The sequence below is a fragment of the Gobio gobio genome, assembly GCF_949357685.1.
Source record: "Gobio gobio genome assembly, chromosome: 25".
NCBI classification, from domain to species: Eukaryota; Metazoa; Chordata; class Actinopteri; order Cypriniformes; family Gobionidae; genus Gobio; species Gobio gobio.
This window is the reverse complement of record NC_137121.1, coordinates 16,276,063-16,348,151: the sequence shown is the minus strand read 5'-3', so window position 1 is coordinate 16,348,151 and position 72,089 is coordinate 16,276,063. Positions and strand designations below refer to the sequence as shown.

General features: G+C 37.9%; 1 protein-coding gene across 29 annotated transcripts; it reads left to right on the top strand.

Annotated features, from left to right (window-relative positions):
- Positions 1–24,751: 24,751 nt before the first annotated feature.
- Positions 24,752–42,847, top strand: pax6a (paired box 6a). 29 transcript variants are annotated; one of them, XM_079810126.1, is made up of 15 exons: positions 24,793–25,176; positions 29,070–29,213; positions 31,275–31,346; positions 31,555–31,608; positions 32,405–32,428; positions 34,570–34,700; positions 35,055–35,096; positions 35,187–35,402; positions 35,688–35,853; positions 39,420–39,578; positions 39,705–39,787; positions 40,849–40,999; positions 41,114–41,226; positions 41,423–41,564; positions 41,986–42,847. In XM_079810126.1, exons 4-15 carry the CDS (start codon positions 31,596–31,598, stop codon positions 42,069–42,071), a joined length of 1,326 nt encoding a protein of 441 aa, XP_079666252.1. In that variant the 5' UTR covers positions 24,793–25,176; positions 29,070–29,213; positions 31,275–31,346; positions 31,555–31,595; the 3' UTR covers positions 42,072–42,847. The 29 variants fall into 29 exon arrangements, with proteins under 29 accessions (XP_079666257.1, XP_079666264.1, XP_079666245.1 ...); XM_079810122.1 differs by lacking the exon at positions 32,405–32,428 and adding an exon at positions 32,296–32,350 and having other exon boundaries at positions 24,795–25,176; XM_079810127.1 differs by lacking the exon at positions 24,793–25,176 and adding an exon at positions 28,855–28,931.
- The last annotated feature ends 29,242 nt before the right edge of the window (positions 42,848–72,089 follow it).

Below are 72,089 nucleotides of genomic sequence, written 5' to 3'. Positions count from 1 at the left end.
ATAAGAGACACACAAACCACATACAATCCATTCACTGATCTTATACATACTTCACACAAAAATAAACAAATACATGTTAAACAATTCTGGAAACTCTGGAAAATCAGAAGTATATACCAATTTTACTTAGTTTTATTTTTTCCTGAGATTGATATGGCTTAACTTGAGTGCTTTTCCCCCCATTTTCCAATCTATTAGTTTGGCATAATCTATTTCAGATAACCCTGCCCAATGCCCATAAACAGCACACATAACCAAAACAAACTGTGGTTGGTTGCTTTAGTCACGTGGTCTCCTCCTGTCTAGATGGGCAGTTTTGGACTAGACCAGGGGTCTTCAACTAAAATTTCTTGAGGTCCAGTAAATTAACCCTCCTCACCGCCCGAGGTCCGGACAATTATATACCTAAAATCAATCATTTATGTTTATTGCCAGACTAAAGAAATTAGTGTAGATAGCATTTGTTCTTAATTGAACAAAATATAATATGTTCTCAAATGGACAAAACATGTCTGTTCATATTGTTAAAGCAAACATAGGTAATCCTTCACAAAATTGATCTCATTTTGTTGTTGTTCTGTTATGTCCTTTAAGTTGCTTTGGTACAAAATATCTAAATTCAACCAGTAACCATGTCTGACAAAAGTATGATGAACTAAAAATGCCTTCATCTCTAAATCTGAACCGAAAATACATTCATTTCAACATTACTAGCAACTAAAGTGCTTTTTCCCTGCTGAACTAAGATAAATAATAACAATCAATAAACGCAAACCCCCCTGGTAAAAAATAAAATAAAATAAATTCAGAAATCTCATAACACATTTTATGTTCATTCACATGTATAGTCTTAGCTTAATGTGTCTAATATAACACTGCTCTCTTCTGTGCTTCACATTGCACTGGTAAAATATCATTAGCAATATTAGAAAGATTAGATTAGATTCAACTTTATTGTCATTACACAAGTACAAGTACAAGGCAACGAAATGCAGTTTAGGTCTAACCAGAAGTGCAATAGCAGCAAGTGCAGGATATACAATGGATGCGTAAGTGCAGGACATGGATATGTACTGAATATGTATAAATATGTATAAATAGAGAGACGTTATTACTATAAACAGAACTGAATTTACAGGTGAATATGTACAGTGAATAAATATACAGATGGCTATTACTATAAACAGAATTTACAGGTGAATATGTACTATGAATACAATATACAGATGGCTATTACTTTAAACAGAATTTTACAGATAGAGGTATACAATAATATGCTAGGCTAATATGAGGAATAGCAGTGGATTAGGGTAGTGCAATAAATTATGGACAGAGCTATCCGGAAAAAAAAAAGTGTAAAGTGCAGTGGAAAGTGGTTGCATATTACAGTTAGAAGTACAGTGCAAAATGCAAATGTAAACATTGGTACTATAAATACAGTCGGCAGTGCAAATGAGCATAATCCAGTTAAGATATGGCAGTGCAAGATGCATATGTAAACAGTTGTTACTGTGATAAACAGTCGGTAGTGAAAATAACAAAGTGAAGGAAGATGTGAGGTAGGAGAGTTATCAGTTTATGAGGGAAGTGGATCAACGGGGGTTTGAGTTCAATAAAGAGACAGCTCTGGGGAAAAAACTGTTCTTTAGTCTGCTGGTCCTGGTCCGGTGGATCCTGAAACGCCTGCCGGAGGGCAGGAGAGAAAACAGTCTGTGGGCTGGGTGAGAGGAGTCCTTGAGGATGCTGCGAGCTCGATGCAGACAGCGTTTCCTCTGGATGTGTTCGATGGCAGGCAGTGGAGTCCCTGTGATGCGCTGGGCAGTTTTCACCACCCGCTGCAGTGCCTTGCGCTCCGCAACAGAGCAGCTCCCATACCATACTGCCACACAGTTGGTCAGGATGCTTTCTATTGCGCAGCGATAGAAGTTCACCAGGATAGCCGAGGAGAGCTGATTCTTCCTCAGTGTCCTCAGGAAGAAGAGGCGCTGGTGAGCCTTCTTGACCAGGCTGGAGGTGTTGGTCGTCCACGACATGTCCGCCGAGATGTGGATCCCCAGGAACTTGAAACTGGAGACACGTTCAACAGCCATTCCATTGATGTGGATGGTGTCGTGTGTGCCTCTTGACTCCTTCCTGAAGTCCACGATGAGCTCCTTCGTTTTGGTGGTGTTGAGGAGCAGGTTATTATCAGCGCACCATGTGGCCAGGTGCTGGATCTCCTCCCTATAGGCAGTCTCATCATTGTTGCTGATGAGCCCAATCACCGTAGTGTCGTCCGCAAACTTGACGATGGAATTAGATCCATACACAGGCTTGCAGTCGGCGGTGAAGAGGGAGTAGAGAAACGGACTTAGCACACAGCCCTGTGGTACACCAGTGTTGAGTGTGATGGATGTGGAGCAGGTGAATCCTGAACGAACATTCTGGGGTCTGTCAGTTAGGAAGTCCAAAATCCAGTTACACATTGAAGTGTTGATGCCCAGGTCTCCAAGTTTGGCTATTAACTTGGATGGGATGACAGTGTTGAATGCTGAGCTGAAGTCAACAAACAGCATGCGTGCATACGTGTTCTTATGGTCCAGATGGGTGAGCACAGAGTGCAGTGCCATGGAAACGGCATCCTCTGTGCTCCTATTGCTGCGGTAGGCAAACTGGTGTGAGTCCAATGTGGATGGTATAGAGTCTTTTAGGTGTTCCAGGACCAGCCGCTCAAAGCACTTCATGACAATGGGTGTGAGTGCTACAGGGCGGTAGTCATTAGGGCACCTCGGGTTAGAGTGTTTCGGCACTGGCACAATGGAAGTGCGTTTAAAGCATGTCGGTACAGCTGCTTGGGCAAGAGACAGGTTGAAAATGTCTGTAAAAACCCCAGCGAGCTGCTCCGCACATGCCCTGAGCACACGTCCAGGGATGTTGTCTGGTCCAGCAGCCTTGTGTGCGCTGATCCGGCTCAGTGCCTTGCAGACATCTGTGGAGGAGAGTGTGATTGGTGGGTGGTCAGCTGAGGGTTTGAGCTTGGTGGCAGTTTCTCTGTTGTCTCTTTCAAAACGAGCATAAAAGTAATTTAGCTCGTTCAGGAAGTTGACATCAGTGGCTGCGGGGGTGGAGTGGGTGGGTTTGTAGTCACTGATGGCCTGGATGCCCTGCCACATGCGTCGAGGGTCAGAGTTGGAAAAGTGACCCTCTATCTTTAGCTTGTAGCAGTGCTTGGCCTTTTTGATGCCCCTCTTCAGGTTAGCTCTGGATGTACTGTAGGCTTGTGCATCACCTGATCTGAAGGCAGTATTGCGTGACTTTAGCAGGAGTCGAACTTCCCTGTTCATCCAAGGCTTCTGATTAGGGTATGTGGTGATCTGTTTCTGGGTTGTAACACTGTCGATGGTGGTATTGATATGATCCAATACAGAGGAAGTGAATGAGTCAATGTCCGTGTGAGCGCCACTGGTGGCTTGAGAAGCAAACATACTCCAGTCTGTGTTTAGAAACCTTTCCTGGAGTGTGGAGTCTGCCCCCGCAGGCCACACCTTGATGGTCTTTACTGATGGCTTCACACGGTTGATGAGGGGTGAATATTTGGGTGATAGAAACAAAGAGAGGTGGTCTGACTGTCCCAGGTGGGGGAGGGGTGTCGCAACGTAAGCGCCAGCCATGTTTGTGTAAACATGGTCTAAGGTTTTGTTTCCTCTGGTGTGGCAGGAAACATGCTGGTGAAACTTGGGTAGCACTGACTTTAGGTTTGAATGATTAAAGTCACCTGCAACAATAAACGCAGCTTCCGGGTGATCAGTCTGTTGTTTGCTGATGGCTGCGTGAAGTTCTTTCATAGCAAGCTTGGCATCAGCATCCGGGGGAATATAGGCTGCAGTGATAATAGTGGAGGTGAACTCCCGCGGTAGATAAAACGGTCTACATTTAACCATGAGAATCTCCAGGTTAGCTGAACAATGACTCCCAACAATAGCAGAGTTTGTGCACCAAGCTTTGTTAATATAAATGCACAATCCACCCCCTCTGCTCTTCCCGGAGCCATCTAGTGTTCTATCCGCCCGGAGTGTGTGGCGTCCCGCTAGCTCAATAGCGGTGTCCAGTATTCCGCTGTTTAACCAGGTTTCAGTGAAGATTAGGACGTTACAGTTCAAAAGTTTCTTACTGTGTGTAATGCTGAGTCGAATCTCCTCCATTTTGTTCACTAGCGATCGTACATTGGCAAGGAAAATGCTGGGTAAAGAGAGCCGGTAAGGAGTTAGCCTTAGCTTAGCTCTTAGACCTCCACGCTTACCCCGCCTTTGTTTACGATCACAGCGCCGCCTTCTAGCACTTCCGCCCGGCCGGGCAGAGCGCATCGCCTCGCGATCTCAGGAAGGAGTTGAAGATTGTCCATAAAACTGTCGGAAATTCGCAAACCAATATCCAAAAGCTCACAACGGGTGTACGATGTAAAAGCACAACTGTTGTCTGTACGAACAGACCCGAGATGAACAAGAAAAATACCGCAAAATTGCAGAATCTGGAGAGACGCTGAGCCTCGCGATCTACTCGCGCCGCCATCTTGGTCGATGTCATTCAGAAACACAAACAGGCAAAAAAAAAAGTGCCACCAGTGTTGGACAAATTAAAAAGTGTGCAAGAAACATTTTATTTAATGTTTCCACTTTTGACAACTGCAACAGAATCAGAGCAAATGAGACACACAGGCCTCGTACAGGATGCAGGAAGAATAAATGTGATTTTTTTTCCCCCACCCATTCATCACGGAAAACTCGGTTTTCAGCGTCAACTTTCCTCATTTTTGAAAATGCCATTGTTTTTGCACGCCGCTTTCTGCTCTCAGTCTCTTCTTCACTGCATGCGTGACAACGCGTCTGAACGTAGCAACAGTGAGCATGGAACTGTCATCGCAACCCGTGGCGACATAGGACCCAAATGGTTCTACTGAGCTGCCTGATATTAATGTGATTTTTTTTTTTTTTTAAATGTATGGCATTTGGCATTTATTTATTTATTTTATTACGTCAAAAGGCTTCACGGTCCGGATGGACGCATCTCGCGGTCCGGATTCGGACCGGAGTCCGCTAGTTGGCGACCCTGGGACTAGACCTTAGTCAAGTTAGAGGCCATATTGAATTTACCACAAATGAAAACAAGACTGTGAGGGATAGACGTACAGTCTTTACAATTTCACACACTGTATAAGGGTCCTAGATCACGTGATTTTCATCATTCACAACTTTTATAACGGTTTACGGAGTTGTCGTCTACTACAAAGTGTTGTGAAACCATTGAACGCACGGTATTCTATCCCTCACAGCCTTGTTTTCATTCCTGTCAAAAATTAAATATGGCGCTATACCCTGACTAGTGACTAATGTCTATGAGCAGCAAACTTTATGGCATAAAGTTGACTATATAAGACTACCAATGATAACGTAGAAGCAACCTATTGCCAATTATTAATTGATTCTGCTCCAGTAAATACTATTTGGCTGGGCCCCAGATTAGTGACTCATTCCATGTAAAATCCTTTTTCTTCGGGTAAAACTTTTTAATGAGGAAAAATCACTTTTCCTATAACAAGAGCCTCTCTTCATCCGTTTCCTCCCCCCTATCTTTCCACATTGCTCATTTGAGAAATGTTAATGAAGTTCTCTTCAAAACTCCACTTCTGGTTTAATCGCTATAGTAAAAACTGCATAATCAAGGGCCGTCCTCCTCGTGACATTTTCAAGCTTCCCCCTGCTATCGGCTCCACTTGTGGGAAACAAATGGCAGCCGCGTGTGCGCTATCGAGATTGAGTTTTTCCCCCTCCGACTCATTACTTCTGTCAGCGGCGGCCATTTCTAAATTGAAAAATCTGAAACAATAAATGATAGCGACGCCGTTAATAACTGTTAAGAAATCGCATTTGGAAAATTGCGTTTAAGCAATAACCTTTTCTCCCTGTAATTAAATGACAGAAAGGTCCCAGCTTTTAATTAAGTCAGCAATTTACAGTTATGAAGCTATACTTCACTATGCAGATTAGTGGATGATAGGTCACCGAACACCCTGCCTGCATTTTTAGCAGAGCTGATCTGGTAATTACTCCCCTGTTTCGGCAGTGACCACGTTGAACCCGGACCGCCGCTCGCTCACTCATTTAACTCAGAAACAGAGACTGAGAAATTAAGGACAGGGATGAGAGAGAAAGAGAGAGAGTCCTTTGCTCTGATGTATGCTCTGATGTATAGCGAGCCAACATTAGTCACTCTTCCGCTGTTGGCATGTCAAGCATCTTTAAATTGAAATAGATTTGAAAAGAGGGGCATCAATGGAGGGAATAATGTTTGAGGAAGAGTGTGTGCGTGTCGGGATGAATGGCCCGATGGGCAACGAGGGAATATATCATTGTCCTTCTGGGGTTTTATTCCTCGGGTCTTGACTGCGGTCGGCTGCAGATTTATGGGGAAGTAAAATCCTAATGCTGGAGTATTTATAAACATATGATAGCATTTCATCTCTAATTCATCCCATTTCGATGAATTATGTAGCACATGAAAAAGAGATTAAACAGTTTTGAGCAGCGTCAGGGGCTTCGTTTATACCACCCTCGCAATTTATTTGACTAACCCCTCTCAACTCCTACAAAACACTGATTATCCAGTTGTAGGATGTATACTCATGGAAAAATTAGGCTTGAGGTTTTATGTGGCCTGAATGTGAAGTTATTTAAAAAGCACTGTGCAATTGGCAGAAGTGCAGTATTTTGGTACCCTCTGGGAAAATGAGACTCTAAATAAAACTATATCCTGCACAAATCTGTCAAATAGATCTTGTTCAGAGCAGCGCCATGACGGGATAGACCTACCGTGTTTTCAGCGGCATCCGCTGTAAAAAGATGTATAATGCTCCTAGATCACTTATAATTTTCCATAGCTCATGTTGACTGGAGTTTTTTGTCTGCTGAAATTACTTGGAAAGAGTTTCATCAGCAGAACGATCCAAAAACAGTACAACCCACTGAAGAGATGTAGCCATGTCTATCCCTCACAGCCTCGCTTTCATCCCCGGTTAAATATGGCACTGCTGTGAATAAGGTCTATAAAGGCTGGCAAAAGTCAGATGCTTCATTTGATGAATTGAATAAATGTTCAGTGAGTTTAACGTATGTTGTAGGATGCAGATGATGTTCATATTGTAATTATGTATGATAATACAAGAGCAATAACTTGCTTGACTTAGATAACTTGATAGACTTAGAGTGTGTTCACATTCTTTAAGTCCGGACCAAAAAAGAAAATAATACATTTACCCCTGGTTTAACTTTAGTCTAGTCTAGTATATTACATACAGAAAAAAACAAGCTCATATTGACTCCCATATTGTAAGCCTTCTCTAAAAGGTAAGTTTTAAATTTTACTTTAAACAAGAATTCTGTAGAGATTAACCTAATAGATAACGGTAGGCTATTCCACTGTTTGGGGCCGACTATGGCAAAAGCCTGGTCTCCCTTTCTTTTTAAACCTTCAATAGCTTTTGATTTGATGACCTTAAACATCTGGCAGATATGTTAATAGTCACCAGTTCAGATAGATAGGAGGTGCCAGCCCATTTAAACCTTAAAAACAAAAAGTAAAATCTTAAACTCTATTTTCAAACACACCGGCAACCAATGCAGAGCGAGTAAGACGGGGGTAATGTGTTCATATTTGCGTGTGCCCGTGAGAAGTCTCGCAGCTACTTAAATATCCTAATTGAACTAAGGCCTAATCCTGGCTTAATCTAAGGCCTGTCTGTGAAACCAGGCCTTAGTCCTGGTTCACTTAATGTTAACACTGTCACTGTCAAGACCGAACCTAAAGATGAAAAAAAAAACAGCTCTTATGACGTTTATTTTGCAACGGAACTTGTCGATTATCTAAAACAAAGCTGTGCTCGAACTTTGTCAGGCCATCACGGGCACGCCCTTCAGGGAAAACTCAAGATCTTCACAATTTCACATCACCATGGCCTTAAGATTAGATTGACCAAATATGATGTTGTTCTGGTTAAATCTGGGCTAAATGCGCTCGTTGTATGTGCATACAAATGATGCCATTTTTACCAGCTGAGAACTCAAGAGCTTGCACCAGGAATTCCTCTGTTACACACAGATGGAGATCTGCTGCAAGGACACTTAGCATGTTTAGCTCGATTAAAACGAACCCTGGTGCGATTTGTTAGTGCAAATGCAGTTAATCTGAATAAGTGCACTGTAAAAAATGTTATGTGCTATTTGCTTAAATAAATTATGGTAACAATATTACACATAATATTTTTGAGAAGTTTTGGCTTGGTTTCTTTAATTGAATCTACCTGAATAAATCATGTAAAATCTCCTAAATTATTTATTCTACGAAACAATAAATTAAATATTTTTAGTGACATGTGCTTATTAATTTTAAGTTGACTTTAAAAAAAAGGGTATAAAATAGAGGGAATGGAAATTACCTGTTTCTATTTGACTTACGTTATAGAATTAATGGACTGTATGCTGCTAGCACAGCACAAGCAGAAACAAACTTGTTACTGCACTGGCATTAGCAAAGTTATTGCTCATTGACCAAAGCAACATGCTTTATAATATTAGTATACATGCAGTTATCCACAACCTAACCATAACGCTGCCATCCGATTTTATAAGCTCTTCACAGGTTCTCAGCTGGAAAAAATATATCATCTATGTAGGCTATGCACATACAACCAGCGCATTTAGCCCAGCACACAGACTTGCTTTGTATGTTCGGTAAGTTCTGTTGCAAAATATACGTAATAAATGCAGACCAATCAGGTTGTGAACATATCCCTGTGCCTTTAGGTTCAGTATCTTTAGGTTCGGTGTTAAAATGCCAGTGTGACAAATGTGGGCCAGGACACATTATTATTATTATTATTATTTTTTTGGTCTGGACCAAACAAACCGAGTGAACCGAACTACAAGTGTGAACACACCCTGAGACCCACCTTTTCAGGAATCTCTGCAATATTTTTCCCTCTTTTACTAAGTCATAAAATGTTATTGTGGATTTTATCTTTTGCTATTGGAGCAAACGGGAAGGGAAACAGTTTTTTTTTTTTTGTAGGTTCTATTTACCACTATAGAAGTTTACCCAACTTTGATTTCCGTTGACCCTTTGTGATTCAATCATTCATATAAAGACAAATATAATAGCATAATGATTTAACTTTGGGTAAAAGTCACTGAAAAATATTGGATGCCTGATGATATTGGAAATGTAATTGTGCATGCTTATTGCCCCTATTTTATCATTAATATGAACTTCATTAATATCTGATTCATATTTTCATCCAATTCTAAATAAAGGTCACCTGAATATTATCAAATGCTTACTTTGCCACGTATGCTCTCACTTTAAAAAAAAAAGGTGCTATATGGCACTAAAAGTGGTTCTTGGCTCGTAATCATAGGGAAACCACTTTTGGTGCTATATAGCACCATATCTTAACAGGTTCTGTATATGGTAGCGGTGCTATATAGCACCTCAGTCATCCCAAAGAACCAAGATTTGGTGCTATACAGCACTTGAAGTGGTTCCCCTATGATTACGAGCCAAAGAACCACTTTTAGTGCTATATAGCACCATTTTTCTTCAACAGTACAGTTATTTAATCAAAGACACTTGGATAAAACAAAAAAATATAATATTAAGCAAATCTCAACAACAACAAAAAAAAACACAATTTTTCATTGTACATTATAATATTGTGATGCCTTAAAGCTACACTATGTAACTTTTCCGTCCACTAGAGGTCGCCTGTTCAAAACAAAGGCGTAGTTTGATGACGCCACGTTTGAGCGCAGAATCTTGGGACATGTGGTCCTCACCTCACAGCCTGTGGGAAACAGTCAGGATAGGACTCGGGCAGAACTCATGTTCATGGATGCGATTATTAACATTACTGTAGTATGAAGTAGAGCAGGACCGAGTGTTGTGGTGCTGAGCAAGGCCGCAGGAGCGATTGAAGAGCGGGACTGTTATTATGGCATAGTCGCCGGAGGGACTTTAATTATGACACGGTCGCCGGCGCCACTTCCTCTTTTCCAGTCATGAGTATGAGGTAACGCAACTCTGTTTATCGTATTAGATATATCTGAGTGTGTTGAAAAGGAAGTTATGACGTTCGCTCGGCGGCTGCTATGACACTTGTTCACACTGCAGTGAAAGTACAGCGTTTCTGCTAAATAAAACCGGAAACGGGTAACGCAGATATGACGCAATCGACAGGCGACTCCCTCAAACGCACAGCTCACACATCCCGGTTCCTTGGTTAAAATAGCAATTTCTCACGATTTACAAATAGTTGGAAACATTTGGGATATTCTAAGTACTCAACTGAACAAAATATAACACTGGCCAAGTGGTTTTTGGATATTTTACTGCAAAAATCTTACATAGTTCACCTTTAATTGAACATTTAAAACAATCTATTTTATTTTAAATTATAATTTTATTAAGATTAAATTATAATAAATGTTATATTGTTTATTTATCAGTTATCATCCATAATTTTAAAATAATTCGCAGACAGAATTTGAATATCGGTGCATCCCTGTTATATACGTACAAAGTCTACAAGGATACTTTACTTCATGACAATATGAGATAGTGGCTATAAACTGAAAAAGTAGAGTGGATTATTAATTCAGACGGCACAATCTGAGATAGTCAGATGAGTGAAAGTATAGCTGTGTTTGAAGACTTGCATGGCTCCTTGAACACCTGCTTGCAAAAGCATCAAAGGGTTACAATATGCTGAGCAGAATCTTCTGCTGACGAGAGTGCGTGTGCGTGCGTGTGTGTGTGTGTGTGTGTTCTCCTGTCTGTTTACCACCCATAATGAATCTGGCTCCGCAATAAAGCACATCAGGAACAAATCTCACGAGTTCCTTTGAAAAAGAGAAATCATTAGACTTAGCGTGCTGAAGAGCATCAAGCTCAACAAATGAAATCATCTCCTCGTTGCAGAAATCAAAGGGTAATCCATCTTGCCGCACAGCCGGTTGTAGGCAGAGTCAGAGGCTGGTGGTTATTACCTGACAGAAGAACCTGTAAAGAGTTGTCGGGCTTGCAGTGATACAAAGGCCTGCAGCTGGCAAACAGGGTGCGGGCAACATATGCGCTATCCCAAAACCATCATGTCCTCTCTCAGCTGTTCGGCTCCCATGATCACTGATCAATGGAGCGTTACAGGGCTAAGAAAACAAGCACATGCAGAGTGAATGTAAATCAGGAGTAAAAATGGTGCTGCTCTCAATTATTAGCTGCTTTCATAACAATCAGCCATTTATTAATGATACTTCTCTAATTACATGCAGTTCACTGGCCAATCAAGCCTTTTTAACTTTAAAGCACAAATAAAGGCCTACCAAAACATTAATTTGTCTTAAAGGTGCTGTATGTAAGTTTTTGACTGTAGTAAAGCATAAAAGAACCATTGTATATTTGCAGATATTTAGGAAACATACTAAAGTTCTCACTCATTTCTCTGAAAAACAATGCTTTTTGTTTTGGTCTGTGCGATATAGCACGTTGCCAGTTTACCCAATAGCGTCAAGTCTGAGGAGGAAGGGGCGGGGCAAACAATATTTTGAATTTGGACTGCAATACCCATTTTCAACCACTAGCTTTAATTCTTATATACAGCACCTTTAATGTGTGTTCACACTCTTAGTGCGGTTCATTTGAATAAGCGTGAACGCTGCCATCCCAACCCTGGTGCGCACCAAACAAGCGGACCGAGATCTACATTCTCGGGGGTCTCGGTCTGCTTCTAAACAAACTTGGGTGTGGTTCAACTGAAATATGAACACAAAACAGACCTAAAACAACAAAATAAACCAAAAACAGGGTGTGATGTTACAAGATATGACTCTAAAATTGGGTTTCAATCCAAACGTGAAGCAAGTCTTTTCAAAGTTCGCAAAAGAAGAGAAAAAACAAACAAATGCGGATTAGGTGCATTTCCATCAAGTTGTTTAAGCGGATGATGGTGGTATCAGCAGAAACAGTGGATTACTCGCATGGGTTTAATTTTCGCTAATGTTCAAATGCATTTCCATCTCCCATTATTTGCAATGACTCTTTTTCACACAAGTTAAAAACCACCTCAAGTGAGCATAATTTTTGTTTCTCGAAATTTGCCATGTCCATTAATCGTTTCTGATGCGATACTTAAAAATACGCATTCAAATAATGATGAAAACATTGCTAATATACTACATGCATACTACATTCATCATGTTGTCATTGTCATGTGACCAACCAGTGTCAGTTGCGTCGCTTCACTTCCATTCACAAATCCATTGTATGATAGTAAGTGTCCATCGTATGCAAACTTCCGAATCTCGGAATCTCTTTTTGCCTACTCTTTTATGAGTACTGTGAATTCTGACATACTACATACTGTTTTTTGCATACTATGAACTATGGGATTTCGGATGCAGCCCTGCTTTCTCGCATCATAGAGGAGCTACGTTGCCCATTACAGTCTGGGACAGTCATCGGAACAACCATCTTCTTCCAGAAGATCATCGTATGTGTGCAACAGAGGAATTTCTGACGCTGTTTTGACTCCTTTACACATTTTCTCAGCTGGTAAAAATACCATTGAGCGCATTTAGCCCAGAACACCGGATGTAAGGTAAGTTCAGTCGCAAAATACACATCATAAGAGCTGTTTTTTTGTTTTTGTTTTTTATCTTTATGTTTGGTGTTGATAATAAAAGTGTGAATGCTAAGCGAACCAGGACCAAACAAACCAAGAGAACCGAACTACAAGTGATCAACCACTTCCTTCATTCAAGCTCTATCATAGTCCAATCCGCCTGGACTCAGTGCCCACTTTCATAAGATGTGTGTGTGCGGTTAAACCGCGGCACATCTGGCTTTGCAGGGCTGAGCAGCGTGCTGGATATGCAGCATGGCGGGAACAGATGCACAGTTGGTGTTGGAGGTAAATGTGAGTGATAGGATCAGAAGTCCCATATGCTGATAATACTCCAACCAGAAGGCCTTCTACAGCCCATAAGCTTTCAGCATGAGCACACTCTGGCTTTACACACCTACAACCCTAGTTTATTTTTGCAGCGGGTGAATGGTCAGTAGCAGTGCCTGAAAAAAAAAAAACGTATACTAATATATACAAGCAAATAAAACATTATTGTTGGTTTAACTTAAAAAAGTTACATTGAATTCATTGAAATAGATAATTAATTGTTGCATTAACATTTTTTTTTACGTTGATTTAACAAAAGATAAAAAAATCATGAAAATACATTTTTGCTGTGTAAATTCTGGCCTACACTAATACGCTGTTAATTATTTTGTTTAAATATCAATCATTTTAAATTCTACAGTGCATGGATGAGCAGTTGAAACAAAAAGGTTGTGACTCCCCTTAAAATATTTGTTCAGGTGAGGGCTATTCTATCTGACAGAAATCTTCATCATACTGAGGACAATGCTTCATTGATTACACAAGCTAAGACGTCTACCATGAATAATCACATTTCTGTGTTATTAATAGGTGCTTTGGGCAGCATGGGATCCCCATTGTGCTTAAGGTCACACCGCAGAGAGCAATGGACAGAATATCTTTCATGGGAACTCTTCTGGCGACTGTAAGAAAACAGCCTTGTAATGAGTGTATAAAAGCCTCATATTTCATGGCAGGCCGAAACAAGGATAATTAGGAAAGTATATTTTAAATGAATTGATTTTACAGTACTGCTTTCATTGTGAGAGTTACGCTTGTTAGTATTAATATAAGTTTAGTAAAGTAATATATATTAAGACTTCCAGTGCAAAAGCCTCTAAAAGCCACCTCAGTCAAAAATGAGAGGATGATACTGAGTGAATGCTCGCCGCACATAGGATACGTTCATGAAATACTTTCACTTCAAACCCACTAAATCCCAGCCTCAGCCCATTCAGAAGTACCGGTACTTAGGTAGAAACCTATAGGAGCCTGACAAAATTTTTAAAGAAAACCGTCAGAAGGAATTCATATATATAGTGCTGTCAAATCGATTAATCGCAACCAAAAGAAAAGCTTGTGTTTACATAATATATGTGTGCGTACTGTGTATAATTATTATGTATATAAATACACATTCATATATATATTTTTTTAAATTGCATGTATATACTGTATATATATTTATATAATTTATATTATACATAAATATGAATAAATTTACATTTATGCATTTGGCAGACGCTTTTATCCAAAGCCATTCAAGGTACACATTTTACATTAATTAATTGAATAATTTATATATAAATATAACTTTTCCTTAAATATATACATGAATGTGTGTGTATTTATATATACTTGATAATTATACACAGTACACATATGTAAAAAAATAACTACGGACCCTTTCTGTACTGTCCGCAAATCTTTCGATTTGAGCCTCCTACACTAATATGAAAGATAATTACTTAATTTAGGGGGAGAAAAACACTGCCGGGCAGAAAGTTATTAATTTAAAAGATTATTTAATATGTCCAGTGAAAGAACACTTGATACATTTTTTAATCGATTAATCGCGATTAATCGATTTGACAGCACTAATATATTTATACATATAGTTTATTAAGTTTATTTTTAACTCAATATGTGACACATTTAGTGGCCTACTGACTGAAAACCTCAATCTTTGAGTACTAGGAAGCCAACAATAATAGTTTGTCCTTCCGTATCCCACACAACGGAGTGTGTTCTTTATACTGAGAGGTCTGCAGTATGTGGTTACAAGAGCAGAGAGCTATTTTTTGGGCATAGAGCGGCAGATCTGACTGGATGTGTGCTGTAGGCCTGTAGGGAATGGCAGTGTGGAGGCATATGCTGCCTAGCGGGTGAATCCGCTTTTGTTCCAAGTCCTTCTCTCGCTCCCTGCATACGTGCCTGGCACTGAGTTCAATAACATAAGCATGACCTTAGCCCGTCACCTAGAGCAAACTTTTCCCACTCATACATCAAAAAAGACTCAGCTCGAGTGGAGTGCTTAGAAAGTGGAGGACAATCTTAAAGTTGTTAAATCAATGGCAAAGTATGTATTTGATCAATAGTCAAGGTTAAAAAAAAATGAAAGTTTGGGTCCAACTTACAGCTTTTTTAAATGTCAGCAAACTTCACCCCAGCCTTCTGTAAAGCATGATGATCCACATCCATCATGTTCTGACAATTTCAAGTCGTAGCAAAACATTAGTGCTGGTTCTCTTAGCATCTCCGTGAAGATTAAAGAAATACTTCATCCAAAAATGAAAATTCTGTCATCATTTACTCACCCTCGTGTCGTTCCAAACCTGTATGACTTTCTTTCTTCTGTGGAACACGAAGAAAGATTAATGAAGAAAAAAATGGGGTGTGTTGGACACCATTGACTTTCACACGGACAAAAATAGTTCAAACATATATCTTCTTTTTGTGTTATGCATGAGTATGCGTATAATGATCCCTTTAATCCAGTCACACAGAACCCAACATAATGATCTGACGGCAAACATTTCAACTCAATGAAAATGTTTTAGCCAAAGCGTAAAGATGTCTCGGAACAAATGTAAAAATAACTACGGACCCTTTCTGTATTGTCCACAAATCTTTCGATTTGAGCCTCCTACACATGAAAGATAATTACTTAATTTAGGGGGAGAAAAACACTGCCGGGCAGACAGTTATTAATTTATAAGATTATTTAATATGTCCAGTGAAAGAACACTTGATTAATTTTTCCTTTTCCCCTGCTGTGTTTATTAGTGGTTGCATTAAAGATTAACCTTTTAAATATGTCTGACATTTTCCATGTCCTCTCAAATGCAAAATTAATGCATATTTTTTCATCATTAGTTTAATTTTCAGCATGATACTTTTGTTCTTTGGGCTGCTGAGTGGTTGAGTGTTACAACCCTTCAGATTGTTTGCCTCTTCCTGCCACATTTTTGAATGATAATTTCACTTTTCCGAATACTTCATTAAGCATCATTAGCCAAGCGTGGAGCACCTCATTTAGTAGAGATCATCACCGACTTATGCTAGCTTGACACAGTTTTTTTTAAATAATCAGTGAAGAAAATCTGCAATCTACCATAAAACAATTTAAATGTAATACCGTGGCTTGAAATCGATAAGGAACAGCTATAGCTTAAAGGGAAAAGTTGTACCTCAAATGATAAATGACTGATAAGCTGATGTATTTTGCTGTGTATATTAGAGGTGAAATCAACAAGAAGACAAATGTCTCATATAATTCCATCATTCCTACAACGTGTAGCCATTTTCTAACCAATTACTCTTAAAAGTACATCAGATCTGGTATCACTTTGAGCTCAGTTCCTCATCAGTGTTGAGACAACAGTGTATTTCATGCATGTCATCCTACAGAATTAATGCAATGCAATGAATCATGAAACGACTGCAGAAATCAATCGCTCTCTCTTTGTAATTTACCGGGCCTTGAACACCGAAACATGACTTAGACATTGCAATTCTTTTGCTCACTATAGACCGGTGCACAGCTCTCATGTCAGAATCGAGAAGAAATTGCATTCTAGTTACACGACAGCTGATGACTAGTGAAGTGCATTGACAATAGTGTTCAACATGATAAAATGTTGGAGTGTGTGATTGTATGCGTGAAGGAAGGATTTATGATAGGCTATCCTAAATATCCTAAATTATCCTAAATAATATTAAAGGAATAGTTCACCCTAAAATGAAAATTGTCATCATTTACTCTCCCTCGACTTGTTCCCAACCTGTATGAGTTTCTTTTCTTCTGCTGAACACAAAAGATTGATGGTCCCCAGTTGACTTAAGGGGGAAAAAAGACTATGGAAGTTAATGGGGACCAATTGTCTGGGTACTGACATTCTTTAAAATATCTTCTTTTGTGTTCACCAGACAAAAGAAACTCATACAGGTTTGGAACAAGTTGAGGGACAGTAAATGATAACATAATTTTTAGTTGACCCTAAAATCCTTTAAATCTCTGTTTCTGTTAAAGGGTAAGAATTCGTATTTGCTAAAAGTTTTGGCATAAGCAAACACACGCAGACGCGTAAAATACAGTCTAGCACACTGAACAGTGATGCTGCAAGGGGGGGAGAAGCGTCCATTAAAAGTAACTCTAACCTTCCCCGACCCTCATTAAAACACGGGAATGCCTTGTTAAAAGACAAGCCGGATTTGTGTTTAATGATCTCGAAAGAAATGTAATTGACTGGGCATTACCATCCAAAAGGTCCCGAAGCACACTGTGCACACTATTTATCAAAAAATAGTTCCGCAAACTTCGTGGATTAGCTGTGAAACTCAAGTGATGCAAAGAAAAAGGAAAAACTGATAAACTGCTTTAAACTGTAAATTCCGTTTTTCCTAACACAACACATCCTCAGAGTGTCACGTGATTTTAAATGTAGCATAGCCTATAATATGTCCATAATAACAAATACCATACACAACGTTAAGATTTCAATAGATTTAAAAGACAGAGACAAGTAGGCTAATGTTAAAGGCGAATTCAACGTAACCAACATCGTCTCAGTTGAAAGTTATTTTTGAGCGCCTATTTTAGCGCATTCTGACTAACTTTCTTGGTTAATAAAATGTTGTTTTATGTATAGGCCTCCTTATATGTTAAACGATTAACACCCCTAACCCCCTTACTTTCCCTCCCCATCCCCATTATTGGCACCCGGTCGCTTTATTACTTGTCGCTGTCCTTTCAGCACCACGAGCGCCTCACCATTGAAGAAGTCAACAGAAATCAGCCCGTCCACGATACTAATTCCTGTAAATTACGTAACATACATCTTTAAGAACTGATTATGCATATGTCAGAACGCATAATTACAAAAGCGCGTGGAAGCACATCTACAGGCTATATATATAGGCGAATGTTTTTCCCCCATAGGATAGCTGCAAAGACATTTGGCCTCAGTGAGTTTGAGTTTCGCTTGCAAGAGAAACAACGGGTTTGGGATTTTTACATATTGATTATATTGTGTTGGAAGCAGAGCGAGGCGTCTAACATTACATTTTAGTGCCATTTGAATACGCATTTGTGTTCAAATCAGGCTATGTTTTGTTGTTACTTCATTTGATTTGTGCACGTGTGTTGACTTAGTGTTTTAATTCATTGAGCATGCTTTAATCTCTTTTTCTCTGTGTTCCTCTGTTGCAGATGAACCGCTAGAGGGCGATCAAGCATTGTTGGAGGCGATTAACCCAACTCGCACTGACTGAAGCATCGGTACCGTCCACAGTCAAACGAATGCAGAAATCCACACAGCGACATGCATATTCTACAACTCATCATACATTGATACCTTTTTATTAGTCACTACATGCATCAGGCGAAACATCAGTATAACGTTATGAGGAAAATGCAACTTAAAGTTGCACGTATTCTAACGTAATCAGTAAAATAGCCCTATAAACTTCTAAGCACGGTCTCTCACGGATTTACTATAACTCACGAAAAACAGTGTCTTTATATAATTCAGAAACGACATACATCCATGTCTAAAAGGCAAATAACAGCAAAACATATAGGCCTACACATTTTTTTTTTTTTTTTTTGCATTCAGTTATTCATATTTCACTAGCTAAGTAGAAAGTATGAGTAGCCTATTTGTAAAAAAAACTGTATAAAATACTTACAAAAATAGACATTTAGCTTGTTTTACATGTTTTGGTTAAGCTAAAATCGCTTAAAAGTTTCAAAGTATAGGCTAAAATGATTAATTTTCAGCATGGTATTTTTGTTAAAAGATAAAGATAAAAATAAGTAAAAATAAATACATGAATTCAAGTTTACAGTCCAGCCATTTTGGGTTGTTTCAACTTTACTGCATAGCCTACTCTCAAAAATGATAATACAAATTAATTTGAGCTGAAAACAACCACAGAGACATTGTAAGTAAACTGACAAGACTGTTATGCACGTGTATTCTTCTATTTCAGTTTTCAGCGGGTGAATTTCAGCGGTGTTTATGCTTAGTTATTCTTTGTAGAAATCACCCATAAGGCCTATAGGCCTAAATCATATAATAGTTTACAGTAATGAGTGATGAAGCAATGAGCGTCAGAATCTAAATTATCGTATATCAGATTTGTAAGTGACTAAAAATTGACTAATTAGACCTTTTATTCATTTATGTGGGAGCCAAGACAAGCCATCACATGGTCTCTCAACATGCGCTCTGTAGGGCCCCAACGTTCGAGTTATGCCATCAGACTAATGCGTTGTGACTGCTCCTCTCTCTTGTGACAAAGTCTTACAGCTGCCTCCAAATCAATGGATGTCAAAGAAATATGAAAACAATCATGACGGAGAAGAAGATAATCAAAGACGGTGTTTCACAAAGCACCAGATGAATTCAGTGCAACTTCGTTGTCTTTTATTTTCTCCCCATTACAGACGAAGGCCCCTTGTCACATCTGTCGGATTCGTAGTGTAATTTGTAATTATTGCTCATCATGAGGTCTACAGCTTCATCCCGTCCTTAATTAAAAGCATATTTAAGGTTCTGTCAGAGGCAGGAACGTAAACAGATGGTTTTCTGTCAACAGCACGCGCTTTTAAGAATTCATTCGATGGACCCAGATTATGATCTCGTTTTGTACCGCGAGAGAGCACAATACTATTAGGCTACTAACAACAACAAAACCTTCATTCGCGTGTTATCGGTAAAACGTTGTTTTTATGTGTTTATATCACATTCGTTAAACTCGTGCAACTGATATGATTTAGATATGTGTTTGGAAGTTTATATTTGCCTTATTTTCAATATTTGGAGCCTCACAGACACTCAGTGTTGAAAAAAACGGACGTTTATTTTGACTTCAATCTAAATGCAATGGATACGAGATAATTTGCATTAACAACTCGTGACGTTGTTTGTAATATCACTCGACAAACTGAATAATGATTTAAATTGTGCATTGTGGAAAGTGTATTCTGTTTTACAACGCTGTTCAGAAATTCAGATGAGCAAGCGAGCAGTAGCTAATCAGTTCAATTATCTTCAAAATATTTACTTTAGGACAAAATTTGTCAGCTAGATAAAACCGGAAAAATCTCATTACTCCATGAATCTATTTTCCAGGCGGTTTGTCGTCTGATTTAGTGTTAGTATCCCTGTTATTCAAACAGCGGCGCTGCAGCTGAATCTATTTAAATGTATCAGCCAGATTTGTGTTGAGTTTGTCACTTTAGGTGTTTTTACATTTCGTCTCCGCTTCGCTGGGAGCAATGCGGCCCGATTTAATGACCTTAGTTTTATTCATAATCTCCTCCCTCCTGTTACGCAGGTTTCCTAGAAAATTGCTTTGCCGGTTTCATGAAACACAACAATCCTCGGTTTTTCTCATCACACGTTTAACGAGATTTCCAGACAGACAATGTGGCTAAATGGGCAAAAGCGTAAAGATTGTTTTGAATTCTGTTTCCTCCATATTATCATAACGTGGAGGTTAAATGTACGAATCCATATAGGCTAGGCTACCAACAGAATGCATGTGTTCTCGCTTCATTTAAAATTACACTTTCTATGCTGGTCTGTAGCCTACTTCTGCCATTCATAAATCCTTCTCCAATATTCATTATTAGATTGACATTAACTTTGACCTTCAATGTCTTCGAAGATTATTGTCTTGTGGACATGCAGTCACTGGGAAGTTGAAGATCAGAGAGAGAGACAGAGAAAGAGATGTTTATTTGACTCTTATCTAATAATAAGAACTGTGATAACTTGAATTCCCAGCAGGATAAAAAAGTCACATCAGTCATAATGGTGCCCAGCATGCAGCTTTATTCCAATGCATGCATTGGGAAAGAACACCTGGAGGTGCGCAGGCCAAATTAGCATGGATTAAGATTGGGATGGAATCCTTTCGGTTATTGGCAAGATGGGGGATGCTAATTATAAGAAATTGCCAAGGGTCGTGGTCTCAGCGGACACTCTGATACCCCAACAATGGTATAAAACACCCAGCAATGTGGCATTTGAAATTATAATGTAAATGGACAGAGTCACCAGGGAAAACAGGCAAAAGGGAAACCTAATTCTCCGCTTGATGTCTTGCTTTACGTTACTTACTCTGCATGGGTCCAATTTATGGGAATGGAATCATGCCCACTGTTGAATGGTAGCAGGGAATGTCATCTGATAGGACAGTGTTTATGTTTACATTTCTATAAATAAAACTAATAATTGACTGCTTATAGTAAAGTAAGGAGCTTATATGGCTTTCAACACTGATGTAAAGTGTAGAATATTTAAGTAGGCCTATAACCTCTGCACAACCATGAGAAGAGACCGTATGCATATCTTGCAATTATATAGCATTCATATCTGATTCAATGTATGAGACTCAATTGCTTGTGAACTTGGATGGCTTCCAAATCCAGGCCTTTGTCTCTATGAACAAAACTTTGATTAGGTGCAATGCACAGCTGTCCATCAATAGCAATTATGGAAAGACATTTAGAAATCGAGACACGTTGACATTTAACAAACAATGTTTTGGTAAGGCAAAAAGGATCTATATTCAATTCAAACTTACAAATTATTCCAGGACAAATTGATCTGTTTGCCTGTTTCCTTTTAGGTATTCACACTCACACAATTGTTAAGGGGCAACTAGGGTCACTGGTGTTTTGCGCTGAAAAGGTAAGAAATAAATGCACAGAAATGGATCTAAAAGCAACAGTGCAGAAGCATGAATGATTATGGCAGCTTTCCTCATGATGAGGAGGATGATCTCAGAAGAAGGCAGCTTTTCCAGAGGCACGAGGCATATGTCTGACCTAACTGATCACAAACAACACTGAATTTGTCCATTTATGGAGTGGAATTTTGGATGGAATAGTCTGCCCTCATCATCTAGTCATTACTCAATTTTTACATCACTGTCTGCAATAGAAATTCTCCTCCAACTCATTTGATAATCTTAATGCGCAACTTGAAAGTTGATATGTTCCGAGTAAAATAGACACCAAAAACGTCTGTACTTGTATCATTTTACTTTGACATGGATCTGTAGACAATTTCAGACTGTATAAGGGCATTTGGATTCATTTTAAGCATGCACACAAGATATACATTTTTAATACATTCAAAATTATATTTAAATTTTTTTTTTTTGCATGCTGTAAGCATAAACACACATCAGCCCATGTGGTAAAGCATGATTGGCCAGTCAAAACGCCCATGATATTAAAACAATTCTGTGCACCAAAAAATCAAGTACTCCATTAATGTCAGTCATGTAGGTACAATAGTGTTTACGTTTGTCCTTTTTTCTTGACAAGAAAATGACAAATGTGCTCGATCCATTCATATAATTTTGTTGTACTATGCAGGTGTCAGTCTTGGCTTTATTCTATTGGTCCCTGTCAATATCTAATCTCAGTCTGAGCTCTCTCTCTCTCAATCCAGACGCGGTTACGCGCAGGCTACATCTTTCTTAGTGCCTCTGAATGCTGCGGTGAGTCTTAATGAAGATAACGAAACGTATTTTGTTGCACTCAAACACTGCGTCTTCAGCAAATACTTTAGCATTAGACGAAAATAATCAAAGGTCTTTCCGCTTGACGCGCCTTTAAATACATTGAATATCGAACTCAGTCTTGTCGCGTTGAGCAGAAATGAATTTCTAACACACAGGACGTAGCTGTCGACTTTAAGCAAACTGCATCCAATCACCCCGAGGGAATTCAACTAATGTCGTTTGAACAAATAAAACCGTATATACACACACAAGCAAGCTTATTAAATTACTTCATAATCACCAAAAATCCACCTCCAATGAAATCACGATTAGTGCCATAAATATTTTGTCAGGTGTTTTCACAAGTCAGGAAAGCTTTTGCTATGGATAAATTACCCACATGAGTGATTCTGTGCTCATGATGAATTAAACAGGCCGTCACGGAATTATTATTATTTTTTTTTTTAAATCGAAGTAGTTTTTGCTTTGATTAGCCACTGTTTATTACAGGGGCACAACATCTACAAGCATAGAATTGTCTTTAACATTCAGCAACCAGATTATTTTCCCTTCAGAGAAGAAAATGCATTTAGCCATTTAGTAAAGGCAAACTATCCCAATGTAATAATTTATGTAATAATGTAATCTCACACACAATAATAATCTCACACACACATTTCAACAACAACAAAATATCGACTAATAAAACGTAAAAGAGTGACTGGGAGCGTGAAGTCTTCAGAGTAGTATAGAAGTTTATTTATAATAGTTTATATTTAAATACTTATGTTATATATATATATATATATATATATATATATATATATATATATATATATATATATATATATATATATATATATATATATATATATATATATATATATATATATATATATATATATATTTCTTAACAGATAATAAATAAATATCAATAAAATATTGTTATTGGAACTTTAACACTCGATGGTGTTCCCCTAGGCTACAGCCGGAGGAAATAAGATTGTTTCCCGTGATAAGTATATGGTTATGAGTGTCGGGGGCTCCCCTTGCTTTCCTCTCCCTCTCTCTCTTACACACACACACACACACACACACACACACACACACACACACACACACACACACACACACACACACACACACACACACACACACACACACACACACACACACACACACACACACACACACACACACACACACACACACACACACACACACTCTCTCTCTCTCTCTCTCTCTCTCTCTCTCAACACACACACACATGCTTGGAAGCAGAGGGTCGGCGTAAGGGAAAGCTGGCTGGACAGATTTAAGTTTACGCCTGATCGCGCTCTGGAGTGCAGGCCAGCGGAGAGAGGGAGAGACAGCACCTGGCCCGGCTTTAGCATCCCCATCTCGCTTTATTGACAGCCTGATAAGCGGGGCCAGGCCGTGCGGTTTCCAGTGGAGATCTCAAGAACTCTGCTGGGTTGCATCGGTTTCACGAGGTCTAAACGGTGGCAGCACTTGATTATCATGCGCTCTCCCTTTTGGAAATGTGCATAGGCCTAAATGTATGAATCTGATGTAATCTTTTGTAGAAAAATATATTTAATCAGACGATTAACAGTTATTAATAGTTTGTGGCGTTGCTCCTACAATAAGCTCCAATTGCAGAATACGCCGTTTTAATGGGCTATTTTACATGTGCACATCTGACAACATGATATAAAGCGTTTATGTTATGCGACAAACATCAATTCCATAACATGTGCCTGTGGGGTCCCATGACACTGTTATTTTGTGTTGTCATTCGGAATAAATAATCAAACGAGCTTCCTAAAGCAAACATAGCGAGTTTTAAGGCACTTTTTACTGGCCCAACTATAAATATAGTGTGGTGGTGACAGATTTAAGCAGCATAAATTAACTGCAATATTCCTATTTCTAAAAACAAATATGAATCTATAGCCTAGGTCTATTGAATCACAACAAAAAGTGCTCTTCTCTGTGTTAAAGAAATAATTGGCTACAAAATAATACCTCTCTAATTCAAACATTCTTTTCATGACGGTTGTTACATTTAAGACTAAACTCATTAAATCGGAGGAACCGATTCTATGGCTTGTAAGCGCACACAGCAGACAGCCGTTCCTTCAACTTCCCGGTTTGGGGAATGATAAATGGCGTCAATTGTGACGTGGGCCGTCACTCTAGCCAATCACTGCCAGGTTGAGGTTAATATTTAGAGAAAGTTGATGGCGAGACGGGGACGTCTTTTTTTATTCCGAACCACGATTAAAGTGAGGTATTTTGAACTCATCGAGGCAACACAGTTAACGTGCGACGTTTGCGTGTGTCGTAAGAAACACGAGGGAGAGTCCAAAGTTGGACCCGCTTTCATCTGTTAAATAGGCTAGTATTTTCATCAACACTACAAAGAGGGGTTTTCAATCTCTCGCAACTTTTCCCGTGGTTCCCTTTTCGGCTTGTTGGACTGGATATTATTTACTTTGGGAGTAGTTTTGTGAAACGGATCCGGAGGGGTGCTTTCTAGACACTCTTTACCCTTGTCTCGAAACTCATTTGGAAACGTTCCTCTCATAACGAAATCACTCACATGTGATTCGCTAGCGGAACGGGCGTTTATTGAGGTAAGTTTGCAAGGTTCTAAATTCTACTTTATAGTTTTTAACAAATGTTATGGCACCACATTGTTGCGCTGACATCATTTTGGGCTCTGTTAATCTTAACATAAATATGAATGGCATGCAGCGATTTCTTTTCCCTCAAACTATGCTGTGAAAATCATTTATTCTCCTTCAATAGGCTACTTAACACTCGTTTTTGACATTATGCCAGAAAATTGCTTTATGTAGGCTACAAGGTAAAGCCTTGAAAGACATCTGTAAACAGGAGTTCCTCACGAGGAATGATTATAAGAAATATAGCATCTGTCAGATGAGAGTAAACATCATTGAACCAATCAAGTAACAACATTTTCATTACTAAAAAAAATATGAGACATCGCGTATCAGTAAAGCTTAATTTAATATTACAAAATAAACAAAAAGTAGCCTACGTATTTGAAGTGTTTTATTAATACCTGCGCCAGTAAGTTACAGAATAAAAGAAAATAAAAATGCTTCAAAATATACACTGATACTAAATATAAATAACAAAATTAATTAATGAATGATCTTTTTACAATTTTGTATTTGCCAAAAAGGAAATCTTTATATAGCTAATATATCAGCTATTTTCCCATAATACAATATCATTCTTCTCATAAAGCAGAATTAGAGTAGGCCTAGTTAAAAACCTGTGTTTAATATAAGATAATAAATAGGCCCATTTTAAGTATTATTATCAATGGCTACTGTGCAAATTGCATTTACAGTATGGCTAGTGATAGCCTATATAAAACACAGTCGTCAAAAGTTCCCATTTGACCTGCAATGCATAAACTTTGCCCGAATGCAGATTTACACGTCCCATAAACTCACGTCACAACTGAAACACGTCATGTTATCGTTATATATAATAATTTAAATCTTCTCTAAAATAGTTCTCTCTTTTCTCCAGTAGGCCTAGTCAGTAAAAGAAAGAATGAAAATAACAATTACAATTATCAGCCCAAGATAACTGTCATTATAGCCTATTGAAATAATGTGTAACTTGCTTCTTTTGGATCCTAGAGTTACATAGCAGCGCCCTTTGCCAGTGCGGTGGTCTATGTCGCTGTGGGCAACCACACACACACACACACACACACACACACACACACACACACACACACACACACACACACACACACACACACACACACACACACACACACACACACACACACGCACACACACACACACACACACACACACAACTTTAGTAAGTCCCCTCCCCCAGAACATGGTGACTGGATGTGGGGCTTGCACTGGCCATAACGATAAACTTTTCCCACATTGCCTTCTTAATAAGAGCCCCTCTCTCTCTCTCTCTCTCTCTCTCTCTCTCTCTCTCTCTCTCTCTCTCTCTCTCTCTCTCTCTCTCTCTCTCTGACGTCAGTTGTATTCAGTCCTCTCCCCGCCCCTGATTATTAGGTTTTTTTTTCTCCCTGTTGAAAACTTTTAGAGGGAGGCGAGGCACCGTCTATTTTGCCTGAGGGAAATAACGACAAGATTAGGTTCTTTTTCATGACCAAACACCGCTGACTGCTAATCCGAACTGTGCTAATTGATGGGAGGACTACAAGAGTCCATCCGTGTGAAAAGTCTCGAACTAGTCAAATATTTGATTTAAAAGCTTCGTGGTTAAAGAGTAAATATATAGACACGTCTCTTGTCTCCATAAGAATGTTTTTATTTTCTTTATATAGGCCTAATATACTCTTAAAAGTAAACGTTCCAATTAGAACCACAAAGTTTCATTCATAAACACTATTAAACTATTAAAAACAAATAGGTGGTTCTGAAGAACATAAGCTAACGAAACATGACTTTTAAAACAGTTTTGCTGAACCAGGAGCAACTATTAAATAACTATTTTTTTTAAAGTGATTAAAACTGATCTATTTTTAGACTTAGCTTGATAATATTTTATTAGCCTAGGCTATATATTTTAAACAGTATGGGGTCGTTTAGCATACACACACACACACACACACACACACACACACACACACACACACACACCAAAACACTAAAAACAAACGTTTGAATCTCAGTGCAGTATAGCACAACGTGTTGCATTTCGAGCCGACTCCTTCACCAGCGAAAACTGGGGAGGTGAGGGAAATTATTGGAAAATATCAAACGGCGTGGCGGGGTCGCACCGCAGGACCCGAGATGACAGTGCATGACGGTCGCGCCAGCTCATTATCCGACTCCCATTCAAGCGGCCTTTCATTGCGATGCAGACTCTTTGGCAGTGTCGTTTGTTTCCTCATTGTGCTATAGTGGGGAATGCAATGGTTGTCAGAGCTCGCATTCACTTTCGCGATAGTTTATTGATGAGCTCCGACTTTTAGCACTTTTCACATGTCAAAACGAAGTCAAGTGTATGCAACCACAGCTTAATTTTATGCTCCGTGCGTCCCAACACATTTTGTCTCTCTTTAAAGCTGTCCCACCATGCTATAGGTCCCCCCTCCCCTCTCCGGTGCTTGTATCCCAACCCGGAATCTATTCCACTCCAGTGAACGGGTGGAACACCCCAAGCTGCGAGTGGCGAGCTGAGAGTGCAGCGCATGTAACCTCGAACACAGGCGCGGAGGGGTTGCTTTGGGGTTTACCGAGGTGTGTGCTAATGTCCAAGCAATCAACAAATGTAGTTTAAGTGTCCGGCCATGGACGTAATGATATTTTCATTTCCCCCTTGGCAACCCACGACACAGAGTTTCTTTTTCTCCCGCTGAAAAACGACAACAAATCACGCTATTAATGTAAATAGTATGGGGTCTCCCAACCGATCATTGAGCGCGCGCCGTGAAGGCTGATGGCATTCTCAGACACCAAGTCAACAATGACACGTGGAGAAAGTTTGCGCTCGTTTCAATGGACAAGAGTGGCGGAAATGAACACAATATTAACGGAGTTAAGTAGCTACAATGTAAATTGAAGCAGGCCAACATTACATGGTAACACTTTATTAGACAGTGTCCTTGATACATATGTTACATGTACAGCCAACAGTAAATTATGCATAATTAACTAACTCTCACCAAACCATAAACCCTATAGCCTACATGAAATTACTAAATATTACTCCGTGATTAAATATATAATTACACTGTAACAATGACACCTTAAAATAAAGTGTAACCTTTTATTTTAATGTGTTTTTGTTACACTGTTATTACACATTTAAGTACTGAGTAATATACTTAGCCTATAGGGTTTGATTTGGTTTAGGGTTAGTTGCATGTAATTATGCATAATTTATAGTTATTACTATAGTAACTACATGTAACATATTTAACAATGACACTAAAATAAAGAGTTACCTACTCCCTTGCCTACTGCCTTGCGTAATATAAAATGTACAGTTTCAGTATGGCGATGCTCATTTTAAATCGAAACCATGGTAGTTCCAAGAACATATCTTAGCCTATGTCAAAAACTTTTTTCGATAAAAGTGTCTAGTCACCCAGAATTCAATAGCCCTAACGCCCAAATGCTTTTCAATGGGAGAGAATCATATGCTTATGAGGAGTGATTAAGTAGGGTTAAAAACTGGATTTTTTTTGCTCGGCCCTGTTTCCCGCTCTGTCACCGGGGCAGGAGGAAGTGTTTTGCTGGGAGATGATGACAGAGGTCAGGCTCAGCTAATGGGCCACTGAAGAGGAGAGGAGGCGAGGCACAGACCAGGAACACATACATTAATACACGAGTGCTATCACCAATCAGCATAGGTGCGCGCCCTCTCTCTCTCGCTCCCTCTCCCTCTTTTCCCCTCTCTCTCTCTCTCACTCACTCCCACGAGCGCACATTTTTCAGTCTCGCGCAGTCTTGACATCCCCTTTTATTGTCAATCTCTGTTTCCTTCGCAGGGAATTAAAATTTTCCACCCGAGATCAGTTGGAAACTATAAAAGACAAACTGCTTGAGGACGATTTTCTTCAGAGTCTTCTTCTTATTGTAAACGAAGTATATCATCGAGGATACGAAAGCTGTTGGAACTATGCCTCAAAAAGGTAAGTTAAGACATTCTTCTCTTTTGAGCAACTCAATCGCTTTAGTGGAATTCTTTACAAAAGTGGTTTTGTAAATAATAATTACGAGGGGGGAAATCCGACAGCTACTAAAGTTGTGTCCTTGAAAGAAAAATAAAAAAAACTAGAACAGAAAACTTAAAGCTGCATGGCCTCGTGGTGTCAAACTAAATCATTGATTTTCACGGACGCGCTTTGCCTTTTTATGCTTCAGCTATGTCGAGTTTTGTGCCAAGCAAAGTTCTTATTTATGACAGAGAAAGCAAAAAGTCACAGTAGGCCAAGACCGCGATCAGTCCTGAAAATGGGAACGCAATGACCCGATGAGGTGGAGTGTCAGGTTGAATCACACCATCACATTCAGCCGGGCGCCACCACCAAATCGCACCGTGAACTTGGTGTTTTGCTTTTCAGTCAGGGGTCTGCTGCTTTCTTTGTCCCAGACTTGCTATTTAAAAAGCAGATTTGCATTAATGTCTAAACCAAAATATTAACCGTACTTCATTTTGTTGTTTAGTTTGTATAAAAAAACGAACAGAAAAACAGGCCTGTTATCGAAATTATTTTTGTGTCTAATAAAAATCTATGTGTATATGTTGATACATAAATATTAAATTAGACACTTTATTTGACATATATGCTTTGAAATTATAATCTAAATTTAATTTCTTTTGATTTTAAACTGTTTATAAACTGATTTGATTTTTAAACTGTCTACATTATATCCGGTAGGCTATAGTAGTTTTCTGAATCTGTTGTGATATAAATCATCATCGTTTTCAACTTTCTAAACTTTCACTCTAATGTACTTTCAGAATATCAAAGGCTTGAATAAGTGTGCTTAATTAAGAGCCTTCATGTTGCACATTAGAACGAACAAAATGCAGATTAGGCCCTGTCAAATACAGACAGCACTATTAAAACAGATCATTAACTAAAAAGATGAGTGCAGGCAGAAGACCTTAAATAGCCCACATAAGAAATACTAAATGATTAATAAACATTTATTTGCAATAAAAAAAATTGCCGTGTTTGCAGAAATTTGAGAAAACGTGAAACGTAAAAAAAAAAATTAAATAGTTAAAATCCAATATTTTAAATTATAAACGAGTTACACGTGCAACTCTACGATGGCGATTAGCCTATGTGTTTATTTGTTGCAGTGCACTGTAAACCGCGCACACAATCCATCTACTTTAAAAGAAAGAGGGAAAAAAATCAAAGCATGGAGTATTTCTTCAGTGGCCTCCTTTTCGGTAAATGTATTGAATGGGTTCTTTATTGCAATTGTCTTTTACCAATTGAGCGCCCCACTGCGCTGTTGTACATTTTTTACAGCCCTTAACGACACATACCAGTAACACAATTACCTCCAGATACTTATAACAAGAAATTACTTTTCTATTTCGCGCAACGAGACAAACAAAAAGGCTTTGAGGTAACGGGCACCGGGTCATAGTGAGCTGCACTGGCTGATGCGGGTGAAGGGGGGGTTATGCTGAACCGGAGGAGGAAGAGGAGGGGGACTCGCTCCCTTCAGCTCTTTGTATTTTCTGAGAGTTGTTGGTACGTTTAGTTGGAAGCGGTGTAGCTAGTTAGGGAGCCCGGGTTTTACTCTCTGGGTTTTGGTGTAGAGGGAGAAAGAAAGCTATTGTTAAAATTCAGCGGGGCTTTGTCGGGGACCCCTCACCCCTCCTGGCTTTACTTTTCCAGCGCAGCCAGGCGAGGTAGACAGCGTGTGTCACCAGAAGAGAGTATCTGAAGGGGAGAAGAAAAAAAAAAGAGTAGGCCTTGCCCACAACATTTGAAGTTTTCTAATCATGCAGAAGCAGATGTACAAGTCGAAAAATATTTAAATCTTATATAATGCGAAATCTTAAAAATCTTAATAAACACTGAGGAGTAGCCTATATTTTAATTAAACCGAGTAAATTAATTATTGTATAAGTCATACAAAAAAACAAGCTAATATTAGATTTAATTGTAATGCTAAATATATAATTACGGCTAGGTGTACTAATAAATTGTTTTGCTTTGTCCTAGGGATATTTTAATAGAGCGAAGCAGATGAGAGTCTATAAATTGTTTTAAGCGGACAGTCAACTCTGTTTCCAGGCAAGTTTAAACCCTGGGTATAAGTGTATATTTGTGGAGACAGTATTTTTTGTTCTCACTTTTTGCAGCATGAATGCAAAAAAAAATGCTGAAGCTTCAGCTCATGCACACAATATTGTCCGTAACTTTCTTGCACACATTGCTCTGCAATACACACGATTTAAAAATGTGAAACTGACCAATATTATTGTCTCTTTATGACTAATAGAATACTATAACCGGGCCACGTGGGAGTCTGGCGTCGCGTCCATGATGCAAAACAGTAAGTGGACTTCTTTTCTTATCCTTTTTTCCTGAAATGCGATTTTTTTATAAGAAGGTGTGCGAAAGGAAATAAACACTAGAGGCGTCTAGCCAGAAAGGCATTTGTTTTGGTATATTAGTGAAGGCAGTTTACACTGTTCGTCAGGGGTGTTGGGCGTGTGCATGCTGCCAAAATTTTTGCCTGTCATTCATACAGTTCCCTTAAAGTAGCTGAGCACTGCACAGTAAGCTAAACTCACTACTTTTATAGTTTTATAGAACATATAGGCCATTGTTTCAATTCGCAAGGCTAGAGATAGCAATAATCTCATTCTCAGTTAGAAATGTCCTGAATTAAAAAAAAGTCACATAGAAGCCTGCATAGCTGCACAACCTAGTTAGAGTGTCTAACCCATATGCTCTTTGCATAATTGTGTGTGTGCCTGTGTGTATTAGAGAGAGAGAGAGAGAGAGAGGATGTTTCTGCTTGACTTGCTTTTAAATAATTGCTGAATTAATGTTAGCATCGGCGGCCAATCCACCTAGTCCATTAGCAGAGACGAAATTGACATTGCATGATTCTGATGGAACGTCTCTCATGTTTATGAAACACCGCGAGAGTGAAATAATAGACTGAGCTTTGATGCAAGCATTGAGTGTTGTAGAGCATGAATAAATTACATGCGCTGATGTGTCTGTCTTTTAGATGTGTGAAGGCCAACTAGCAAAACATATACTTAGTCATTTGCAGAAAGTACTGAGTAAGTTATGATTACAATAAATGAGACATATTTTCTCTCTTAATGCTGGACAAGAGGTGTATGACATCTGTAACGAAGGTGTGTTGAATGTCATCCTCTCATTTCTATTGCTTTTGTTGTTGTAAATAACTGGATTTGCTCTGTCCTCATACTAACGACTGGGTTACTGTTTTAGTTACTAATTCTGACGTCCATAGAAAAGATGTTTAGGAAGGTGCAAAAATAAATTTGGAGTAACGAAGCAATTTAAATGAGGTTAGCAGAAGTAGAGCACGTGGAATTATTAGCGAAAAAAATATATAGGCTAGCCTATATATATATATATATATATCCCCACACTTTTAAATAATAGGCTAACAAAATAATACGCGGCGGAAAAAAAATGGCATGTACGATTTTTTTTTTCTTAAGGATAATGAGTGTACACAAATGTGTGATTTCTCGCGTGTATTACTAAAAAGATATCATTCGGGTTAGGCCTTTGGTTTGTTTAAAGGTCACAGGCGCCAACCCGAGCTTTGTGTTAATAACTCTTGGGTGTATATAGAGTGAAGCGTCCAAATTGACACCATATGTCTTCTTATTAATTGATTAGAAACAATGATTGCCACCGGGCGAGACCGACACCATTCACCGTGGGGAATTATAGAACGATTAAGACTTAACCTTTCGAGAGAAAGTTTGATTTTATATCCTAATCTGCGTGTTGGCCAGATCAAATCAAGTGGCTGCATTTAAGAGACATACGGCATATGGTTTCAAAGCCAATACATCTTAAATGCGTCTATTACGGGGCAGGAAAAGACTGTAATCCCGAATTCCGAGAAATTAAAATATATTTTCCCTCTGCCTTTCTTTGTGTTAAGCGTACCAGAAATATTGGCATACGGTAGAATAAACCATAAAGCACGTCGTTATCTTCATAAAGCATAATAAAAATAAGACATTCGTGCATAATACAGATTTTATATAGGCTATCGCTCTGCAGATTTATGCATAAACCTACAGATCAAAACAGCATCCCGCAGATTTGCTCCCAGTGCTTAAATATAGGCAATGGAGGTTTGTCACTTGGGAAAAAAAGAAATGTCACTTTTAATATATTAAGGGCGAGGCGCGCCCCCGTGAACGTACACGCGCAGAGCCCCTGGCTACCTTAAAATTAAGCTTCCCTTAAAGGGGAAATGAGTAGAGTCCAATTTAGTCTGAGTGATATCCAAATGCAGACAGAAAGGGTCGTTTTATCATGCTACTATTTGTCGTGACGATGCGATTTTCAAAAGCAGAGCGATGTCATAAAGTGACATGCCTGCCACAAGTGCTCCAACTGATCTTTTCAATTAGCCTTCCATGCATGATCCAGGGCGACTTCCGCCTATTTCCAGAAATTAAGATCAAACTTGACGTGCAGCTAGCTTTATTTTAAAGACAAATGTCAGGCAGGCTCATCATATTTTCCCCCTCTTCTATATTTGGAGCTTATTTATTGCAAAGGAGCTTGTGCTCTTGGACTCAATTTAACGCGAGGCTTCGGAGGGAAGGGAGCTGAGAAGTAAAGCAAACCGGGAAGGCTGCTTTTCCGTTTGGGCTTCAGGTTTGGTGCCTTTGGTCTGCTTTTTGGGGGCTTTAGTAACATACGCCAATTGCTTACATGCTGTGCATTGGTTGATGCTTTTCTAAAAAAAAAAAAAAAAAAAAAAAAAAAAAGAAGAAGAAAAAAAAAGTTGTTTTACTTAATCTGTGGGGCTATGCTTTAAATCATTGCAGCGTTTAAGAAGTTTTAATGTAATGCCACAAATAGCATTACGCCATCTGATCCGTTTAAGGCTTTGCAAAGATGCGCAAATCTCGGCTCAGTGGGTTGGAGATGTTTTGCTCCAGATCATACGAGAGCGCTGACGCTTAATCAATGTTCTGCATGTGTAATTATATTACAATTGTGTATTAGGAGATTATGATATTACGAGCACATCTGGAGAACAGTCGAAAACATATGACAGCTGAACAACAGCAATAATTACCGGCTATGCTGATTTAAAAGCGCTTTACACTGGTCTTTCTTTGCTGAATATTGGGATTTGTTGACAATGCTCTTGTAATGCTTGACTCATTTTAGACAATTGGGAACTGGAAGCTTCTATTAAGAACAGCTGTGATTGGAATAGAGTCTGGTGTGCTAAATGCTGGGTGAATTACAACGGGATCTTACCTTTTTCTAGGTCACAGTGGAGTGAACCAGCTCGGCGGTGTGTTCGTCAACGGCAGACCGCTGCCCGACTCCACGAGACAGAAAATTGTTGAACTCGCTCACAGTGGCGCGCGGCCGTGTGACATATCCCGAATTCTGCAGGTGATGAGAATAAATATTTTCCTTTTATGTTGACTCTTCACCAAAACGAAATCATTTTACAGTAGTTTTGTTTCACATTTGTGCTGTTTCTTTCCAGCTGTAAGGTAGTTTTTTTTTTTTTTTTTAAACAAACCTTTGCATTATTTATGCCAGCGAGCAACGAGGATTCATTTCAAACTTCATTTTGGAATGCATAAACAGTGGTCTTGTGGAATGGATCGAAGCACTTCTTTTTTTCCCCATTTGGCAATTTTTAAATTTGGCGACCGAAACGCATTTTTTTATAAAAAGTGCACAATTTCTCGTACCACTGAAGACATATTTTTTGTGTTAAAGGTATTTCTTGTGTTATAGACCCATGCTGATGCAAAAGTCCAAGTGCTGGACAATGAAAACGTAAGCTTATCATTGCTTGCAGCATACACTTAACATTTCACACTAGTTTTAAATAATGTATGTGAATTGTTTCTTTTGTTTTCCATCTAGGTGTCGAACGGCTGTGTGAGCAAAATCTTGGGTAGATACTATGAAACAGGCTCCATCAGACCCAGGGCGATCGGAGGAAGTAAACCACGCGTAGCGACTCCCGAGGTGGTCGGCAAAATTGCCCAGTACAAGAGGGAGTGTCCGTCAATCTTCGCGTGGGAAATCCGAGACAGGCTGCTGTCAGAGGGGGTCTGCACAAACGATAATATACCCAGTGTAAGTTCACTCAGAGAAGTTGCCATGAATTCATTAACAACATGTTATGAGTTAATGCGTAATGCGTTGCTTAAATGCATGCACTGATGACCTTGAACGTGAACATTCTCCAACATCCCCGGCCACTGCTGTAATCTCCTCTCCACCAGAGGACAATGCAATGCGATGTAATGCTCTGGCATGTAGGCCTGTGCAGAAATGGGGCCAATCGTTCCAAAAGCCAAGATGCCACATCGCGGATGCGCTCTTTAATTAATGTGCCGCATCTTTGGGTTCGTCTTTCAGGTGTCATCGATAAACAGAGTACTGCGCAACCTGGCTAGCGAAAAGCAACAGATGGGCGCAGATGGCATGTATGAAAAGCTGAGGATGCTGAACGGTCAGACCGGCACGTGGGGGACCCGGCCGGGCTGGTACCCCGGAACCTCAGTGCCAGGACAGCCCAATCAAGGTATGGCTGTTTTATTTTCCATAGAAGAAAGGGGCATTGCATTCGCCGATTGTTATTTTGCAACCTGAATGAATTCAATTCACATTTACATAGCGCTTTTCACAATATCAGCTTTAGAGAAAATGTATCTACATTACAATTTAGAGTGATATATCATAGGTGGCTGTGTCCAAGTAATGCATTCAGAAATGTACATATACAAATCACGCAATTAGCTAAGTATAATTTAAGGCAGAAACGATGAAGGAATTATGATTACAATATGTGGAAAATGTAGCATTGGTGCTTATTGATTCAGAGTAATTCATGATGAATTATTATTTAAAAAGGTAAAACAATTAGGCTATAATAATAAAGAATGTTGAGTTTTGAAGTAGCCTATTTAAGATGATAACGCTGTTGCACAGGGCTTAATTTACTGTTGTAATATTAATAATTAAATTACCTTGAATTATTAAATTATGTGCCATAATAATAATATAAACGGTAAGAATAATAATTCGAGTTGCAACCTTCATAGCTCATAATAAAGAAAGCGACATCGAAATAAACATGGAACCGTGTGTGGATTCCCTGTGCAAAATATGTTTCTGTCACACAGAAAAATGTGTTATGGGAACAGTTCTGTCGCTATGTAATAGCTCATTAGAGAACGTTTTGTTTCCCATTAAGGCGACATAAATACGCGTTTAGTTTGAGGAGACAGCTGTGGAAATGTTCCACCGGAGACACCCTGGACATGATATGGCAACGTTTGCCAATTAGAGTTGTCAGTGTTAAAGGCGCTACACAACGAAAGACAGACGTAAAAAGATACAAATAGAGAATTCAAGTCTGTATAGCCTAATATCGGCGTGTCAAATCTTTGACTGGTTGCAGCAACTTCCTCTTGTGGGGAAAAATATCAAATTTTATGCTTTGCCAAGGAGACTATCCTAAAGCTAGTTCAAATGTTACAGCCTATAATATTTAACACGTTTTATGAGTAAAATTAGACACATTTAGCCAGTACAAGATAGCCTACGCATATGGACTAACTTGATAGCCTATGCATATTAATACTGTTTACTATGTGACCTCGTATACCCAGAATGTTTTAGACGAAAACTTGGCATTTACTTAATTAATAAAGTGCTATTTTTTATTTTATGGATTAATTGCCAGCATTAGCCTATTAAGCATTATTTATGACAAGCTTAAACCCAATTCACCAGCGGCTAACGTTTAAAGCATAATAACAGGTATCATCTATCATGGGCTATTTTTGAGGCTAAATTGAGTCTACAAAGATAATGCTTTTTGTAAGTAGCTAAACTACTTATATATCTATCACCTCGTATAGCTGTCATAGACATTAGTCTGGGTGAGGTTTCTGACCGAGACAAATATGGTCGCAATCTGATGAATGTCACGCAACACTGAATAAAACCGCGGATTCATCTGGGCTGACAGGACGCTAAAAGAGACAACTCTGTCGCATTCAGAGGACTCATAGCAGCCCCTCCCTCCGCCATAGGACCGGGCTGCTAAAGCCGTCTAAAGGATTTGGACACTTTCCCTTTTCCAAGGGTCCTCGCATGTTTTGATCAAGGCCTCCACAGCTGAAAGATGCCGCAGTTGTTTTGCCACATTTTTGCTTGCCTTCCGCCTCACCGGTTACGACAACGCCCCAATAAGGAATGATTTTATTTCCCACCGCCTTTCTCAGAGAAAACAAATCCGAAATCTGGCGACAGTTGGTCAGGCTTTTGAGAACAGGCCACACATTCGGATTAGCTCTTGAAAAGTGTGGATGCTAAACACAAAGAGCTTTTAAAACTTTTTAGAACATAGAAACGCTTTGATAAATAAATTACCTTGAGAAGCAAAGGAAAGCTAGGCCTAATATGTAGCCTAATATTTCACACCATATGCCTGTCAGTAGATTGCGTAACCATGTTTAACTTACATCATACCATTAAAAAGTATTGCAAAATGTACTTATTTGTTATTGCTTTAGTCTGAGCTTCATACACCTATGGTTATATGTGTACATGCTATGAGCTTCATTTTAGGTTATTATTGTTACTCAGTTCATCACCTCTAGAGACAAATATCCAAATAATTTACTGATTATAGTCAAATCATCTACTTCCAAAAAATACTCATATGAAAGGTGAACTTAATTTCATAAAGTAGATTGAACACATTTTTTTTCTCAAATTGTTTGATCTGTCTTGTGTGACATTAAATAAGCTACAAATAAAAAAAAATATTATAAAGCGTTATTTTCTCAGTTGTTACTACCTGTTAAAACTATAGTCTAAAAATGGCTAATTTGCTCAATAAGACCCAAAAACCTAACCATAAGCTAACATTATTATAAATGTTTCTATATTTAAAATATCACTGCAATTTTTTTTAAGTACAACCAACTTGTATGTTTAAATCATTTCAACTTAAATGAGATTAAACTGACTTGAAAATGAGTTGAATCTTGTATAACTTATAAAAAAAGTGGAAAATTGCTTATTAACTTATTTTGATGAACAAATATATGTTGTCAACTTATTGATCTTATTGAGACTCTTTAAATATTATACATTCCAAATTATGAAGTTTGGCCCGTGGCCACGTGACTATTTAAACCCCCACCCGTGTAAAAGTCCACAGTCTGAAGTTTGATTTATAGTTGTCAACTGTGTAAAATATCAACAAGTTTCTTTAGACTTTTCAAGCTCCAAACTAAATATTTAGCCTCAAATGTATCTGGTGGGATTAATTAGGCACTGGTGTCCAACAACACAGCAGGTTAAAGCTTATCGACTCACAATTGGCACTCCTATCCCCCTTGTCTGTGACAAACAAGAGCCTTCGCATTTCGATGTCTCATTCACGGTGGCCTGGCGGTTTTCTCCCTGCGCCTATAAGAAGGTATAAATCCTAACCGAGGTTGAACGGGCCGGCCCTAGGGACAGTGATTAATGACAGTAGAGCATAAAGGTTAACACGCCGAGCTGAAAAGTCTGTTGACTGGAATCCTCGTGCTACAATGACTGCTCGAGAGAATCCTTTTGTCGCCTCGTCCAATTGTGTCCTCAAAATTCAACCCACGAAAGTTTGCCATCCGTCCTCACAGCGAGTATTTAAGAGTTACCCTTACTCTCCAGCATTGTGTGGCTGTGAAAGCATCCCTCTCCTATTCAAGTATTGGTGGTCACCTCAATAGCTCTGCAAACGCCCATATGGTGGCCGTAGCCTAATTGAAGAACTCTGGGATGAAAAGGGGGGAGAGGGTGTTTGGTTTTTTAAAACATTTGAAAAGGTTTCTGGGACATTTTATCGCATTTCTGTAAAGCCCTCGAGCTCGTCAGCCTTTGTGACTCGATGCTGAAAGATCTAAGCGAGCGTGCTCGAAATGTTTTCCCACAACATTGCGGAGGGCGATACAGTAGCCTACAAACGCTCCACTAATTTTGGCCCTACATAAATATGACATGTATATGCCTTATTAAAAGCATGGAGTCCAGAAAATGAGAATTGTGTTTTTACATAGAATTATCTTACATTTTATATTTCCTTTCCAGAGGGCTGCCAACAATCGGACGGAGGCGGTGAGAACACAAACTCAATAAGCTCCAATGGGGAGGACTCGGATGAAACACAAATGAGGCTTCAGCTAAAAAGAAAACTGCAAAGGAACCGCACATCTTTCACACAAGAACAAATAGAAGCACTTGAAAAAGGTAAACAGAGATTATTAATATTAAAGTATCCAGCGATGACCAAACAATAGAATCATACTTCTTGCTTTGTAAACTTTGCATGATATTTTAGCTATATTTTGACTTTTTTTTTAACGTTTCCACCAGAATTTGAGAGAACGCACTATCCTGACGTGTTTGCGCGAGAGAGACTTGCTGCGAAAATAGATTTACCAGAAGCAAGAATACAGGTGAGCGAAAACACTAGAATCTACAACGAGATGCTTTCTAATCATATTTCATTGCCCTTGTTTTAACATATTATCATAAAAGTTGTTGAAATATCACTTTTTGATGATATCACAGTTTTGTGCCTTTAAGTACACACACACACACACACACACACACACACACACACACACACACACACACACACACACACACACACACACACATGTTTGTTTTTGTGAAATGTAAGGACATTCCATAGGCGTAATGGTTTTTATACCGTACAAACCGTATTTTCTATCCCCTTACACTGCCCCTGCCCCTAAACCTAACCCTCACAGGAGACTGTGCAGTTCACTTTCTGTGAAAAAAACCTCATTCTGTGTGATTTATAAGCATTTTGAAAAGTGAGGACATGGGTAACGTCCTCATATTTCACCCTCTTTTTGTAATACCTATGTCATACCCATGTCATTATACACATTTGTGTCCTGATATTTCACGAAAACATGCCCACACACACACACACACACACACACACACACACACACACACACACACACACACACACACACACACACACACACACACACACACACACACACACACACACACACACACACACACACACACACACACACTCAAACCAAAAATTGTTCAGACACCAGGTATAATTTTTTTACTAGTGGGTGCAGGATACTAGAGTTCATTTATGTAAGTGAGGATAGCAAAATAAAGTAAACTGACATATTATACACAAAAATTCTTCATACAGTGGACTAGCAGTAAAATTTATACAAATTTGGGATAAAAATTATTCAGACACTTTGACCTGACCATGTTTTGCTTAAGTGTTTTTTCTTTAATTGCTAATGCAACCTTTTACACCACAGACTGAACAAAATGAAGCATTGCTTGTAATTTGCATTGCATTGCATTGTCTCCTGTACTCTGCAGAGGGAAACATGTTAAATTCAAAACCTTAAGTGTCCCACTTTATCTGTATTCATCCTTCTAGATACTAATTGTTCTATGTCGTTTTAAAAGTCTTTGAAAACTAGCTAACTCAAGCATGTGCTTCCAGGTGTGGTTCTCAAACAGAAGAGCAAAATGGAGGAGAGAAGAAAAGTTAAGAAATCAAAGACGACAAGCCAGCAACTCTTCGAGTCACATACCCATCAGTAGCAGCTTCAGCACTAGCGTTTATCAGCCAATCCCTCAGCCCACAACGCCAGGTACAGACTCTCAAATGTGCATATTGTTGGTGCACGAGGGCCTTGTGAAATCATACGAAAACTAAGGGTGTTTAGACTTCTTCTAAACTGTTTTTTTTTTTACTTTTTAAACAGTATCCTTCACATCAGGCTCCATGTTGGGAAGACCAGACACAGCCCTTACGAACACATACAGCGCCCTGCCACCAATGCCAAGCTTCACCATGGCCAACAACCTTCCTATGCAAGTATGTCAGTTTAGTGCTTCACAATGTCCTATATTGTTCTACACTGTTGTGCCTACCTCAATGTTTCAACGGATTAGTAATTTGATATTTCCACGTACTGTAAATCCTATGCAACTACAGCATACAGGTCTGTACGGCCTGTTTATATCAGATGTGAGTGTTGCTGACAGGTTTGACCTTCTTACCCCTTCCACAGCCCAGCCAGACCTCATCTTACTCCTGCATGTTGCCCACTAGTCCTTCAGTGAATGGGCGGAGCTATGACACATACACACCACCGCACATGCAGGCACATATGAACAGCCAATCAATGGCCGCCTCAGGCACAACCTCAACGGGTAAGTGTTTATTCTTCTACCAAAGCATCATTTAAATATTTTATTTGTATAATTATAAATATAATTTAATATGATAAATATCTGTAATTTTAAAAAGTATGTAAATGTATATAAAAAGTAAATTATGTATAATATTTAATATAATTTATGTTGAATTAAATAATTTTATATTTTTTATTGAAATGCATGTGATTTATAAAATGTATAATATATACACGAAATGCTTAAAATAGCGAAATACATGTGACACATGAGAAGCCTATTTTTGTATTAAATATTTTATTCTATTTCTATTCTATTTATTTTTTTATTTAATATTATATGATTTAATATTTTTATTACAATTTTTATACTTTTATTTTGTTGAGAAATGCTCTTAATTTACATAATATGACAATCCTACATTTTTCTCATGCTACAGGTCTAATCTCGCCTGGGGTGTCTGTACCGGTCCAAGTGCCAGGCAGTGAACCAGACATGTCCCAATACTGGCCCAGACTACAGTGAGAACAAGACGCACGAGAACAAAAAAGAAAACAGAGGAGAGGAAAAAAGAGAGGAGCTCCTTCATCTCCTGACTTGTCTCGGCTTCAAGGCAGGGCTGTTCAGCAGTATTTTACTACGGAAGGAAAAGAGGAGACTCTAAAGGACCTTTTTGTACTGGGATAGTGCCACTTCTCTATCGTTCTTTGGACACAAAGACTTGAAGAATAAAAGAGAACAGACTTCTGTAAAGTGCCCGGTATTATATCGTAAAATGGAAAAAAATCTCTGTTTTTCAGTTTCCAACTTAAGTCATTTTGATGTATTTGTACATGTAATGGCCAATTGTATGTTATGACAAAAAAAAAAAAAAGAAAAAAAATGTGAACAACCGTGGATGGACTGTCAAACTGAGTTGGTCTTGCATCGTTGAGCGGAAGAACATTTGTGCTGGCTTATTCATCATTCTTTTTTCATCATCAGCTGATATCAAGAACTTCTGCCCATTTCTGTTTCAAATGTGGACCTGTAGAAACAAACAATCTCTGTATCATTTCAAGACAAAAATAGCAACAGAGTTCAAAGGACGCCAATCCAGAATTTGTTTTCCAAAGCTTGCAGACAAAAGCAGGCTGTTGAACATGGTGACTGCTGAACTGGAGGAGGAAAATGTTTGGTAGCTTAAAACGGTAGATTGTGTCTTCAATGTAATTCAGTTTTGTTTATGTCAAAATATAAGTATTTGTCTTCCCTAGAAGTCTCGCAGAACAATTTCTATAATAAAATTAATTTCATTTTATAATTCTCTGAATATTCAATACATACATGCTTTTAACTGAAGGGTACTTCAGTTATTACACAGTTATTACACTTAAGCATGTTTTTTTTTTTTGTTGCCTCTTTTCAAGATAAAATCAACAATCAAAATTCCATTTATAAAATTTAAAAATTACTTAATAGGCCATTTCAGCTTATTTATCAAATACGTAATTGAAAATGTATAGGTTACACTTAACAATAAGGTCTCATTTGTAAACAGTAGTTAATGCATTAGCTAACATGAACTAACAATGAACAATATATTTTTAAAAACATTTATTCATCTTTGTTAACATTATTTTAATGGCCCTATTTTAATAGTCTGGGCTGTATGGCGTAGGTGCACTTAGGGTATGTCCGAATCCACTTTTGCTAGTTTAACAATGGAAAAAAACGGTCGGTGCGCCAGGCGTATGGTCCAAAGGGGTTGTTCCTAGTCTATTAATGAGTCATGTGGTGTGTTTTGGGCTTAACGTGAAATAAACCAATCAGAGTCTCATCTCCCATTCCCTTTAAAAGCCAGTTGTGCTTGGCGGAATTTGCGAGCGAAAAGACTGAATGCTTTTGCGAGCGGAAAGACTGAACGCTTCTCCAGAGAGGAATCTTTTATTTGTAATATTTAAAAATGTTTGTGTGCTGCTGCCCTGCGTCCCTGTGTGTGCAATAAGCAGAGTATGTGTGTTGTGCTCCTGCATATACGCGCATATTACTAACACTCTCTTTAAATAACACAAAAAATACTGCGCTATTGACTTTAGACCAGGTTTTTGTTGGTCAATGGCGTAGTTGTTTTCAGTTGCTTCAAAATAGCAACGCACCAACAATACGCCTGAACACACCTCGTTTTCAGACCAGCACGCCCATGGGCGAACAGATGGGTGCGATGGTTTGCTATTTAAACAAAGGGGCCTTGGACGTGAAAATGATAACTGCGCCGGGCAGAAACTAGAAATAAACACTTGTGTCGCGCATGCATCGCATTGCGCTAGGGGCCCTAGTTAGTAAATATCTAATGTAAAAGTTCATTGTTCATGTTAGTTCACAGTGCATTAAAAAAGTGTATTGGCAAATTAACATTAACTAAGATGAATAAATCCTGTAGAAGTGATGTTTATTGCAGGGTGAAACTAATTAAAACACTCCCGTTAAAGGGATAGTTCACCCAAAAATGAAAATTCTGTCATCAATTACTCACCCTCATGTTGTTCATGTCTTTTGATCAAATCTGAGAGATTTCTGCACTGTATTACGTAACTGACACTTTGACACAGTTCATAAAGAGATCGTAAAACTAAGGTCTTACGGGTTGGGAACAACATGAGGATGAGTAAATGATGACAGAATTTTCATTTTTGAGAGAACTAACCCAAAATAAAATATAAAGTTGAAGAACTTAAATTAAACAAAAATTAGAAATGCTGCATTGGTAATAAACTGAAATAAGCTGAAGTTGAAGTAAAATTAAAGATCATTTAAAATATTAATAAGACTATAACAAAACTAAAATAACACTGGTTCATGGTTTCAAATGTTAAATGAAACCCTATTGTAAAAGGGTTACCATTATATTTATACAGTATATATGTGATTCTTGTGACATTTTCCAGCCTTCTGTCTGTAAAATGATCTGCATGTTAATAATGTTTTGACATTTAAGTTGATCTTGTGACATTAAGGAATGAAAAGTAAAAAAGTAGGGTGCATAGTCAGAAAACTAATTCCCCTTATGAGTGCTATCGGCATGTATTCAAGAAACATTTCGGCAAATGCTACATTCAAAACAAGGGCAAAGAAGCAAACAAAAAGAACTCAAACAACTGTTTACTCTAAAGAAGAAATCAAAAACAATGCATTTATCTTACCAGTAAGTGTAAGGCATGATTGCAGGGGAAAATATGTAATTTTGCCCCCTCGGGAGACCCAGCAGGGAGGGAAATGTATAGAGAGGAATCCTAGCAGGAGAACGGTCAGGTACGTGTGACTGCGATTGGCCTGTTCGTCACGTACAGAAAATAAAATGAAAACTAGGCACAGTAACACAAACATCTCGACAAAATGATACAGTAGTCTGGAAAATGTATATAATTTGTGTATAACTGCCCTATGTAGGCTATAACTAAATTGAAATGACAATCATCTGGGTATGTTTACACGACAGCAGTGTACTAAAAAAAGAAAAGTTTTTCCTTTGGGGTTTATGCGTCGATTTATGTGTTTTTCCCCGTTCACACGGATCCACGAAAACAACTAAAAACAATGTATAATGCTGCCAGGCCAGTAGTTGGTGATGTCAGTTTGTAAAGAAACACTACTTGCCAATGAAAAAACTTGAAAAAGTTTCACATCAAAATGAATTGTAGGATATTTAGTTGCTCTGATATAATACGTTGTGAGAGTTTGAGGAGGAAAATTCAACAAGTCAAGTTGGATGCCATGTATTAATTAAAAATTGAGATGGTGGTCCAGTGGGTTAAACCATGGAACTGATACGCAGAAGGTTGCTGGTTCGATCCCAGCGGTCACCACCAGTGTGTCCTTGAGCAAGGTACTTTACTCCATGTTGCTCCAGGGGGATTGTCCCTGTAATAAGGGCACTGTAAGTTGCTTTGGATAAAAGCGTCTGCCAAATGCATAAATATAAAATCAAACACAATCCAGATAGTAATATGAGGAAAACGGCTTATGAATCATTCAGAATGATGTCTTTTTGAAAATGTTTTCTGTGAGGGTTGTGTTTAGGGGACAGAATATACAGTTTATACAGTATAAAATCTTAACGTCTATGGAAAGTCCCCATAAAACATGGAAACCCAATGGAAACCAGTGCCAAGCAACTTTTACAACCTAGAATATTCATTCAAAAACAAGTTTGCTGCACAAAAGCATGACATATCCTACTCTCTCTTTTTTAAAGCATACCAAAAGTTAATCGAAGCCATCCATGTATGAAAGTTGGTCAGAAACAGCCTTGTCGGGATATGTTTTCACACCACTAAGCACAATGCAAAAAAGACTTGTGATGGGATGCGTGTTCAGCCTGGAGCAATCACATTTAACCGACTTCGAAATGGAAACCCCAGATATGTCTGTTCCATGTACATGGCTGTGAGAATTTGAGTTGATTTGGTTGTATGTTTAGTCACAAGAGGACTTCAGAGGTGGAGGACACCTCTGATCGAAAGTGAGGCAAGACTTTACTCTCTCCAGCTGAGGAACAAACAACAGCGGACCTTTAATTTAGGTTCATCTGTAAAGGATTTCGGTGCACAGTCTTGAGAAAAGGCCAATAAAGGTTGGAGACGTAACTTAGTGGTTTGCGCGCACATGGCCATGAGCTGTGTTGCTCATATGGAAACACAAGTTCAAGTCTTGTGACATTTTCTGATCCCACTTTCCCTTCCTCTCCCCAGTGCTGTATCAATGAAGTGGCAAAAATCTCCAAAATAAAAGGTACTGTAAAAATACACTGAAATTATAAAATAAAACAAAATATTTTAAATAAAATAAAATACGGCCCATTATAACATTTCTAGCAGAGGCTGTCATGTTTAGATTTTTTATCTGTTGGTGTTTGCTAGAATCCATGATACCATGTATCTGAACAAGATGTCCAGGACCTCCAGCAAAAAAAATAGGCCCACAACATTAAAGATCCAGCGCTACATTTAACCGTGGATATGGGGTACTTTTTTTATCCCTTTTTGCACCAAACCCATCTGGTGGGTTTGCTGCCAAAAAGCTCTTTTTATAGTTTCATCTGACCACAGAACCAGGTCCCTTTTGAATTTCCAGTCATGTCTGACAATTGAATATGCTGGAGTTTGTTTTTGGATGAGCAAGAAGGATTTTTCTTGAATCCCTCCCAAACAACATGTGGTGATGTAGGGGTTGTTTGATTTTTATAGGCTTTCTGACCCCAAGACTCAACTCATCTCTGCGATTCTCCATCTGTGATCCTTGGAGAGTCTTTGGCAACTCAAATTCTCCTCCATGTCATGCATTAACACGATATAAACACACACATCCTCCTCCAGGCAGATTCATAACATCTTTAGTTGATTGGAACTTCTTAATTATTGCCCTAATGGTGGGAATGGGAATTTTAAATGCTTTAGCTATTTTCCTACAGCCACTTTCTATTTTGTGAAGCTCAAAAATCTTTTACTGCACATCATAACTATATTCTTTGGTTTTACTCATTGTGAAGGATGATTAAGGGAATTTGGCCTTTGTTTCCTCATATTTATCCTCCTGTGAAACAAGACATCATACAACATGAACACTAATTTGAGAAGTTTTTGGATATTTTATATACAAAAATTATACAATGTAATAAAACATTTAAAATAAAATGCATTAATAAAATGTATAAAAAGTATGAAACAATAAAATATAATGATATCATGATACATATTAATAAAATATATAAAATAATCTATATTAATCAAAACAAATTATTATTTTATTTTATAGTATATTTTATATACTAAAATTATATGTTATTATATTTACAATAAAATACATTAATACAAATATATAAAATAAAAAAATATATAAATACATTAATGAAAAAATTATATATTAAATAATAATACATATTGTTAAAATCAACAACAATAATCATAATAATAATACAAATAAAATTTAAATAACATGTTGCCACTAAATAAGAAAAATGCTGTAAGATTATTGCATAATACATCTGTAGTGAGGCAGACTGTTATTATAGGGTGTTTATGTGCTAATCGAGTGTGTCTGGCTGAGGTTTGCTCTAGTTTGAGGCACAGGCCTTGTTTGTATGAAGCGGTTAAAGAGGAGCAGAGGAAACCCAGGTGCTTCTAGCCCATGGCTGTGCTGCTCCCCCCCCGCCCCCATCTCAGCCCCAGCATTTACCAAATTCTGCCAAAGCCTGTTCGCTCAAATGCCAGGCTGTTTCTGACAAGTCTAGAGGCTAAAGCTGTGTCTCTGCTGAAAGAGAGAGAGGGAGGATGAGAAGTGAGGAGGCAAAAAGACCAATGAAAGGCTGGAAAGAGGGAGATATTTTGTCCCTTTTCCGCAGTCGAGGAGCATTTAAATATGACAGGACACAATTATGTTTCGCCTCGTTGTTGGCTGCAGATGTATGCACTCTGTTATAATTTTACTCGGAGCATCTCTCTGAAGGGTCTCTGCACAGCAGACCCCTACAATAGAGTTAATGCAGCTGTGTTTGAAATGATAAACACAAAGGAAACGAGGCGAAAAAACAAAGCCACAAAACAACAAACCAGAATCCAGGAGTAAAACCAACCAATGAACAAACTGTCCGTAAATCTTTACTGTAGTCTGCAAGACTACTGAGAATGCTTAAAAAATAAATAAAATAACTAAGTACAATTATGTTATATACACATTGTGTCTGTGTGTCTGTATATATATCAACCCGAGGGGGCTAATTTGTACAAATTTGTAACATTTTTGCTAAATCGTACGTATTTGATGAGTTGCCCAATTCATGACCTAACCTCAAACCTTGCCCCTAAACCTACCCGTCACTGGAGTTTAGACAAATCATACAAATTCATACGAGTGAGGTCATACAAATAAAAAAAAAAGTTAATTATATATATATATATATATATATATATATATATATATATATATATATATATATATATATATATATATATATATATATATATATATATATATATATACACACACTGTATATATTCCAATTTTTATTGGAATTATGTATTTACTATATAAATAATACATTTATTTAAAAATATATTAATATATGTATAAATTATAATATATGTAATTCTTTAAAAAACTTGTGCATCCAGAAAAACTTGTGCATCACTTTTTCCACATTTTTCTGTTACAGCCTTTTTTCAAATTGGATTAAATTCACTATTTTCTTCAAAATTCTAACAAATTCTACAAATAATACCCCATAAAGACAACGTGAAATAGGTTTGTTTGAAATCTTTACAAATGTAATAAAAATTTAAAACGGAAAAAAAAAATCACATGTATATAAGTATTCACAGCCTTTGCTCAATACTTTGTTGAAGCACCTTTGGCACCAATTACAGCCTTTTTGAGTATGATTCTACAAGTTTGGCGCACCTATTTTTGGGCAGTTTCTCCCATTGTTCTTCAGGTTGGATGGGGAGTGTCGGTGCACAGCCATTTTCAAATCTCTCCAGAGATGTTCAATCGGGTTCAAGTCTGGGCTCTATATGGGCCACTCAAGGACATTCACAGAGTTGTCCCGTAACTACTCCTTTGTTATCTTGGCTGTGTGCTTAGGGTCGTCGTCCTGTTGGAAGATTAACCTTCACACCAGTCAGTCAGGTTTTCATCAAGGATGTCTCTGTACATTGCTTCATTCATCTCGATCCTGACTAGTCTCCCAGTTCCTGCTGCTGAAAAACATCCCCACAGCATGATGCTGCCACCACAATGCTTCACTATAGGAATGGTATTGGCCAGGTGATGAGCGGTGCCTGGATTCCTCCAGACATGACGCTTGCCATTCAGGCCAAAGAGTTAAATCTTTGTTTCATCAGACCAGAGAATTTTGTTTCTCATGGTCTGAGAGACCTTCAGGTGCCTTTTGGTAAACTCCAGGCGGGCTGTCAATTGCCTTTTACTGAGGAGTGGCTTCCGTCTGGCCACTCTACCATACAGGCCTGATTGGTGGAGTGCTGCAGAGATGGTTGTTCTTCTGGAAGGTTCTCCTCTCTCCACAGAGAAACGCTGGAGCTCTGTCAGAGTGACCATCTGGTTCTTGGTCACCACCCTGACTAAGGCCCTTCTCACCCGATCGAGGAAGAGTCCTGGTGGTTCCAAACTTCTTCCATTTAAAGATGATGGAGGCCTCTGGGACGTTCAATGCTGCAGACATTTTTCTGTACCCTTCCCCAGATCTGTGCCTCTATACAATCCTGTCTCGGAGGTCTACAGACAATTCCTTGGACTTCATTGCTTGGTTTGTGCTTTGACATGCACTGTTAACTGGTGTGTGCCTTTCGAAATAATGTCCAATCAACTGAATTTACCACAGGTGGACTCCAATCAAGTTGTAGAAACATCTCAAGGATGATCAGTGGAAACAGGATGTACCTGAGCTCAATTTTGAATGTCATGGCAAAGGCTGTGAATACTTATGTACATGTGAATTCTTTTTGTTTTTTGTTTTCAAACAAACTTCTTTCCCGTTATCATTATAGGGTATTGTTTGTAAGATTTTGAGGAAAATAATGAATTTAATCCATTGTGGAATAAGCCTGTCACATAACAAAATGTGGAAAAAGTGAAGCGCTGTGAATACTTTGCGAATGCACTATAATAATGATACCCCACTTTATATAAAGCGTCTGGATTAGTACTATATCTGAATTATTCTTTGTGCATGCTTCAAAAAAGATAGATAATGAGAGAAAGAAGGAAATAAAAAAAGAAACTCGTTACACTGAACGAGTTTTATAATGATGGTTCCATAAAAATGCTATTAGTCTAGTGGGAGGCTATCCAATGAACGCCCTGTGCGTAAACCCACATAATGTTTTCCAGAAAGTGTAAAGAAGGGTTATCAGTCTGTCTGAGAGGGGAAAAGACAAGTGGCTGTTGGTACTTGAGCAATAATGCTTTAGTATTGCATTGTATGAGTGTGTGTATCCTTTGCCTGCCAGTGCTTTATACTGAAGCTTGTAATTTAGAGTAATAGCCACTTCACACGTCCTCAGAAGCCCCAAACCCCTCCTGTAGATGCCCACTTGCAGAGACAAGCTCTGCTGACCAAATACTGCTACTTATCGCTCTCTGAATGAACTAGCATAGCTAAGCTTTATTGAGAGGCTTCTCGGCCGACCACTTGTGTGTCAGCAGGTGAAGTGACACTTCAGCTCACCTAAAGTGGAGGAACAAGCTTAATTCATTCAAACACCCTCTCAGAAATCTACTGAGATGATGGAGTTTTCTTCCCCCAATATAAATGAGGGCCTAATTCAAAGTTCAAAATATTTGCATAAAAACTGTGCATTAAAATACTGTAAAATAAAAAAATGCATCTCTATGCAAACGGCAAAGCTAGAATACGGTTTTGTGTTTTAATTGCATGGAAAAGCTAGTGACCTTAAGCACTGACATCCTCTCTACTGATTTTATTATGTTGAAGAGCTGGAATTTTCAGAGAAAGGATTTCAGTAATGTTTTGTACCTATAAATGTGTTTAATCATATTACCTCTCCATTCACAAATCCTACAGTTGATTACAGTAGTGAAAGCTGAATGGCCCCGGCCAGGTTTTAACAGATAGTGGGATGAGCGTCAATGCTGTTACAGGCGGGACAGATGAGTGACAGCAGCTGGCAAAAAGAGCTGGAGAAACAACAGGCCAGACACACTGAGTATGAATGACACACACTCACATATGCACAGTTATTAAATCTCTCTCACACACACACACACACACACACACACTCACACACACGCACGCACGCACGCACGCACGCGCGCGGCTGGTGCTTTTCAAGAATGGAGGAGCACAGATGCAATATAATTTCGGTATCAGCAATCCTGCTGATAAAACTACTACTGAAAAATAAAATTACTTAAAATAATTGAAAAAACTAACATTTAATAATAATGTACTAAATAATATAAATAATATTTAGTAATGCCCTAGCTCAGAATTGTATATTTTTTATTAAATACATTAAAGACCAACTAAATGTGTATAATTAATATAATTAATATAATATTATATAATACATATAATATTATATTATATAATACATATAATTAATATAATATAATTAATATAACATTAATATAATATAATATATAATATAATTAATATAATATAATTAATATAATTAATATAATATATAATATAATTAATATAATATAATATAATATAATATAATATAATATAATATAATATAATATAATATAATATAATATAATATAATATAATTAATAATATAATATAATATAATATAATATAATATAATATAATTAATAATATAATATAATATAATATAATATAATATAATATAATATAATATAATATAATATAATATAATATAATATAATATAATATAATATAATATAATTAATATAATATAATTAATATAATATAATTAGTGCTGTCAAACGATTAATCGCGATTAATGACATCCAAAATAAAAGTACATAATATGTGACCCTGGACCACAAAACCAGTCATAAGGGTTAATTTTTTTTTTCAATTGAGATTTATACATCATATTAAATATGAAAGCTGAAAAAATAAGGACAATATTTGGCCAAGATACAACTATTTTAATATCTGGAATCTGAGGGTGACAAAATCGCCTTAAAAATTGTCCAAATGAAGTCCTTAGAAATGCATATTACTACTAGTAATACATTTTTTATACATTTATGGTAGGAAATTTACAAAATATCTTCATGTAACATGATCTTTACATAATATCCTAATGATTTTTGGCACAAAAGAAAAAAATCTATAATTTTGCCACAAATACCCTTGCGACTTATGATTGGTTTTGTGGTCCAGAGTCACATATATGTGTGTACTGTGTATAATTATTATGTATATTTAAATAGACACACATGCATGTATATTTTAAAGAATATACACTGATCAGGCATAACATTATGACAGGTGAAGTGAATAACACTGATTATCTTTTCATCACGGCACCTGTTAGTGGGTGGGATATATTAGGCAGCAAGTGAACATTTTGTCCTCAAAGTCAATGTGTAAGAAGCCATGTGTTCCCCAGGTAAGCGGCGCACATGCAACCGGCCATCCAAGTGATGTAAAAGAAAACGTGATTCATCAGACCAGGCCACCTTCTTCCATTGCTCCGTGGTTCAGTTCTGATGCTCATTGTTGGCACTTTTGGCGGTGGACAGGATTCAGCATGGGCACCCTGATTGGTCTGCAGCTATGCAGCCCCATAAGCAACAAACTGCGATGCACTGTGTATTCTGACCCTTTCTATCAGAACCAGCATTAACATCTTGAGAAATTTTAGCAACAGTAGCTCGTCTGTTTGATTGGACAACACGGCTCCAGCCTTCGCTCCCCACGTGCATCAATGAGCCTTGGCCGACCATGACCCTTTTGCCGGTTAAACACTGTTCCCTCCTTGGACCACTTTTGATACAACCCCAAATCAGAAAAAGTTGGGACAGTATGGAAAACGCAAATAAATAAAAAAAGAAGTGATTTCTAAATTTACTTTGACTTGTATTTCATTGCAGTCAATATGAACACAAAATATTTCATGTTTTGTCTGGTCAACTTCATGTAATGTGTAAATATGCATCCTTTCCTGTCATTCAGACCTGCAACACATTTCAAAAAAAGTTGGGACAGGAGCAATTTAGGGCTAGTAATGAGGTAAAATGGTTAAATAATGATGTGATTTGAAACAGGTGATGTCAACAGGTGATTGTAATTATGATTTGGTACAAAAGCAGCATCCAAGAAAGGTCTAATCCTTTAGGAGCAAAGATGGGCCGAGGATCGCCAGTTTGCCAACAATTACGTGAGAAAATTATTGAAATGTTTAAAAACAATGTTCCTCAAAGAAAGATAGGAAGAGATTTGGATATTTCACATTCAACAGTGCATAACATAATTAAAAGATTCAAGGAATCTGGAGGAATTTCAGTGCGTAAAGGACAAGGGCGCAAGCCTAAGCTGAACAACCGTGATCTCCGATCCCTCAGGTGGCACTGCATCAAGAATCGTCATTCATCTAGAAGCGATATCACCACATGGGCTCAGGACTACTATGGCAAACCTTTGTCAAGTACCACAATATGTAGTTACATCCACAAATGCCAGTTAAAACTGTACTGTGCCAAAAGGAAGCCCTATGTTAACAGTGTCCAGAAGCGCCGTCGACTTCTCTGGGCTCTGAGGCATCTGGGATGGACCATGTACTGTGGTCAGATGAATCAGTATTTCAGGTATTTTTTGGGAGGAATGGACACCGTGTGCTCCGGACCAAAGAAGAAAAGGATCATCCAGACTGTTACCAGCAACAAGTCCAAAAGCCAGGGTCTGTCATGGTATGGGGTTGTGTCAGTGCCCTTGGCAAAGGTAACTTGCACTTCTGTGAAGGCACCATTAATCCTGAAAAGTACATAGAGATTTTGGAGCATAATATGCTGCCTTCAAGAAGACCTCTTTTCCAGGGACGTCCATGCATATTTCAACAAAACAATGCAAAACCACATTCTGCACACATTACAAAGTCCTGGCTGCGGAGGAAGAGGGTACGGGTACTTGACTGGCCTGCCTGCAGTCCCGACCTGTCTCCAATAGAGAATGTGTGGCGCATTCTGAAGCGCAAAATGCGACAACGAAGACCCCGTACTGTTGCCCACCTTAAGACTTGTTTGCAGGAAGAATGGGACAAAATTACACCTGAAACACTTCATCACTTGTTGTCTTCAGTCCCTAAACGTCTTTTAAGTGTTGTGAAAAGGAATGGCAACATTACAAAGTGGTAAATGCTTTACTGTCCCAACTTTTTTTTAAATGTGTTGCAGGTCTGAATGACAGGAAAGGATGCATATTTACAAATGACATGAAGTTGACCAGACAAAACATGAAATATTTTGTGTTCATATTGTCTGCAATGAAATACAAGTCAAAGTAAATTTAGAAATCACTTCTTTTTTTGTTTTTTGCGTTTTCCATACTGTCCCAACTTTTTCTGATTTGGGGTTGTAGATACTGACCACTGCAGACCGGGAACACCCCACAAGAGCTGCAGTTTTGGAGATACGCTGTCATCTAGCCATCACAATTTGGCCCTTGTCAAACTCGCTCAAATCCTTACGCTTTTCCTTGCTTCTAAAACATCAACTTTGAGGACAAAATGTTCACTTGCTGCCTAATATATCCCACCCACTAACAGGTGCCATGATGAAGAGATAATCAGTGTTATTCACTTCACCATGTCAGGTCATAATGTTATGCCTGATCGGTGTATATATATATATACACACACAGTATATACATGCAAATATTTCTTAAATATATACATGTTTGTGTGTGTGTTTGTATTTAACTATACATAATAGTTATACACAGTACACACATATAATATGTAAACACAAACTTTTATTTTGAATGCGATTAATCGTGATTAATCATTTAACATATAATATATATATAGCCTATAATATAATATAATATAATATAATATAATATAATTAATATAATATAATATAATATAATATAATATAATATAATATAATATAATATAATATAATATAATATAATATAATATAATATAATATAATATAATATAAGCTGTTTCCATCACTACAGACACAAGTAAACACTCGCTCACAAGCTCAACTCAAATACAAATATACACACTCAGCAGATGGAAAGGGGGTCTAGTGTACACATCTCACCCTTGACTCCTCTTTTTGGAGCGTCTCAGGACACCCCAGTCAGTGAGACAGACAGAAAGCGGTGTCTTTCTGGACCAGAGCACAGTCCTCTGAGCCAGAGCCCGTCATGGGGATGGCAGCATGGCACTGCTTCTCTATTGTAACCAACCCCCCACCTGCAACTGTGGGACAGGGCAAAGACCCAACTCTCCTCTCAAATCACCCTCGCCACCCTAAACACTCACTCAGACCAGAAGAAGAAGAAAAAGCATGAATAAGCAGATCATGATAACAAAAAGCGCTATGCTAATAACTGCAACAGCAACGACCTGCGTTACTAGAGCCAAAACTTCAGGCACAAGTCTCACTAGAATGTAACTTTATCTTCACACTATTGGAGGCTCAGCAGTGCATTGCCCCGAACACGTGTTTTTGGTCTTGACATAAACAAATCCCTCAACTAAAACACTGCAGGAGTGTGAGGATTGCACGTTAGCGGGAGATCAGGAGGGAGTTCCACGCTAACAACTTTGTGCAGTTTAACAGTGTTTATATCATTAATGTGAGTGAATAATTTGTGACCCAAATACCATGATTTCCTCAAACAGAGATTAGCAAAACAGTCCTTACCATAAGAACAGCATCAAAGGAATTCCAAAGCTCTGGCCGGAGTCGCTAATGACAGAAGTATTAGGTGCTAAATCGTGTCATGTTTTTTTGTGCCTGGGACATTTTCCATGCAACAATCAAGCTATGTATGGGTGATTCTATAATTGCTAGTACATTTGGTGTCCAAAGCCATTCTTTTTTTTCAGCTTTTTTCAAATGGTTCTATTTTTAATTACTTTAATCATTTGTTAGGTTACTCATTGTCATGAATCACAAAATGTTACAGGCCAACAAATATAACAAGTGTTTTATATAGCTGAAAATCATGATTTCTTGTTGTCCAAATTAGGACAAATTCAATTTATGTATCATCGTGTAATCAAATATTTTATTTGACTTTTCTTTTGTAGCTAATATTACATTTATTTAATTCATAAAAGCCCTAAATAGCAATTTTCTACAACATTAAATTGTTAACTTTCTTGCGTCAATTCTGTTACCGCACTTTGCCTCTAAATTGGTGGAATTATCTCCCAAAAGATACAGGAAATGATGTCACTTTCCGTCACTAATCCGATCCGAAGCACTGAAAGGTATGTGTGCTCTCTCTGAGAAAATATTTTAGTTCTTACTTATTTTGTAAAACCTCAAAATTGCTACCACAATATCAAAAGGTAAACAGAATGTATCACTGATCACACAGTGGGTTGTTTTAAAGTCTTTTGATCATAATTTCATTAGTGCCATGCTAGCAAGTGGAGTTTGTGGCTAAAAAGTTTTAAAATATCAGTTCTGTTACCGTCAAACTCTGTTACCAATGTTATTTCTACACAATTAGTCTGTAACAGAGTTGACAAACAATGCTGTAAAGAAATTACTTTTCCGATAAACGTAAAAAAGGAAGTAACTCGTGTTAAGCACTGAATTATTGAAATTAAAAGTTTTAAATAAGATAATGGAAAGAATTTCTGTTAGTGAACAGTTTTTTGAAATGCAAAATGTATCTCCAATTATAAGAATCACTCGTATATGTATTTGTACATATTCCCTTTCTTTTATTGTACTAAAACAAGGGAAGGAAATGATCATATTGTGAACACAATTTACTTAAAACGAGGGAACGGACTAGTAAAACGCGCTGAATTGTTCATTCATGGCCATTTAAAAAAAAAAAAAGGCAGATATTTTCATATTTTCATGTTATGACTGATAACTGAAACAAAAACCCACTAATTAAAAACTAAAATCAATTGTTTTAAATGCTACAAGTGAATTTAACCACCACAACATTATAATGTACAGCATGAAAAATGGATATCCATTTTGAGATTTGCTAAAGATTACATTTAAGAGCGTTATTAAATGATTAGTGTTATTAACAACTAACTTTAACCCTTCTCCGGCCTTCGTTGGGAATTACACTTGCCACAGACCCCAGGCAACAAAATGTAATTTTGTAACAAAACTTTTGTTGTTTTTAGAACAAATGTAATTTTACTCTGTTTATAAATGTTTTTACTCAACATCTGTGCAGTTTTTGGAGTATTTATAATCATTTTTAAATTTATATAAATAAATTAAAAAAAAATTTTCACACAAAATCAGTTTTTTATGTAAAATTCACTTTATAAAAGACCCAAATTTCTAACTTTCATTCGTGGGGATAACATGGATAATTTGACATGGTTTAATGTCAATGGTTTAAATGTTGAAATATTAAGATTTTTGCTCATCTTTTGGAAAATACAGTTTTAAAATAAAAAAAAAATTATACTATTTTATATATAAATATTTGCTATGTGCTATTTGACTGACTGAAAGACATCTTTTCACAATTTTTTTTTCAGTTGGATTCATATCTAAATGTTATGAAATCACATTTATAACAATTAAAATGAATACATTTTGTCAAAGTTTAGCATTTTTTGGTACTGAAAAAAATCTTATTTTCAATTGTTACATTATGATTAGAATCTAACCTGAACAAGAGAAAAGTTGGAATATTTAGAGTTTATCATCTATTTCAAACATCTGATTTTCTTATAATTCTACAAAACTTTTAATCTACACTTCAGTTGCTAACTGTAACAGAACAAAAATTAACAGAAATTAAGTTATATTATGTATTGAGTAAAAAATACACAACAAGAACATCAAAATGCAATGAACTGAACAGCAATAACAAATGTATTCCTGTGTGTGTGTGTGTGTGTGTGTGTGTGTGTGTGTGTGTGTGAGCATGAAAATTTTGCATTGTGGATGTTTTATGCATTGTTGGAAGTGTGCCACTTCATTTCTTTATGCGTGTTCAGTGTTGTTTCTGTTTTTGATGATGAATTTTGTCCATTTTCTAAGCGGGGACGACCCTGAGTGTGACTTTTTTTGTCACACGAACATAAAAACAGATATCAATCCAATTATGTTTTTTATTTGTAAATCTAGAGAGTGTTGACCGCCGTACAAAGTCTCATGCCATTTGGACAAAGGGAAATTTTTATTTTTATTTGAGCAAACGTCCTTTGGGGTCAGAAAAGACCCAGAAGACCGGAGAAGGGTTAAGTGAGCATTAGATGATGCAAAAGTAACATAAAAGTAAAAATACTGGAAATAGGCTGTGGACACTTAAATATCAGCCAATAGCAGATATGACACTGATATATTATGTGCATTCCTGTCAATTAAAGGCAAAAAGTCAATAAATAAAGTTAGATTAAAAGTTAAATAAAGATTCATGTGCACTGTATTACTTATCTGCGACACCGGCTTAGTGTATACTCTTATTTGACTTAATTCATTTATTTGCTCACACCATAGTTAAGCCTTTTAAGTTGTACAGAAGAAACTCCTATGACACATCTGTGCGCCCTCTTGGATTTCCTTTGAAGGGGATGATTAAGCTTGTTTTTCAGCAATCCAAGCTCTGTGCCTGTCCTACCACCTCTGTCTGGCAAGTAATCTTGAACTGAAATTCAACCCTACTGTTAAAAACACAAAAATCTCTCGGCCTGCCCATAAGCCCTGGTCATCTAGAGTTACGCAGCATTGTTCCCCGGAACTTCTGAATGATTCTGCACACCTGACACAGGAACAGGACCAGAGCAGATGTTTTACTAGGGTGGAACAGTCTTCAAGACTACATTAAAACATCCTGACTGGTAAATTAATGTCTTCGGGTGCTATGGATCCTAAAGGTGAGAGGATAATTAAATCAAATAATATAATAGAAGAGGCAATGAATGTCATCTTAACCAAATCGGACATAGCAAAAAAAACACACACGGATCAGGAAGCCGAATAGACAAACGTATAACTCTATAAATATTTACCTGTATGCCAATCAGACCTTGTAAAGGGCACACTGCTTGCAACGGATGCTCTCTTCGTATTGCTCACATTTGAAAAACAGATTCCCTTCAGATTCTCCATGGATTGCCAGCATGAAAAGGTCATTTGTAATATATCAGGAACATATTCACCTGGAAGTAAAAAGACCTTTGGAATATGCTGAACTGAGCACAGTTACGGCCACATAGGTAGAGAAAGTTAGATAAAAGAGCATGCTATTTCCTGTCGAGACAGGTTATTAAACTGAGAATGGCTTAATCTATGTGTGTGGAATGTCTCATGTGAGAGCCTGTGGCGGCATTAGAAAATTACTGTGTACAATATTAAAATTTAGCGGTTTAATACATGTGTAATACTTGTATTGTAAGCGTTTTTACACTATATTTGTACATAGTAGTTAAAGACAACTAATTAAAGTGTGATCCAAAAGAAAGAACTAATTGTACTGTAGAAATTATGTATAATTCTGGCCAGTACAGATTATTAATAAGAATGCCATTCATTATTTCCATGTTATGGTCAAGAACTGAAAAATGGCTAATATTAAAATTCTATTCTGTCCACCAAACTTTTGTGTTAGGTATCACAGCACAGTATTCAAACATGGATGTTCATTTTGAGATTTGTGAAAGATTACATTAAATAAGAATACATATATAATAACTGAATACTAACGCAAACAGTGCATTTTAGATTTGTAGGTTTACTGAGAATATTTTCTAACATGATGCAATTCAAGTTTAAAATCATTTTGAGATCCCGTGCTTTGATAACAAAAACAACAACAAATTAATTGTGGTGGTGTAGCAGCTGCAATTCAGCACAATACAAAAGCCGGTTAAAGGTCATAATACTTTCCGAGACACTGTAAGTGTGTACACCTATGTGGATATTTGTGTACCATTATGAGAGTGTAATGTGTGTTTGGGTTTGGTGCTTGGAGCTGAATCAAGGGCATCATGGGCTACAACATACACAAGCCCGATGTGTGTGTGTGTGAGTGTGTGTTAAATATTTGAAGAGTGTGAGGCTTGGCCTTGGGGTGAGAGCAAGACACACTGCATGAGCAAAATACATGTAAGTGCTGCCTTCAGATTAAATACAAAGGCACTGCGAATGTTACAATGGGATGAACCATGACAACATATCTGAAGGCTATTTACATGCTTACCCTGTGCTCTATCTCTCTCTCTCTCTCACACACACTCACACACACACACACACACACACACACACACACACACACACACACACACACACACACACACACACACACACACACACACACACACACACACACACACACACACACACACACACACACACACACACACACACACACACACACACACACACACACACACACACACACACACACACACACACACACACACACAACCATATTCAAAATTATGAGAATTACATAGATCAAAATGCATATAATTGAGTTGCATGACAAGAAATAGCAAAATATCTAAATAAAACAGTAATATATGCATTTAAACACACACACACATACATATTTATACTGTGCAAAATGCATGTTAGTATTTTCACTTCAAAAAATGGTTAAGCCAATTATTTATATGTTGCTGTAGTATATCAGAAGGAATTTCAGTTTACATTTCCAAACATTCCTTTTGCCATTAATTGTAATAATCCAGTGAGATATAAATAAATAAAAATTTGGTGTGAAAATACTAACGTGTCTATATTTATTAGTGCTATCCAATCGATTAATCGTGATTAATCGCATCCCAAAAAAAATTTGTACTGTGTGTATTGTGTCTGTTTATAATATACCACACATACATGTATATATTTAAGATTTTTTTTATATTTAATATTATAAATTATATAAATATATACAGTATATACATGCAAATATTTCTTAAATATATACATGAATGAGTGTGTATTTATATATACATAATAACTATACACAGTACACACACACATATATATTATGTAAACACACTTTTTCCTTAAGTAGATGAAATTCAAAATGTCCTGATTAATCACAAATGATCAATAAACAATAACATGGTTTAGTAAAATAGAAATTCAACTCTCAGACATCACTTTACTGCTGAAAAGATGAGAAAGCCATCTAAACATTTAAACAGGTGTCGAGAAGGACCGGCATGCGATAATTCATGAATATTAATGAGCAAGCAGTTATGAAAATGAATATTCATAGGACAAATGCCATCTAATGTTCTTCAGTCACACTTTCTGTGCATGTTGACATAAAAAGCATATAGATGCTAATCTCTGTTAAAAACATGTGATATAGCATGTAGTAACTGCCACAGAAACAAGCTTTTAAATGACAGCGTTGTTAACGTCGGCACGAAAGCAACGCTCCTCATTTCACGTGCAGATCCAGCCTAAAGATGTAGGCTTGGGGTTAATTAGCCGTAAAACACAATGCTAATCTAGTCTTTATGAGGTCACTGTCGTGGTCCGATGACCTAAAGTTAGACAGGATCATGACAAGGATTTGTTCCACAAGGGTGATCTAGGCTTGTTTGTTTTAGTGATACATAATGTCTGTATGACAAAATATATCCCATGGGACTGTAAAAATGAAACTCAGAACTACAATATGTAAGAAAATGTTAAAGATGAATTTATGCATCACTTTCCTTCTCATCATGCAACATTTTGCACAGGTTTACGGTCACATTTCTGCTTTGACGAAATTCATGAGGCATACAAGCAAATTCTGAATAAAGGTGTCACTAGTAGTTGTTTGAAGGAATCAGAAAGAGGCTATTTCAAGCCAGAAACCACCACCACAAGTGGCATGCAACAACCTCACTCTCAGTTATTGCACAGAAACGCATTTCTGAGGGAAAAAAACAACACTTCTATTTGTATGATCCTCCTACATTTTGTCCGTGGTAAGAAGTGTATTATCTTGTGTTGACGACAGCGAGGAGATGCATTAGATGGATGTTTTATTTATTCTTGGCTTTTCAGAGCACAGGCTGGTTCTGGAAGTGACAGTTTCTACTAGCTAGACGATGCAAGGAGGCGACTGCGAGTCCTGTCAGAAACTAGATACCTCAAGCGTACGGTCTGTTGCCGTTTTACAGTTCACGTTTAGGTTATCGTGGGGCCAGTTGCAAAAACATATTCATGTTAAAGGGATAGTTCACCCAAAAATGACAATTTTGTCACCATTTACTCACCCTCACCCTCATCCAAAATCTGCAAATTGGCCAGACAGTTGACGGTAGCCATTTTCTTCCATAGTATGAAAAAAACATGGCACCAAAAATGGTTCTTCATAGTAATCATAGAGGAACCACTTTTGGTGCTATATAGCACCATAGTTAGCGGTGCTATATAGCACCTTAGTCAAAGAACCGCTGAAGAACCGCTGAAGAACCACTGAAGCACCAAAATTGGTGCTATATAGCACTTAAAAAGGTTCCCCTATGATTACGAGCCAAGAACCATTTTTGGTGCCATACAATCTAAAAAAAAAGGTTCTAAATGGCACCAAAAAGGGTTATTGGCTCATAATCATAGGGGAACCTTTTTACGTGCTATATAGCACCAATTTTGGTGCTTCAGTGGTTCTTCAGCGGTTCTTGAGAGGTTCTTCACCGGTTCTTTGACTAAGGTGCTATATAGCACTGCTACCATATACATAACATGTTAAGATATGGTGCTATATAGTACCAAAAGTGGTTCCTCTATGATTACGACGAAGAACCATTTTTGGTGCCATATAGAACCTTTTTTTTTTGGAGTGTATAGAACCTTTTTTTTTAAAGTGTAGGCTACTATGGAAGTCAATGGGACCCGTCAACTGTCTGGTTAACATTCTTTAAAATATCTTCTTTTGTGTTCAATAGAAGAAAGAAACTCATACAGGTTTGACACAACATGAGGGCGAGTAAGTCTGTCTAAAGTATTATCATGACCAACTAGCGGTTAGTCAAGACGCAATCAGTCTTACATTTTAGTATCAAATTAGACCAATCTCCGTTTTTATGTAACTGACTTAAAGAGGTCTTATTATGTCCCTTTTTACAATATGCAAAATAAGTCTCTGATGTCCCCAGAGTATGTGAAGTTTTAGCTCAAAATACCACACATATCATTTTTATAGCATTTTGTTTACGTCCCTTTAAATGCGAATGAGTTGCTGCATGCTTCTTGCTAGATAGAACAGGTGTAGTTTAGTTTAATTACGGTTATAACTTATCTTGTCATCTTGCTTTTATGACATGTTATTGCATTTGTGTTACGTACTGTATTGCAATAAATATGAAAAGACGGATGCGTAAAAGAGAAGCTAACATACAGAGATCGCGTAGGATGGTGTTGTCACCAGAGTCTATTGTTCAATAACTTTAACCAGTTGAAGCCAAACAATGGCCTTCTGGGTAATATATTCACACTGTCACCTCACCAGACAAAAACAATACTTAACATTTCGTGTGCATGATACTGCCTGATTTTTTTTTACAACACAACTCTTTATGGAAGTATGATAGCTGATATTGCTAAAGCGTTATTATAAATAATTTAAGGGAAAAGAGCATTCCTTTTTGGCATAACCTAGACTATTTCTGCAAATTTAAACCAATACATTCCTGCAGGGATTGGGGACTAGACATTAAAGTGATTGTGAAATGTCCAAACCCTCCAGCACATGCAAACACATTTACAGTGTCCCTTTTTGAATGCCATTTGTTGGGCTCAAATGGCAACCTTACTGGCAAGCCAGACTTCATTCATGAGATTCTGCATAAGGAATCAATGGTGTTTAACGCCTCAATGCTTAGTTTTCTCAATGGCAAAACCAATAAACATTATTTTTGCTGTTGGTTTGTGGCTCTGAAATGATAACATACATCTTCAAGTATAAACGTGCCAAATGTGTCACTGAAGCCTCATCAAAATTTCCCCAGATTTTCACTCAAGATGATACATTGTTTGCGTTTTCAGAGCAATTTAAAGGTAATGCTATTTTTTTCACTAAATAGTTTATCGTATTTTAGCCTAATATCTACCAAATGTTACACTACCATTCAAACATTCACTACCGTTTTTTTTGTTTTAATATATTTTAAAATGTAATTTTTTCCTCTGATGGCAAAGCTCAATTTCCAGCATCATTACTCCAGTCTTCAGTGTCATATGATCCTTCAGAAATCATTCTAATATGCAAAAATATTGTGAACCAATGTTTGGTGCGGGATGAGTAAAAGTGTTGCAAAGTATTTTGAGAAATGGATGCGTGAGCATCAAAAACTCAGTGGAATGCTGTTATTCCACTTCAGCAATCTTTGATTCGTAATCCAACCCCAAGCAGCGCTCCTTCACCCTTTCTCTCTCTCTCTCTCTCTCTCTCTCTCTCTCTCTCTCTCTCTCTCTCTCTCTCTCTCTCTGTTTTTGTATCTCTCAACACCCTTTCACAAAGGCCTCGGCCATTAGCGTTCCAGCTTGCTGTTTTCAGTAAACCTTTCCTTTACTGCAACATCATACACCAAAGCCCAAAACCACTCTTTACAATGAATGTCATAAGCACATTTCCCAGTCGTGAATAACAGTTTTCTTTGCTGGGAAACTGTTTCTGAATCTAATAATTATCCTCTTCATCCTCCTAATTCAGACTTTAGTGTTTGGCTGAGAAACGGGCCGGCTGCCAGCTCAAAGCAGAGTCTGAGTTGTCAGGTGGATTACAGTCATATGAATCGCTCCGCAGGAGGCCGAGCAGCCTGCAATTACAGCGTGGCGGCGCCTTTGATTTAAAGGAAACTTTCAGAAACTGACTAAAATGTTGAATAATAAGCCATTAGAGATTCCGAAGGCTGGAGCCCGAAAAGAAACCCTCCCTTCCCTTGAAGTTTCCTCCTTTTCCTTCACATAAACACACACACACACACACACAAAGTTGCCTGACGTCACTAAACGCAGAACAGCGTCTGCGCTAGTTAGTCAAGCACCTGGGACTAGCCGCTTTCACTCATAGTCAAAAGTTTCGTAAAAATCTTTACGGCGCGATTAAGAGCGGTAATCGCTTTCTGCTCCAAAAATATCAGTTTATTCCATTGTACTAAAAGCCCTGAATGGGATCCTTTCAAAAGAACGTGAATCTTTTATATGACGGCCCTTGGATTTTTAAATGAAAATGAGGGGTCAACTTCTCTCATTTTCCAAAGGACTGAAAGGAAGGGACCAAGCAGACTTGAAGGCTACAGCAGAAGGTGATGAGATAAAAAGAGACACAGCCAGCGCCGCCCCGGCTCACATCAATGCCGCATTGTGAGCCCCGCCAGAGACAAACGAGCACCGGCCACAATCGGAGCGGGGCCGTAATTAAATTTCACACAATATGAGGCAGCAAATGACATGTAAATTATAAATGGCTGATTCCTTGCTTTCCATGACAGTGTTAAATAAGGGAGGTGTAAGTGAAATCATTAGATTATGCCATACAGGGATGGGAGGGAGGGGGCTTTCAAAAGGTTGCTGTCTTGGAGGGCCGGCAGCCAGCCCTGGCACAAATGATGCACTCGGAGACTATTTCAAACAGCGGCGGGGACAATGCCGAACCAGCCCTTGATTGTGTTTGTCCACCTAGGTATAAAACAGACATTATGGGCATTTTGTCCCGCTCACCGAGATGCTGGGGCAGGCTAAAAAAGAGAAGTGAGATAAGTGGATGTACTTCACTGGCTCCTTGTATCTCCCACCAATTACCCTCTAAATACATAGACACAGCCCACTAGCGTCAACAATGAAATATAGCTCGAAAAGAGAAAAGAGGGCCATTTCAAAAGCCTCGTCGCATGCATGGTGGAGTATCGTGGGGTAATTGCGGAGGGACAGATGAGGGACCGCTTCTTTTCATGGAGGGAGAGAGAAAGACACACAAATACAAACAAGAAGGGGTAATCTCACTTCAAGAGACTTGAAAAACTTTGAAACAAAAAGCCCTTTGAAAGCTGAATTTCAGAGAAAGAGAGAGCGAGAGAACTTGCGTATATGTTCAGTTGGTGACAAAATGTAGGAGGAAAAAACGGAATGTTGTCAGGATGCAATCAAAAACAAACAACAACAAAAAGATGCAAAATGAAACAAATCAAAATATAAAACATAAGGGTCATTATTGGCTTCCGAAAGTTTTGTGAACTAAAGGTAATTAAAAAAGTAATGTGTGGCCACTGTGGGCTATCACATACATGTCCAGCCTTCTTAATTAGGGCAAATCCCCTTTTAGCCAGTACTAGAGAGAGAATAGGCGGCCCTAGAGTGTTTGTGAAGAAACTCATTAAAAATGTGGAATGCTGGGGAGAGAGATGGAAAGAGAGAGAGAGAACGCTACGGCTTTCTGCTTGAGTAGCCACAAGTGGCCTCTAGGATAAATGTTCCCCTCTCGTCTCAAGTAGTTGTCTTGAACCAAGTGCCGAGAGGAGAAAAGAGCCACAACTTGTTAGTCAACAAGTTAGCTTAGAGGGGCCAGAGAGGGATTTGGAAGAGCAAAAGGAAGGTTGTGCCACATCCACACACACACACACACACACACACACACACACACACACACACACACACGCAGAAAAAAGTAATGAGAGACTGCAACACCCGCAACTAAACGAATGAGATCATATGAACTGCAGTGAGTAGCATCAAGAGGAACATGGTCATCGAAAGTGTGATTTTAATATATGAGGAAATACATCAATGTAAGCAACATTACACTACTGCTATCTATCATCGTTCTCTCTATCTATCTCTCTTATCGTTCTATCTCTCTTATCGTTCTATCTCTCTTATCGTTCTCTCTCTCCTATCTATCTATCTATCTATCTATCTATCTATCTATCTATCTATCTATCTATCTATCTATCTATCTATCTATCTATCTATCTATCTATCTATCTATCTATCTATCTATCTATCTATCTATCTATCTATCTATCTATCTATCTATCTATCTATCGTTCTATCGTTCTATCGTTCTATCTATCGTTCTGTCAGTCATTCTATCGTTCTGTCTGTCTGTCTGTCTGTCTGTCTGTCTATCTTTCTGTCTGTCTGTCTGTCTGTCTGTCTGTCTGTCTGTCTGTCTGTCTGTCTGTCTGTCTGTCTGTCTGTCTGTCTGTCTGTCTGTCTGTCTATCTATCTATCTATCTATCTATCTATCTATCTATCTATCTATCCATCCATCCGTCCGTCCGTCCGTCCGTCCGTCCGTCCGTCCATCCATCCATCTATCTGTCTGTCGTTCAATCTATAAGTCTGTCTGTCGTTCGATTTATCATTCTATTGTTAAATTTATTTATCATTCTGTCGTTCATCTATCTATCTATCTATCTATCTATCTATCTATCTATCTATCTATCTATCTATCTATCTATCTATCTATCTATCTATCTATCTATCTATCTATCTATCCATCCATCCGTCCGTCCGTCCGTCCGTCCGTCCGTCCGTCCGTCCGTCCGTCCGTCCGTCCGTCCGTCCATCTATCTGTCTGTCGTTCAATCTATAAGTCTGTCTGTCGTTCGATTTATCATTCTATTGTTAAATTTATTTATCATTCTGTCGTTCATCTATCTATCTATCTATCTATCTATCTATCTATCTATCTATCTATCTATCTATCTATCTATCTATCTATCTATCTATCTATCTATCTATCTATCTATCTATCTATCTATCTATCTATCTATCTATCTATCTATCTATCTATCTATCTATCTATCTATCTATCTATCTATCTATCTGTCCGTCCGTCCGTCCGTCAGGATCTGGAAATTACATTTGTGTTATAAAAAAGTTGTTGCAATGTGAAAAATATCAAATATCAGAAAAAAATCTCACACAGACATTAATACAGCTTTAAAAAAAATAAATAAGGCCACATATACATAGTGAAGGAAAGAGGATGCCTCTGGCTTTCACCCTGTCAGCTCCAGAAGGCTTAGAGGCAGGCCCCAGCCCAGATTAACCCTGATCGGGGCGTCCGCCCTGGGGCTTTCCTTCTCCAGCTCAGGCCCAGGGTTCAGCCAGGGAGTCAACACCACCTCCCCACTCTCTGTCCTAAACACGTGCACCGCAGCTCAACTAAACAAAGCCTGAGACAGCCAACATCTATTAACTTAGCCAAATAATCCTGATCCAGATCTGGCTAAAACAGACACCGGTCCCCAATAGCCATTTTTTGCTAGTTGTGTTTAACATTTACTTTATGATACACACCCCACAATTAAAAATGGAAATGAAATTGACAGCCATGTCAATATTTCTTTTTTCTGTCAATGAATGTTTGTGTGTGTGCACGTATACAATGCATAAAGACACAATAAAACATCAGAAGCTCTGTTGCGAGCTTCCCAAAGAGGAGAAAATTAATTATTTCAAATACATGTGGACCTTTCATGAGCACAGGCATGATTTGCATTGAGAAATATTCAGCAGAAGTAATTGGTGCACACTGAATGAACTCAATTTTCATTCCAAATTTCCTTGGAGTCCCAAGGCACTACTGCATGGGATGCGAGCGCCAATACAAACAAAAGTAATGTCAAAAGGGAACGCAGGAATCGAGGAACAAAAGGGAGAGCAAAATTGTTTTAGCATCGTAAATGAACGATGAAAGCTTCATTCAGGCGGCGGGCTGAACAAAAAAAAAACAGATATCACATGGAACGTTGACAGTTGATGTCTTCATATAAATGTAAGAATTTACATTCTAATTAAAAAGAATTTACATCTTAATCAACGCAGGCTTAATTGTTCAGCTAGTGTTTTCCAGTAATGAAAAACAACATTGTTCTGCCAGAAAAGGAATGAATACTATATTACCATAGCATATTTTGATGCTTTATATTCTAGACGAGCTGCATAAAAGTAGTATTTTTACAATACGAAGGAGAAAAACGTTTAAAATTAAATGTATCCCTCTTATCTTCTATACATAAAATACAGAATTACACTAGCCCACATCTTTAAAACTAAAGTCAATACCATATACTTGTTACAGTCAGTGAGTTGCACGCAACTACCAAGAATTTTGTGAAACTTCATGCTGGTTATCCAAAGTCACCGCTGAACCCTTTGGCATCTTCGTGTGGGGGCAGCTGGGGCTGATGGGGGTGGTTAGGAGGTAGATTTTACAGCACAGCCCCACACTGAAGCCTCCAGACCTCAAAGAGGTTTAGCGAGTTTGCTAACAGTCATGTTACATCCCACATCTTCTCGTTTTTGGAACAGAACACAGTCTTTATGCATTTCGTTTCTTGTTTCTGCCATGGAATATAAGGTTATTGCAACTTTTTGCCTCACAATTTTGACCTTTTTTCTGTGACATTATCTCTCACAATTCAGATTTTATAACTCGCAGTTGTGAGTTTATATCTCACAATTCTGAGGGGGAAAAAGAGAATTATTAAAAGAGAGTTATAAACACGGAATTGTAAGAAATACAATTGTGAGAAATAAAACCAAACTTGAAATTCAGATATTTTTGTCATCGCAATTGCAAGTTTTATTTTTTTACTTTATAACTCTCTACATGTAATTACCTTTTTCATTTTTTATTTTGTGGCAAAAACAAGCTTCCAGTGCCTTAAACCTCTAAATGGTGCATTCAAGTCTTTTTGGAAAGTTCGTATTGACGATTTGGAAAGTCTTAATTACGATATCAGGTGTGTTCAAATTACTAATGTTATTAATAACTAATGTTCTACAATTTCTTTAATACATTTCTTTTATATGTTTTTATTTAATGTATCAAGGAGCTAAACCCTAATGCTCAAAACAATTAATTGTTTTGAGTCGGGTAAACTTAAATTAAACAAATTAGTTCAATCAAATTAACTTTTATGAGTATTTAGAACTTTCTTTTTCTTTTGAGTTCACCAAACGGACAGATTCTAAGTAATTGTTTCATTGTTTTGAGTTTTAGGAACTTGTTTCTTTTCATTCAGACAAACTTAAATTTAACTGAAACTGGGCTGGGATTTCTATTTCCCAGCATGCTTTGCCATGACACTCAAAAGGGAGAGTAAAGCCCAAAGTATAATAATAAGGGACCCACTTTATATTAGGTGGCCTTAACTACTATGTACTAACATTATAATTAATAATTTGATACAATGCACTTATTGTGTACATACATTACATTGTACTTACATTTAAAAAAATACCTGCATGTAATTACATCTGTAATTAATTTCTGTAGTTACATTTGTAATTACACAGTTGACACTTCCCTTACACCCAACCCTACCCTTAAACTTACCCATACCACCACACCTGTCCCTAACTCTACCCGTATCCCACCTCAATATCAGCAAAGGTGTTTTGCAATACAATTTGAACACAGTAAGTACATTGTACTTATTTTTTGATGTAAGTACATAGAAGTTAAGGCCACCTAATATAAAGTAGGACCAATAAGGGTCCTTCATTTGTTACATTTATATAGCCCTTTTTTTTAGGCACTTAAAGTGCTTTATATATAGAAGGGGGGAATCTCCTCAACCACCACCAATGTGCAGCATCCACCTGGATGATGCGACGGCAGTCCGCAATTTTTGAGGCTACAAGGACGGTTCGCGTCCAACAGCCCATGCGCAAGAAAGGCAGCCCAATTTTTGAGACCACGCAGATGGTGCACGTACAACAGCGCATGCGCCAGAAAGTCAGAAGTGTCACAACAATTGTACTGCGCATGTGTCGAACTCGGCCATCCGTGCTCATCTGCGGTTGAGTATACTTTGAAAGCTGTGCGGACACGGCTGCGTGCCAGACGCGTCCAGGTGAGGAAATTTAAGTATATCCTTTAATAATAACATTATGCATTATATGATACTTTTGTTCAAGATTATTTTGGGGGGTTACCATCATGGTGAGGTATATATGTTAAATGTTTGAAATTGCTGTACTCATTCAGCAATTGCTATGTTATGTAAATGTTATCAAAACCTTGTGTTACCAATTAGAATTTGCTGAATTTGCCAGTTATAGATAGCTAGATTGCCACTACTAAAAATATTTAAACTGAGATTATATGATAATTTAAGTTAAAGAAGTTAAATGTATGAATTAATGTACAAAACATTTTCAAGTAAAGAGCAATTCAAATAGCCTAGAAATCTAGACGTACCCTAGCGGCAGCAAATGTAATTTGCAGCCAGGGTCGTCTAGCAACTCTCCGTCGGCTTGCGAGCTAGAAAAACCAAACTCTGGTAAGGCCAATCGCATCGTGTATAGAGGCGGGCTTAACATAATGACGGCAGAGTTGCGGCGGTTCTATGTGAATTCCCTGCTACTTGAAAACAAAGAGGATGGCTGCTGCTGACGAACAGCAGTCTTTCCAATCGGCTGTGGCCGCGACTCTGGAAGACTTGGAGTTAAGCTTTTCTTTGAGAAAAGAACAAAGAACGGCACTGAAGTCATTCTTAAAAAAGGAAGATGTGTTCGGAGTTTTGCCGACCGGATACGGCAAAAGTTTAATCTAATCAACTAGCTCCACTTCACCTTCTTCGTTGCTCTGGTTGGTTGTAGCGCTATCCTATTGCGTGCAGAAGGAATTTGAAAGACAACCGTTTATCCCGCCCCTCGGATAGAGCCCTACCAATGGTGCGTTCCCAGACCCAACATCTTGATGTTGACTTAAACTTTGAATTTCTTCTTATCTCAATAAGAATCTTATTCGGGTTAACATTGTGTTCTAAATTGTTGTACTCATTTAGCAATTGCTGTGCTATGCTAATGCTATCAAAGTATTGTGCTACCAATTAGCAAGTTATCATTAACAGAATTTGCCATTTAAAGCTAGCCAAGTTTCCACTACTAAAAATATTTAAGTTGAAA

Bases quoted from the DNA above. Each gene is read 5' to 3' on its own strand.
- pax6a (XM_079810115.1), top strand. The intron at 39,579-39,704 runs GTAAACAGAGAT...CGTTTCCACCAG, and splicing joins AATAGAAGCACTTGAAAAAG to AATTTGAGAGAACGCACTAT. The intron at 39,788-40,848 runs GTGAGCGAAAAC...ATGTGCTTCCAG, and splicing joins TACCAGAAGCAAGAATACAG to GTGTGGTTCTCAAACAGAAG.